This window comes from Acanthopagrus latus, chromosome 9, assembly GCF_904848185.1.
Source record: "Acanthopagrus latus isolate v.2019 chromosome 9, fAcaLat1.1, whole genome shotgun sequence".
Taxonomy (NCBI): Eukaryota; Metazoa; Chordata; class Actinopteri; order Spariformes; family Sparidae; genus Acanthopagrus; species Acanthopagrus latus.
The window spans coordinates 22,362,768-22,434,856 of record NC_051047.1 but is presented as its reverse complement, the minus strand read 5'-3'; the positions used below and the strand labels follow the sequence as shown (position 1 = coordinate 22,434,856).

Here is a 72,089-nt window from a genome sequence, read left to right as displayed (position 1 = left end):
CTCAGTGTAGCCCCCTTAAACCGACAATGAAGAGGTATTTGTTTTTAATGCCTCCTCTGTGCACTTCAGCACCTCGAGTGCACTGCGGCCGACTTGTGTAATTAGTATATTTTTCTTTGGAGATGAAGTGAAGGAGGGAGTTGCCACACGCAAAATGTTTTGTGACTCACAAAATGATTCAGAGGGAAAATTAGCCCTCACTTGAACAATGGCAGCTATAAGGTGAAAGGTAACAGTGAGAATTTAAACGGCGGTCGGCGAAGCGTCCTGTGATTCTAGGTTGCTGGAGTGTAAATCCTTTGCCCTCGGTGCAATTATCCGCCGTGTGTTTGTAGTAAATCTGCACGCATATGGCCCTGCCTTTGAAGACGCAGCTACTAATCCCGTAACCCTGTCAGAGAAAGACGGAGAGGGAGGAGAGACAAGGCAAAGAGAAGGGGGGGGAAAGAGACCAAGACACGGGGGCAAGAGAGCACTCACTTGTAGCTCCGTGATGATGCCTTCTCATATTTTAACAGCTGGGCAGCATAACAGGAAAAAATCAATAAAAGTGAGCTGCTGAAAGTGTTCCAGCAGATGTGTTTGCTGTTTTTATTATTCTGATGGATTTCGACTGATTCCTCAATATTAAACACAAATAATGGAGCGCAAGATTGTGATTTTCTTTTTCTTTTCTCTTATTTACACCACCGCAAAATGGCACGCAAATAAAGGATAGCAGAAATGGCCAAAGGGGAAGGCCAGGTCTTTAATATTTGTCAGGAGAGGGAAGCCACAGGGAGGGTGTTTCCCTCTGGCCCAGGGGCCGGTGCTGTGGTGACCGCTGCCTGCCTGCCGGGGCCGCCTGTTAGCAACGATGTTTGATCCCGGGAGCCCGAGATCCCTGAAAAAGCTGAACTCCATTTGCCTGGGTTGGTTGACTTCTGGAAGAAGAACAGTCAAGTCAGCAGCGGATTGGCCCCGATTCTGTGCAGCTGCTTGGAGAGCGAACACCACGAGAACCGCTCAAGGAACCGCTCGGGGAACCGCCACGGAACCGCGTGGAGAACCTCGACATGTGTCATAGCCACAATTTACAGAGTTGTGTGTTGTGAAACAGATATATGATACCACGACACTTAACAAAGTTATTTTGGAAATGGTATATAAGTCCTACCGACTACGAGCTTGGCTGCAGCCATGTGGAGTTTCTCATTAAAAGCGCGCTCTCCGCTTTTGTTCACATGCAGTTGCAGTAATTTCAATTTATTTTCTGCAGATCACACTGTCACAGTGCCTTAAAGTCTTACCAAACAGTGCAGAAACACTTATATGACATGGATGGGACGACTCTGTGCTAGTCTACCACCCTGTAACATCCTGTGTATTAACAACACAGGGGTGCTGTTGCTTGCTTGCAGATCATGGTCGAATGCTTCACTTAAAGTCATGTTTACATATTGAACGTAACTATTTTTCATAATTTACATCCACTGTGGATCACTAATACTTCTCAGGATAGGTCAGCTCCACCCCTCTGTGATAATACATAGCATATTTTTACAAAACAGAGACCGCATGTGTGTGTTGAACTCATAAATTACTGGTCATTGATGTATCACTTGTTTGACAAAAGGCTTGACAACGCTGTGTGTCCGAGTGTCTGCGTGTTTAACCAACAGAGACAAAACCTCTCAAACTGAAATGATAAAATCAATAAAACAATAAAATAAAATGGAATAATACAAACAATGCGTTTGGTTCTAAAGGGCAGAAAGCAGTCATCCGCTGATTATGACATGGGATATCATACCCACCTCTACCACAATGAACACAAGCTGTCCTTGAGTCATGCTGTTGCTACATGGGCAAACACAACACCACTAAACAAAAGGCAAAACAATGGAATTCATTAAGAAAATTTCCAACTAAAATCAAATCAGAAATGCTGTAAGACAGAACAGTTAAAGGGCCCAGACATGATTTTAACTGTGTCCTGAGAGACACAGCGAGAGAAACAGGCACCTTAGGAGCCTCTTTTATAACTGTACCCCGAAAAGTAGTATATGCCCCGTGATGCTAGTGTATATATTATCTATAAGTCAATATATGATTGTTACTTGCATAGATCCTTGAATACAAGGGGATACAAGTTAATAACATATATGAAACACCCATAGTAAGATTTGTACACTTAAATATAAACAAAAAAGTCTATATGTTAAATTTCGATGTTGTATTATATGCTGAGGCCATACAGGTTAATATGTATGTAATTCATATAAGTCAAGATATAAGTTAATAACACACCTGAGAGACAGATATAAGATTATATAAGATATAAGAAAGATTTAGGTTTTATAATGATAAATGAAATGCATACAGTAAAATGTAGATATGTACTGCAAAGTTTGTTTGTATCTAACAGATTTATACAGATAGAAACTATTTCATACATAAACCTTGAAAATACATATGTTTTGGTATGTAGATGACATACTTTGGTATTTATCTCACGTATATAACTTCTTACGATTCTAATAGGGTTCATAGGGTTTTTTTCTTTACATATATGTACATAAATTATATCCAGGTACGTATGTTACATTTATGCATGGTAGAATTTGCATGTGTTTTTATTGTGTTGCATTTAATGTCTGTTGAAACCTTCCCAGCACATGCTGTCATCAGAAACGGCTCACAGAACTTAACTTGAAAAACATCTGACAAGCACGTGAACATAAAATCCATATGAACGCAGTGAAAGAGATACACTCCCAGGGAGATTGATTGTGATGGCGGTGTACCATCGGGGGTTAGCCGGGCAGCTGTTCCGAGTATCGCAGCAAATATTCCCAAGCCGTCGTCATGACACACAAATACATAATGATCTGTATGGCCACGTCGGCCCACTGTAAACACACGTACACACACATGCGCATATACGCTCGGCCACAGGGTTCCCAGACATTCTTGGTGATGCGAGGAGCCTCGTGCCCCCATCACCATGTGTTGAAGTAACGCAGAGGCGACCACATCAGGGTCTTCTGCCCCACCCTGCTCACCCACAGCCTCCAACACAAACACAAACACACAAACACACACACACACACACACACACACACACACACACACACACACACACACACACACACACACACACACACACTCATGGAGCCTTTTGTAACACAGACGAACACTAATATGCAAGCACAACACACACTGACAACAAATTTAACTGTATACATGCAAATACACTCTCAAACCACATAAACACAGAGAAACAGATGCATTGCTCGGACCGACCGTCGACATATGGAACCATGCAGGGGGTTCAAACCAATAATGTTTTCCCTGCGAAGAATTCATGCTGGTTGAATCTGGTTGATGTTTCTGTGGCTTGGGTTGTTTTTTTTAGGTTTTTTTTTTTAAAATTTTTAAGGAAATCTAAAAAGAATGCCGTGGGAAAGGAATGCAGCTAGAATTTGAATCATCTTCAAAGAAATGCGTAAATACCATTTTTTTTTTTTCAGATGTTTAACAAATGTTATTTTGTGTATTCTGCAGCTGCCTCTGCTACTGTGTTCTTTTTTTTGACTTGGTGACAGAAGGGTTAGGGTTAGGGTTACGTCTTTACACTGTTTATAGTCTTACTCAAGATCCTAATGTACCTGCTATTCAATGTCCTCAGGAGACTGATTTTTGTTTGGTTAGTTTTTTCTTCTAAAGCTTATTTTCTGGACACCTTGTCTGTTAATAGACTGTTGTATAATAGGTAAAAAACTTAACCACTAATTAATGCCCCTAATAAATATTTTCAACAGTGATACATGCTTGAGATATTATGGTGGCATGCAGCTTGTATATTGATTTGCGTACATTTGTTCATGAGCTTCACTTTATATCAAATACTGTATTACAAAACTCCCTCAGACCAACGTTTCTTTCAAACAAGCTCAAAGTTTTTCATTTAGGCTCTATAAGGAAATGCAACTATCCTCATTTTTCTTTGTGTCCCAGTAATGTAGAATCATTAATCATTTATAAATAAATTACATTGATGATGGATTTAGCTTCTGTGGACGTTCCACACACTTCAAACTCAAAGCTCTGAGGCTGTGCGTCCGCTTCAGATTCCCAGGCCCTGAACTCATTTTGTGAAGAGTAATGGTGACCCTCTCTGACCCTGCGGAGGACCTGCAGGGGTCATACCTATTAGAGCGGTTATAAAATCTTTCTGGTATTCTTTCTGTCTGTAATTAAAGCTATAAATTACCTGCTGATGGTGGCAGGGTGTTAATGGTGACTTTGATGGGGCCAGTAACATGCAGATGCTGCCTTTGGGCAGTTGTAGATGTCTCATGGACAATAGTCTTCAAGCACTAGTGAAATCATTTCAGACATAGTTTATTCTTTAAATCAGTAGTAGTGTAATTTATTTACTTATTATTTTATTTACTTACTTATTTACTTACAAATGGCGTTATACTAAGTTTTTTTTTTCTGTAGCAGTACTCCCCAAGACCTGTAAATGCACTTTAATGTGTAACATTGGTGGAGTTACCCTTTAAAATAAGCTCTATGAACAAATGTACACAGTAATTTATTTATTATAATTCACTGTAATCTTTCGGATTGCATTTCTTAAGAAAATATTTGTGTAGTGCAGAAAAGATTGAAAAGGAGAAAAAATGAGCTGAAATGAAACCCACAACTCTATCATAAAAAGTGGTTGTAATTGACTAATACATATTTAAAATAAAAAACAATTTTACAATTGATGATATTGGATGATAAAAATATCTGCAAAGTATCTTTTGACATTAAAACATAAAAACTCAACACAGACATTCTTGATTCAAACACGTTTTTATTTTATGTATCTCTATGTAGGTTTATGATACATGCATTGTGTAATTAATATGCATGTTTGTTTATATCTACTTGTAATAATTAAGTTCTTATTATTGCAAGCTCCTCAGTAGATTTCGGTGTGTGTCTCTGTCAGCTGGCACAACTCCAGGAACAAAGCCACACTAGACGGTAGCTGAATCAGGCCAGTGTAGAGTGAAGTAACCGTTTGACTTAATGGAAATATTGACCAAGTTGTCAACGTCTCACCCCTCAGTCTGGACCTCCAGTCCGCTCGATAAAACCTTCCCATGATACCACATGTGTGCACACACACACACACACACACACACACGGACACACGGACACACAGCCATGATCACATTTTCATCAGCGTCTCTGTCTTGTATGGTTGCTATGGCTATGAATGGCCCTGATTTCAACCGTAACCGAACCTCACAGAGGTCCAGGACCAGAAAAACATCATGATAACCAGCGACTGTATATTTCAGAGACAGTCAGCTTTGTTCTTCTTTCCAGTGCAGTGATTTAAAGTTCAAAATAACACGAGGAAATGAGGAAAAAATGGAAATTACGCTAGAGGGCTGGCTCGCTGCTGGTATGTTTTACTCCAAGTTAGTGCAAAATATCTTTTTCAATGGAAGGCCTACATGAGAAATAGTGTTTTACTCTGTCCCACAGTGTCAAATCGGAATCGGAGACATCACTTTTATTTTTCCTTCCATTAAGGGAAGATGTCCACTTTCTGAATTAGACAGGTAATTTTCAACTCATCATTACACGCTCCAAAACGCACCATTTAGGCAATGAAAACAACTTTGTTGAAATATATGATGATGGTTAGGAACCCAAGACCACTTAAATAATTTGTTTAAGGTCAGGGTCGGGGTCAAGTGCAACTTCTGAACAGCAGCGTGAGTCACAAGAAAGATGTAGATGCTTCAGGCAACGCCAAACATCAATCCATTTTGATTTTACAGCCTTTTCACTGTGCTTTTTTGGTGTTATGAAAACAATTTATCCAAATCAGCCTTACTACAAATCTATGACACAACTTGGGCAATGTTGCTCATAAGAATCATGTGTAGTATTTCAGTAAATGTTGTGCTTTTTACTCCAGTACATTTGTCTATTGTAAGTTTTGTTGTTCGTTACTTGTCAGATTGCAATCTTCATACCATTTCTCTCCAATGATTACTATGTATCTCCAAATTTTGTGTTTTTTAAATTTGATGTTATTTTGATAAACTAAAGGTAAGAAGCATTGCTTTATGTGTTGAGCAAAGTCCACCCAACAATTAAACTTCTACAGACCCTCATGAGGACTGTTTGGACCTAGCAGATCATCCCAGCTGAGTGGCAAAGGGCAGTGGCAGTTTCCATCCCAAAAGAGAAGAACTCCTGAGGAGACTGGATGAACTGATCACCTTCAAGCCACAGAAGTCAAGGAGCCTTTCCTTTCGGAGAGGGGAGTGGAAAGACGTGGCCATCTTCATTATTGCCAGAGAAAACATTCCCAACATCATGGACCAGCCCATCAAACGTGTGGGAAGGCAATATACATCCAGCCTCTTAGACAAAGAGATGGTGAAAACCATCCTTCAGCAGCTTTCAGCAAAGCCTCTTAAAGATCGAATCAAGTCATCTACTTGGGAAGTACAAGGTGTGGTGGTACAACTTCTATTCATAATTCTATACCAAAGGATAATGTGGCCAATGAAGCTGTGTGAAGTCACCTCATTAGCTGATAGCAAGATTGATGCTAAAACCAACTCTTCCATCTGCAAATGGCTAGGGCTCCCTCTGTCCTCCTCAGCCACAGGCCTGTAGGGGTGGAGCCCACTCCATCTACCCCTAAAATCTATCACTCTTGGGTACAGACAAGAAAAGGCAAGACTGATGATGGAAGTAAGGGACTCCACCGACAAGGCAGTGACAGACATGCATGCCCACGTAGTGAATAGAGGGCTGAGGAAGAAGTCCAGAAGGCCATGAGTAGACCGCAACACCAAGAGCTGGTGGGCAGGGTCCAGACTGGGCAGGTAGGCTTCGAATGGGACAACCCACCCAACCTATGATCCAGATCAGACAAGAAGTAAAGCTACGGCAAAGACACTTCGCCAGCAGCAGACTAATTAACACAGCGAGCCACAAGTGGTGGTGAGCACAGGTGTAACCCTTTTTATTCAGAGAGCGACAGTGAAGCAGTTGGACGCCAGGAATGCTAATGATGCCAGGGACAGTGGATGCCGTGGACGCCTGAGACAGTTGATGCCAGGGATGGTGGGCACCAGGGAAGGTGGATGCCAAGGACAGGGGACTCAGCTGGGGAAGCATAGTGGGCTTGTAGAGGGGTGTCGTGTTGCACCCCTCTTGCAGTTTAGTAACCTCTTCGCCTGTTTAAACAGACCAGTTGGATTTTTAATCTAGCCTGACTATTTATCCTGGCTGATTTCTCTGTCCTCTGTGTATGTGCTCTGGAGTGACTGAGGCCCTCGTCCACCACTTCCAAGAGTTGGGGGTCTGCCACTTCGGCCTGGTCTAAGAGTGGGGCTATCCAGAGACTGTGGCCTGGGTTTATCTATTTTATTCTAATAAATGTTGTGTACACCGTCAATTCGACTTGTGGTTTTTAACTCCGCTCGACCCTGATTTTAATGAAGAGCCTGTGTTTTTTTTAGGAGTCCTGGGCTCTCAAACCTAGGTGGCGTTGTCGGCTTTTTTCCAATTAATAAATCTTTTTAATTTATCATTTTAACTTTAGATTCTGTCAACCTCGCCACATAGACAGTGTGTATGCAAACATACACAGACACAGACACAGGCCTCCTAACCATTAGAAAAATAGTCTGCAGATACCCAGATGGATCTAGACTGGACTTGTGCTTAAACGATCAATATTACATACAGGTACAGGGCACGGCGATGGGCCTCAGGTACACAGTTTTGGGTCTCTGGGCTTCTGAAGACTTGGATTATGCTGTATGGAGCATAATTCATCATCATATATAATAGTAAAGGACAAGAGATATGTAGAGTTGTACGCTGTATACTGCAGAATTAGTACCTTTACTGTCGATACTTCCATAAATGTTGATGATAACACTTATATTCACTCAAGGTTTTTAGTCAAAGGACTTTAACTTGTTGTGGAGTCCTTTCACGGTGTGGCATTAGTACTTTTACTTAAAGGACCTGAATACTTCTTTCACCACAGCCTTATGTTGTAGAGTGGATTTATGTGTTTGGTCAGCAGATGATGAAAGGCTTGTAATGCTGTTATTGTTACATTTCATGTTGTATATGTTTTCTGTGTATACATATGTTTCAATCAGCAGCTGGAAGCTAACTGTCAGTTCTATGTGTCCATATAAAAAACAAGTAAGAAAAAAGCTCATGTGAGAAAATACTTTAAGAGTTCCTCCCCTCCATCACAATCATCTGGAGACAATTGTGTCATTACAGCTGACTCCTGTCTGCGAGTGAGGGCCTGTTAAATACCCTGATGATAAGGCTTCGCTTCAAACTGAACTTTTATTTTCTCAATCCATTCCCTACTTGACCCCCTGACTCTCTCCTCTGTATCCAATCTCAGGAGCCACACAAGACGCTTGCCAAGTACAAGAAAGGAGGTCCCTCCAAGCGAGGCAAGTGGGACCTCGTATGACCTTTGACCTCACTTTGTGGCGGCCTCTAGAACGGTGACTCAACACAGACACAGATAAACACTTACCGTAACTCAAGGCTCTTGTTCCCGTAACATTTGCAAATAAGCGAGGCAGCTTGAAACTGTGTGTAGCTGGATGTCAGCAAGCAGCTGCAGGAGGTTTACTGGAAACACTAATGAAAAAGCTGGTTTGCGTAAAAATCACCTGGTTTCAAATATCTATACATCAAGTACGGCGCATGGTCTTTACTGGAGTGCAGCATAATGATTCCTGGAGTGCAGCTTTTGAGAAATAGTTTATATAGACCAGAATCTTCTTACCATAATGCCTGTAATCTTGCCTCTAGTGAAAAGAGGGTGCTATCTATTCTTACCAGATTGGAAACCTTCGCAGAGAAAATGACTCAATTACTGCAACATAACTATAGAGATGTTCTCATTTTCCTTCACCGTGTTATGACTGTGTGCTTCAAGTGTTCATTTCATGCAAATCAGTGTGACCATATGGGCACACTTATGTTTGCGAGTACGTATGTGTGTGTGTGTGTGTGTGTGTGTGTGTGTGTGTGTGTGTTTGGATCATTTAACAAATAATCTTCTCTTGATCCCCAGAAGTGACAACCACTCATTCACCTGTCAGTCAGCCTCACCCTATTATTTAGGTACAGCAAATAGCCTGCCCCCTCAAAGCCGGTCACTACTAACTTCTTCATCTAACGACTCCCAAGTCATTACTTAGTCTGCCCCGAGAATCAAAGACTTCATCCCACATGTAGAGACAATTTATAGGCATTTCAGACGTCTTAACGGTCGCAAAAGATTTATACTGGCGACACGTTATAAATATGGTCGATTTTCTTGAGAAAAAAGAGGCAAAGACCGGTCAGCCCAATAAGCTTCGTAAACAAAGCAGACAAGCAGTGTTCAGAAGATTTGTTTTTCACAGAGTTTTTCAATCTGGCACCTATATTTAGGAAATACAGTCTCATCCTGGGACGCAGGCCCATTGAATCATACAGTTCATGTGGTGACCCACCAGACACAAGCCTGTGACTCATTTTGGATCTTGGGTAATCCGGTGGGGTGGCTGGCTGTTCTTTGTTGTTGTGTTTTATCAACAGTCTTTTCAGTGTATAGAATCTGTAGATTTAATAGAATATCACATATTGTGTGATTAACATGTATGATGCTTTATGTAACAGACCTATTTGACATTTTTTGGGAGGATTTACTTGATGTTAAGTACTTATTTTTTAAGCCCATTCGCCAGGTAATAATGTTGGCAGTTAACGTTTCTACTGCAATTCACAGATAAGTCCAAGGTTGAGTAGCTTGTTACATTCACATCATGTTCCTATTAGCTGACTTTTACATCAGGAGTTGGAGGTGGCGTTATTACAGTCCACAAGGCTGTTCATGCCACACCAATGCATATTTTCAAAGACACCTGGGGATATTTGTAGCCATTCATATGGCATCAAAACCAGCAGTCTTTGTTAAAGGAGAACTGCAGACATTTCCAGGACCATCTCTGTCCCTGAGCGTGGTGACCAAACAGGTATTTAAGCAAAACTATGATATTTTCCTAACTGTTACCAAGTGTTTCTTGTGCCTATAACTAAGAACATAAGCAAAGCATTGTGATGAGACAGAGACAGAAAAGACATTAAGTTTTAACTTATCCATGGTTTAGCAGAAACATACTTAAGTGATATTTAATCTGGCGATTGGGTATAATTTTTAAGCTGATTACAATGTATTTCAATTTGAAAACATTCAAATGTAACCACTGGCTCTCATTCTTACATATACTACCACATGTTATAGATATACTTCAATATATAAATCAAAACTTTGTAGCAGCTAAACTAGCTGGCTGTAGTTGTAGCTAAATATAAACCTTTTATTGTTGCAGTTGTGTCATGAGTTATTTATTCGTGAACACAATTTACTCAGTTTTATGTTGGTGGTAAAAATAAATTACTACCACTACTACTACTACTACAACTACGCGTGACACTGGCAGGCGTTGTGAAACAGCCATGCAAACATAATAAGGAAAAAAAAAAGTTTTTCCTCTTTAGTTCTCCTTCCTTCCATTTCCCAGTAGCTCCCACTGCCACTGATTAACAACATCCTGATTCTGTGTGTGTGTGTGTGATCAGTTCTGGTGTGGGATGACAAGACGACTGCTTTGATCTCACCATCACCTCCCATGAACAGACACAGCTGGTCACGGTGTGTGTGTGTGTGTGTGTGTGTGTTGTACATGCTCGGTTTGAATGAAATGTGAATGGAAGGTCTAATACGTAGCGTGAACATGTTCTAGTAAAGAGGGTGGGGGGTGTGGCGAGGGCTCATCCCATTGATTCTTCACAATGTGGTGTTTCTCGAACGTTGGAACGGTGAGATTGAGGTCGGATAACAAACGTGTGATTCAACGCGACCGTTTCGGAACATTATGTTGCACTGATCCTTGTCGACATTCATATCGTGAGCCACAAAAGCCTCAAAGCAAAGCACGTTTCAGGCAGCTCATTATTGATTTGTGCCTCTTGGCATCAAGGAATCAGGACTTGAGGTACAACAAAACAAAAAAGAACAAACGTTTCTCTGCTTAATTTCCCTATGAATAGTGAGCCGTTTTGTTAGCCTTATCAAATGCTTTCTTGGTTCTGAATGGTCGGCTTGCAATTTGCCCCATTGATTCAGTTCTTACAAATCTACACATTGTTCTGCCACTGTAACCACATACAAAGGACTCTGTTGCATTGTAAATACTGTCCTCAATGCAGCATGACGCCGCTGGAATGTGGAATAAGCTACACAGCACATGACAGAAAACACACACTGCTGCTCACAGGGTTTGAATATTAAACAGGAATATATACGAGACAATACATTAAGTTCTGTTAATTCTTTCATTCTGCTGAAAAAAAACCCTGATGCATTTAGCGTTTAACACACTTTTTAAAAACTTCTCAAATCTGTTGCCATCTGTATTTTTTGTGTCTGTGTCTTCCCTCTTCCAAAGCCAAATTGTGGCGGCAACACACTTGAAACTGTAGCTGCCACAAAACCTGCAAGAAGAAATGCTTGTGTGCTATTAGCAGTTTAGGTACAACTATGGCCGCATTAAAGCCCAACTCAAGCCTGTATTAGCTACTTTCTCTTTTTCTGTTAACCTTCTTTCTCAAACAGAGAATGGGGTTTAGATAATAGTCAGACATAGTCCATTACCCACAAAGTTGTATTTTTTTCCCATGTGCATGTCAAGGTCAACAAAATGTGCATGGATAGCGACAGTGGTCAGTAAGCTAACCCAGAAGCACAATAAGCTAGCTTCCTCTGCGACATCAAGCCATTCTTTTCTGGTTTTGCCACTGATGTTCCTGGTCATCTCTGCCTCAACCATCTATAATTCACAGTTTTCTGATGTACAGATAGCTTTACTTGTTGCCAAAGTAACCACTGCTAACTGTAGCTTCCCATAGCTGGTTAACTGACTTAGCTGTGTAGCGAGTGGTCCTCCAGGGAAGTATTGGTGTTCACATACATGTGGTTACAACGTTCAAAGATGACCATGTTCATTCATTCCTTCAGCATTTTGGAGTTGTAGAGAAAGCCTTTCTGCGGAAAGCCCGTTGACAGTTTGCATGTCCAAGACTTCCTTTGTCCGAGCCAACTTCCTGTTAGCAAACCACACACGTTAATGGGCTAAAGCAGTAGCACATGGCTCTGTTATACTGACTGATGGAACTCTGATAATACATAATAATGGGTTCAGATTTGCATTGTTTGTGTTGTTTTCTTTTAAACAGTTTTGCTGCTCCTTGAATGGGAAAAAAAATAATGTTGGGCCGGTGTGCCATGTGGTGCCGCTGGAAGTTTCCAAGTGTGGTCATTATGTAAAATCACCTCACAGCTGAGCAGAGTCCCTGAGGACTTGGTTACGAAAACCATAACAGTTGCTCATCAATTATTGGAAGCAACAAAGGTTTTTTTTCCCCCAAAGGCTCTCACAAAAACAGCCATATCACCATCTACAATGCTACAAACAAGTGAGCAGTTCTCACCGAGTTAGCCGTAATGGCCTCTGTTAAAAACCTTTTGCTGCCACTGCCAACCCAATGTAGAACATATGACAGATATTACTCCGCTTTCTTTATATAGACCTAGCCCTGCCCAAAACTTTCCTCATAGCCTAAACCTGAGAGGCAAAAAAGTAGGAGACAGAGAGAGAGAGAGAGAGAGAGAAAGAAATGCATTAGGAGATGGAGTAACTAATAAACTGTTTCTGAGAATGACATAGTCGCTAAAGACAGCAAGCGGGAAGATAACTGACGGAGAGATCAGAGAAGGGGAGTGAGACGGACAGAGGGAGTCTGGATCTGAGCTCTGTAGAGGAGGAAACCACAGAGAAAACCTCTGTGGCCAGAGCATCCATCATCCTCATGTTACTGCGATGGGAAGAGATTGCTGACCTCACCAGCAGATGTGCAGCCTGCGAGCTGGGCTGGGCTGGGTTGGGCAGGCAAGAGTTGGACTGATGCATTTACATGGATATTCCCATCCAAGTTCTTCAATGGGCATTTAGCTAGAGTGCTTATAATTGAATGGTCATCTTACAGGAACGCTTCTGATTTAACCGTCAGCTCGTACTTTGATGCTGAGGGAAGTGATTGTTTTCTTTGTTGGGGTTGTTTAGGGTCTGGAGCACAAATAGCTGAGGCTAATGAACCAGAAAAATGAAGACAGGCAATGCTGACTTGGTGCAGAGATTGAAAGGAGGCAGTGCTTTTAAGTATCTGGAATGTGTACCCTGGTAAGGTAGGCTTCCTTAGTGGGTCTGGTTGGCAAATCACGTCAAGCACAAGGGGCAGCTGCTCTGTTCAGCAAACACTATCTCCCTCAAAGTTAACTTTTCTCTGTCGATGTATTAGATTTGTTTTTCCTGTCACACTCCCTTCTGTTCACAGTCTTGTTTGGGAAACTCAAAACACTTTCATTTCATGTTCATGGTCGGGAACGTTTGTGGTTTGATTAAATATTTGAAGCGGTCAACGCTGATTTGAGGCAAAGTTGACTATTTAATTACTCAACCAACCCCTAACCCTAACCGCTTTACTCTAACCTTAACCAAATGTTGTTGGGATGTAGGACTCAAACCTCTGTCGCCCTGCCAGTTCTTTTTATACAGCCCAATATCACAAATCACAAGTTTGCCTCAAGGGGATTTTTTATCTGTACAACGCACAACTCCCTCTATCCCCAAGGTATAAAGACAGATCCAGGTCCGGTATCGCCTCGCAAGGCATCATGGGATTCACTTGGCGGTCTACTCACCAGCAACACAGACACATCCAAATTAAGTTGAACATTTTTAACTTTAAACAGGTGGAAATGCAATGGGAAACTTTATACTGCCAAAAAAAGGACAAAGAAACAGTGATGGCAGGATGTTTAGAGTTTACTTGTAGTAAATTAGTTGATCTGTCTTTGTTCTTTCTGTGGCAGCAGTGATGTTGCTCGATTTGCTTAAAAGGGGTCTAAACCATTAGATCCTCAGTTCAGATGGCCAACAACTGCAGAAAGGGAATGAGATACAAAGACAGTTGTAAAAAAATAGTCCAAAATGTCGAGAGACACTATAGAAGAGGCTCCTGAAGGACAAAGATCCATATCTGAACATCTGGAATGAGGAACCAACAGCCACAGCGAGTGTCCTCTGTTGGAAACGATGGCCAGGATCAATATTCATTTTCTCTGTGCTGGAGGATGTAAGGCTAATTTAGTAGCATGGAGTACATTATCACTGAAACCTGAAGAGATAAGTTATGACAACAGAGCAGATCGGCTTCTCTTGAGATCTGTGTGAGTACTAAAATCAAGGGGACAACACTTGACCCCCAGCGGCCCAGTGTTCATACTGTTCAGTATTCTGATATCTTTACATATGAACATGATCAAATCTTCAGTCAGTATCGGGACTGAACTCTTCAAGATTAAAGTGAAACTCTCGCCAAAAAGCAACCAAGGCTTTATTTGTTATTGAATATGAGTCAAACCTTCATGTAAAAACATAATTACGACCAAAGAGGCACTTTTAAGATTTACTGTAGTTTCTTTTTGGGCAAGCTAATTTTCAATGGGAGTGCTACAGGCACTTTTACGCTGGCATCAAAATTTTGTTTTTAAAACACTAGGAAGGCTCGACACAACATGAAACTTTGCTTGTACTATCACCAAGGTCTCCACTTATGGTTGCTGCTGCACCTCCGGTGCACTGCCGTCATGGCAGACAGAAAGTGCTGATGCCCGAGTGCGACCTAACAGGCAGGAGAGTGGACTGCCCCTCAAGCCTGCCTGTTAGGTCGCACTCGGGGATCGACACTTATTGTCAGCCATTCAAAAACCTTCTTTTTAGTAACCTGGTGATACTACAAGCAAAGTTTCATGTTGTGTCTACCGTAAATCTTAAAAGTGCCCCTTTTCCCGCTGCCCTAGTCTCCACTATCAATGCAACTTTCTTCGCCTATTTTGGACGAGATGGAAATATTAATGGTGTCCACCATGGCTGAGATGTGACGTTCATCTAGCCCAGGTAGCTTAATTTACTTGCCTGTCATCAATGAGTTAAAACAAACTTCCCTCCGTGTTGTGATACGGTTGAGGGGTGTAGTTAGTAGAGAAAAAGTAGTTCCCATGAAACTGTTCACAATGAAGGTCGGTGGATCGTTCACATTCACATTTTCCCCTATTTTGTTCTTTCTCTCATCATGTGTGTTTAACCCACCTTGCGTTCACTCCAGACTTCCTTCACATTGCCTTTATCTCCCCCCCATCTCTTGATCCCACCGCTCTCTCTTGCTGCTCTACTGGAAATTCCCCAGAGTGTAGCCGTGCAGCAGGAGCACCAGGAGCTGCAGAAGCAGTGTTTGGGTCACACTGGTAAGGGGAAGGCACGCCACTGGCAGCTGGCCTACCACATTAGAAGACTTTGGTGTATGCATGTGTGTATGTGCTTGTGTGTGTGTGCGCGCTTGCATGTGTGCGAGTGCATGCATGTGTGTACAATAATAAGAGCCCTGCTGCCTGTCAGCCACAAGGCAGCAGCTGCTCAGGGCCCACAGATTAGAGGCTTGCACTGCACTGGATGCCCTTAGTGAGTGGTTAGATGGATGGATGAGTGAACGGATGGATGGATGGATGAATGGATGGATGGATGGACGGTGGTGAAGGGCTGGGAACTTACCGTTCGCTGAGACACCTGCCAATCTTTGCATTCTAGCACAGCATGTATGCAATAATAATGGTAGGAAATGTACCACTTAAAATACATCATGGTTCTTTGGCGCCTTATTTCAGACAGAAGTAGTGAAAGGCAGATTTCTCAAGTCATGCAGTTGTAACTAGCGAGATATTTAAACTTTAATTTCATTAGTGGTCTGAGATCATCATCTTTAAAACACATCGTAATGGATATAAATTACAACCTGCCACAGTGCATTTATGGTTATGTACATAATAACATATTAACTCAGCCCTTTTTTTAATGGTGCATTAAAAGACATGGAATAAATAAGCAGCATGACTTTGTATTGTGGGGTAGAACTAGTCAGCTCCAGTTTTATTACTCTGCTGGACAGATCCAATAATAAGCAGGAGAGAGATTAACAGGGATTTCCAACTTATTTTTCTGGTGCTTACATTACATTTAAGAGGAGGCAGAACTCTCATAATAAACCTGACACATCTCCAAAATGTGCAACTCAAACCCAAAACCTCTGGAAGGATAAACAGCACTGCAGGTAAGCTACTTAGCTGGATATTTTGTATCAAAGTGTTGAGAATTCAAAAGGTTCGATGGACCTGATGTCAATATAAAGTTTTTAACCTATGATTGGAGAGATGCTGCAGAGGCCAGCCAAAACTATTCACTGGGAACTTCAGGCACAAAACGAGTCATATGATTATATTACTCCTGGGATCCAACATACATTAAATTTCTTGCATCTTTAAAAGACCTTTGCCGGCCCTGTTTGATATAATTTCATTATTCGTGTAAAGTAGCATGTGACAAGTGACATTCCCTTTTCCTTTCCTTTCCTCCTTTCCTCTTCTTGACTGTCATGAACTGCACCGTCAAAGCGTGTTCACCTTTTCACTGACAGCCACAATACAATAATTATAGTCCATCACCGGCTTTTGACAGTGTCTTTTGAAAACTCTCCTCCAGAGGATGAACATCATTATCGGTCATTTGTTCAAATGCTTCCAACAACCTGTGTTTTCCTGACAAGCATCTTCTTGCAGTGTGTCCGAACCATTGCACAAGATTCCATGAAAGGAGGTTAGGGCGCAAATTTGCATCGGGACACTCACATGTAAAGCAACAATGATGTTTTCCTGACCGGAATATCTTCCTGCTTCTTGAGACAAATTACAAACAGGGTAGACCTTCTCTGGTACCCTCAGGAGGATAAACGTCGGTGTTCACGTTGGATTCTGCTCCGATCGGGAGCCGTTTAATGACATAAGGCTATAACTGTCAAATTTGGGGGATTAAAAAGTGGATTTATCTTCACTCCTGTTTATCAGCCCGACTGTAGCAGTGATCCATGGAGGTGAAATCCATTGTTGAATGTTACTTACAAAGAGGAGAGGAGAAAAAGGAGAGAGAGAACCGAAGTCTCTGGTGAGTGCTGAGTTCAGTGATTGACAGTCATCTTGTCATTTGTGCACTAACTTTGGGTGAACACACCACAACAGCAGACCACTGCTGATAAAAATCTACCTGAAGTAATTCAGGCATAAACTTTTACAGAAGAAATAATGTTTTAAAATTGTATTCATATTAAGTTCAGTCAGAGAGGAATTCTTATTTGCTCTCTTTCATCTTGCAGCGGCAAAAAACAGCAAAGCTTCCTCTTGGCTTGCATATTACCTGAACCTCAGCTTGACACAAAGACCCATTCTATTCCTCTCCCACAAGAAAAACAACTAACACGGTGTAATTTCTTCTCACAGGCTGACAGCCAGATGACTAAATGACTAAACCAACCCACAGAAGTTCAATAAAAGACTTACTTCACACATGCCAGCATAATTATACCACAGCTTCAGGTCATACGCAATCTCAGGTGAGATGACAGTCCACCTTCAGTTCAAATTTTTTATCATTAATTTCAGACAGTGCCATCTATTTTAATGTCTCAACAAAGGCTTAATTCAGTTAGGAGTCTAATCCACCTTTCATAAAATACTGTAACTACAAACAAATTATGACAGTGTAAGTGAATGGGAAACATGCTTAGTGGCTCATTTGATGTTTGAGCTTTTCCACACAAACGTAATCTTATTTTGGTTCAGCGCCAAGTATTGATATGAAATGGCTCGGTGCAAGCAAAAGCATCAGTTTAAAAAAAAGGACATAACGACCCACAAAGACAGTTTCTCACTCATTTTGCTTTGATGACATAGCACAGCAGAGTCTTGTGTAAACGTTAACGGGCCAATAACCTGTAATTAAAAGCTGCTCCTGTGGCTTACTGTTATTGCTGATGTCTAAAAAAGCTTATTATTTCCAGCCAGCGGCTAAAACTTGGATTCTATCACAATTATTTAGACTAGCGGAGATGAAGTGGATTCTACCAGCAACTCAAGTCAAGTCATCACACATCAGCTGCTCCTCTGCAGTGACAGCTCAGTCACCAAGACAAAAAAAATAATAATGTCGGCTTTGTACGTTGCAAATCACAGATACGGAATATTTTTTCCCTTTAATGTTAAACATCATGTCATCATTTGTACATTTCATGTCATATTACGTTCAGACTCCTACTCTTAATCTCTCTTACAGCTGCCCGATTAAAGATCACTGTTCTCTTCCTATATCATTTTAGCAACTGTCAGCCATGTTTTTGGTAACAAATATTAGATATTTTTAACGAGTCGTGATGACAAAACTAGGTATTGTGAGATCCGTTCTTACGTCATTCAAGTGTTTTTTGCAGCCTGTCCTCATCAGTAAACAACCATACAGGTCGACTGTGAAAGCAGCTGGTTATAACGTGTATTTACATTTCTTGTTAGGCGGCCTCTAGAGGCGGTAGTATTTATCATATCTTCAAAGGAGGAAGTCGGGTAAACTAGTACAATGAGTGACAAAGTCTGCAGATACATATCATAACTTAAGTTTTCTGCTTTAACGCATCGTCATGAGAAAATGTTGACTGCACAATGTAATGGATATAGACCAATGAAACCATCCACAGTGGTTCCCTTGAAACATGCCCGATATCTCCCAGGCAAAGGAAGGTTAACTGCCGATCTGCTTTCACATTTCTCTTATAGACTAAATGACTGAATAAACTCGAGATTTGTCTTGAGTTGTCTTTGCAACGAGTAGGTGTTTGCCTTGCATCCCACCTGTGCATAAAATCCGTTTTGGGGTGGAATTCCCCTTTAGGCGGGCGGTATCCGTCATGTGCCAGTGAGGTATCCCCCTTGATCCTCTGTTGTGGTTTCTCCGGGTGAGATGAAGGCTATTGCTGTGACACTGGGAGGTAGGCGAACTCTTAAGCGCTCCCTCTCGGTGTCTGATCTCTTTGTTCCCCCACGCAACGGCACGCGCGTACATGAATGCAAATCCACAGACACCAACGAACAAATGCGAGTAGCTGCGAGTGCACACGAACCTGCAAAAACTCATGCGCACGCTCACGAACACACACGCCGTTTTTATTGTTGATCCCTGTAAGAGAATACTCTTTATGTCACAACCCCAATAAAGGCGCAGCCCTTCAGATGTCTGGTGTGTGTATCATTGTATTGGGCTGATCACGCAAGATGAATGCCCACTAGTGACATCAGACACACACACACACACATCCACAAGGCTGCCAGAAGGTGTGATCATGGGTGGCTGAGAGGTGGTGAGATACCTGCAGTGGTTGCCTCATACAAAGAGGAATGCTGTTCATGAGCCATCTGGTGCAGGTAGGTAGGTAACATGGTCAATAAAATGATGTCATCATGTTCAGGTGCCGGCAATGAAGACGGGCGGTGTTTTGTACACCTCACACTTCTCACTCGACACACAATGACATAAATAGTCTTATTGTCTTTGATATGCTAGCGCGTACACGAACGCACCGTAGATCATTTTTACATGCAACATTTTGGTAAGACAATAGGTCTTGTTTCATGCTGCACAGTAAATCAGCGCTGAGTTTTTGTTCAGCCATGCTAGCAGCAGGGCTCTAACCCCTTGATTCCACTAAGAAAATCTCTGTTACCTGTTTTGTTCCTTCTTCCATGCGACACCATATTCCATCTAGAGTGTTTCAGAAGCAGAGCGTACCTCAGTGTACCTCTGTTTATGCCGGAGGTACAGCCTCACAGAGCCACATAGCTGTACTGCTGGTATGTAATAGCCCCTTCAACTGGAATGGGTTTTAAAGTGATCACAGTTGGGGCCCACACAAAGTTTGTTTCTTAACATTTGTGCTACACAACACCCACTTCATGAAGCCATTATATCCTCATTTTCAGAAAATCTTTGTTTCCCCTCGTACAGTCCAACACAAGCTGTCACGTTCAGATCTGGATATGAAGTGGATTTGGTGTATCGAAGGCCAAGAGAGAAGAAAAAAATTACCTTGTCATATTTAGCAACTTTTGTGTAGCTATTAATGACTATCAATAATGACAGGCCTTATCCAAACACAGACTGTGGGCGTAGAAGTTTTCGCCTGCTCGTGGCTCAGGTCCCATCCCCTGGGAGGTCTGCAGGGAAACATTCTTGTAAAAGATTGTATATGTGTGTACATGTACATATACAGTACATGTGCACTCACACACCCGCCTTCAGCATGGGGCAGGTTTGAACACCGTGGTAGCACTGAAGCCCTGGCACTCCCCATCTGACATGTTCAAATCTGTCCTCATCACTGATTCTCCACTTAATCTGCACCTGATCACCTCAGTCTGTCACATCAAAAAGGGAAGAGAGGAGTGTCCCTCTATTATTATTTAATACCAGAGGTCAATGACCTCTGAGCGCGACTGACTGAGAAGGGAGCAGCATGTGCAGGTTCAAGCGGTGGCAGGGGCATGAAACAGGAGTTGTGGTCTCCAGTCACACCTGTGCAAAACAGAAGGTGAAAGTTTTAAGCTACATTCCTTTACACTCTTCCCTTTAGTTAAACACGTGGAATGTACTGTATATGCTGTATGTATGCAAAAAGGGAGAAACTGTATGTTTAACATAGGTAGCAATTATAGGTGCAGTCGTGCACGTTGCAGCCCAAAAACAAGCTGTTTCTGTTGGAAAAAAAGCAAAAAAATAATAATAAAAGATGTGTTCCATTTGTATTGGAACACTATTGTCAGATATAGTGATGTGTTCTCAGACAGCAGTGATTAACTGCATTTCTCAGCCTCAAAGTGTAATATAAAGATTTACGGCTTTATAACCAGTGAACGTGTGTGGCAAAGATAGACGGCACTGAGGAATTTAAGCACATGGTAAGTAAAATAAGGCCAAGTGATCCAGCTTGTTCCTGGCATGGCTACCCACGTTGTGCACCACAGTCTGCAGACAGGGTTGCCCTGCGGGATCATGGGAGAGAAAAAGGAGGGATGGACAGGAGGGAACGGAGGAGGGAAGTATGTGAAGAATGAAGGGTGAGCTCAGACCGGCAGGTCTGTGCAGAGACAGCATGTGCAGTGAACTCTATGTAAGGTACTAGAAATGGCCTCAGGACACATCTTTGCCTTTGCCTTGACACAAAGAACTTGCTACTGATTAACCTAAATCTAATCAGCTCCAACGCCCAATGTTCAACACTGTCTCCGTCCGTAGCGCCCTCATTTCGACTGTCAAGAAAAAAAAGGCAGGTGATTTATCTGTCTGTCTCAACGGCACTAAATCAATTTCAGAAAGAAGGAATTAAAATGTACTGGAGGGAACGTTGGGTGCTGAACTTGCTCTAAAGCGCAATCATTACTGTAACTTACAGATTATTTTAACGACATGTCTTCTAGAGGTGGGAGAAAATATTGACACAGCTAAAAACAACAGATGTGAATCTTGAGCTTTACTGTTGCTAAAGCTGCATCCAAATGTCCTTACGTCACTACACTTGACTTCACCAGACTCGCAGACTTTGCAGGTGCATTCGCAGGAAGTCGAAGTGTGTTTTGAAGGCTGTCCAAACCCAGTGTACATTTTCTACTGACACAAAGGCCACTTGGGCAGTGGACTTCATCGGACTACAGACACAACAATGTAAAATTTATAAATCTGTAAAATAAGAAATAATATTTAACCGCATCATGATGATAGGTAGTTTTTTTTGTGGTCATTAGGGCTACAGCTTACATCACGGTGGGTACAACTTAAGTCCAGGTCCAAGGTGGAGATTTTGATGCAGCCAAATTTCACCAGGGTTTTAAGGAGGCTGCAAAAATCCCAAACACAAGACACACATAGGCAGAAAGGTCCAGGAACAAAAAGTGAGGGTTAATACTGAGGGCAGGCAAAGGAAAATGTCGAAGTAACATAAAACACTAAGGACAAACAGGCACAAGAGACGGATGGACAGAAGTAGGAATCAACAAAGGACCAATACCGGCTTAAATACACACTAAAGTAATGAGTGTGTAAGGTGCAGGTGGAGAGACACAGAACAGAGCAGTGCTAACAAGGCTAATTAAGGTGATGCAGTGCAGGTGTGGAGGGAAAAAAGCCTGGGGATGAAGGCAGGAACACTGGAAACAGCTAAAGATACGCACAAAAAACCAGGACCATGAAGGATCATAAAACAACCGTATGTTAGAGCTGACAGTACTTATTGCGCTACTTACTGCGGACAACTGATTGTTATTAGGTTTCCGTGGCAAAGGATCCCACTTGCAGCTGCAGTTGTAAATGCTTAAAAGCTTGGAGACCAAACATCTAACGTCTTGAAAGCGAGCTGAAGCGGAAGATGGTTTTCCTTGTTGCTACAGTAGCCGATGTTGCAGCGACTACTGCAGCAACAAGTAAAGCCATCTGTCAATCAGGAAGCTCTGTAAATCAGCGAGGGGTTCACGCAGAGCAGCCAGAGGAGATTAGAGGGAAAACCAGAAAACATTGTTACCATAAAATGCAATCCAGTTTCAACCAAATCAGTGAATAAAGTTATAAATGTGTGCTTTTGTACAGTGATCAGTAAACCTGGCCCCCAGAAACATGACATGAAATGTGCCACTCCATTACATGTTGAAGACGATGCACAGTATTGCAGTGTAGGTGATCTGAAAGGGTTAAAATGGCATTTTTCATTTCAGCTCTGCTTGAAGAATAAAGACCCTGATTTTTGTCGACTATGGAGACAAAGTAGAAAACTTTCTTTTAAGTCCTCATCAAGGCCATGTATACAGCTGAGAGCAGTTGTGGTAATGACCGTGATTGCGGCCAAGGTCGTGAAGTCAACGATAAAGAGTTTGACCTTCACTGCAACCGATAACTGGAATTCCTCTGCTGTGTTGATCTCTCAGCAGAACTGCACCATAACGTCTATATGGCATCTTCCTAAAAAGATCAGTTGGTATGACGGTGTCCTCGCGTAACAACATCTGCATCCTTTTGATGATATATCTAAGTTAAATTTAGGGTTTCAGGATGCTACTATGAACAAAATCCAAGCAGAACAGTTATACATGTGGTTGGTTTGCATGTTTACGGTTGCGTATGCTTGTTTACATGGTGTAACTCTGGTTCCTTTCGCACTTGGAGCTCACTTACTCATGCTAAACAGTCCAAAATGTGCAATTTCTGCTGGATAAGCCAATCAGGCCAGACCACCAACTCTGCACACACCACTGAGTCACTTTAACTCCTCCGTTGATCCTCAGAGTTCATTATCGTATCCTTTGATGCACTACAGGTCACAGGAGAATAAGTCATTACAAGGCTACAAATGAGAAATCACCAACAAATGCAGTCATTTGGCTAACCACTGGCTGTCAGATCTGTCTACAGAACCATACACACCCTTTCTCTGAGGCTTCAAGTCTGGTCGGGTAGAAGACCGTGGGCTGCAGTCTATCATGGGTCAGTAGAAGTAAAGAAGAAGGTAGGAGGTGGAGAAGGAGAAGGGACATAAAACAACCCTCTGAAGAACTGAAGATTAAAGGGCACCACTGCTTGTCCCTCGTTGCGTTATTAATGCCGAAATTACTAATTATACTGTCTCAGATGTTTTTAAGGCTCGGTTGATGATGCAGCAATTTAACTTGTTTGGGGCAGATAAGTGATCAAAGCGGGACGACCGCCAGGGTCGTACAGGGGAAGGCTGTGGTCCGTGCAGCTCTGAGCAGAGAAAAAGGGAAGGAGAGAGGGAAAGGAAGAGAGAAAGAACCTGTAAATGTATGGCATGTAGGAGACAGTTTAGTTTTCAGAGTAAAACTTGACCTTTTTTGCTGTTTTTGGAAGATCTGATTGGGCCATTAATGTGAATTCTAGGCATCAAGAAGCTGAGAATAAAAGCTACAATGATCTCAGCTGAAAGCAGAGTCCAATGTGTTTCAACCTGAGGATTAATTGAGGCCATTCTGACTAATGGAGCTGGTTAACTTCACATTCATCACTCGCATTGTACAGATTAGTGAAATACCATTCTGCCAAAGCAACACACCACAGCGCTTAAAAGTTATGACTTTGGTTTTACTAAAGAAATTACTGAAATGAGATTGAAGCTTCTGTGGCTACAACTACCATCTACCTCTGGGGCAACTTGTGGCTAAGCTTACTGACAATCTGCAGTAATAACAAAGACTTACTGCATATTGTTTCATACTTAGCATTCGTCAATTTCATGAGGCAACCAGACTTCTGAAAGGATTTATTTATAAGCTTTGTGTGGGTTAAAGTGCAGCCAGGCTCTGTTTTATCTTTCTGGCTAATTTTGAGGAAGCGAAGAACAGTATCCACTGAAATGGTTATCAGAGCAGTGAATTGTTTTTTGTATCAGCTGGCATAACATCAAGATTTTCGAAGTCTGGTTTCAGTGGGTTTCTTTTTATTTTTGCTTCTTATCTTTCGAGAGAAATGACTGCAGAATCGCCACAGGCAAATGCACTCAGCAGAAATGTTACAGTGAGGTAATACGCTCGTTTTGCTGGAGGAAAGTGGCAAGTGCAAAGTAGAGTTTAGTCAATGCAACAAAATTATGTGGTTAGGTTTAGAAAAAAGTTCATGGGTTGGGTTCAAATTAATCCATCAGTTAGGTAAAAGTTATGTCACATACGCAACGTAATTTCTGAGCGTTTAGTTAGTAACAAAAAAAAAAAAAAGTCCTCTGTTAGTTTCCACCCCACGTCCTCAGTCTTTGTACATTGTTGTTTTTTGTTCAACATAATCTGACATCCTCGTTTGCTACCTTCATAAGTACTAGAGCCACTAGAGGTCACTGCCCGTGAATAAACATGTGTGATATGTGATGAAGACCTAAACTAAGCAATATCTGACTCTACCTGTAACTGCAATGGTTTTCCCCAGAAACAGTTTTGTGCTGAAGTGGTGTAACCTTAGACACGCATATTGTCTACCTGTCAGCAGGAGGCCAGAGGGTGCTTTTGCCTGTTGAGTCACACTTTTCTAAAACGTCCAACATTCTTGATCATGAATAGCCTGAATAGTATGAGATTAAACCAGAAATGTCAGTTCAGCCCTTTCCTGTACAATATATACAAAAGACCACTTCAGATACATAAAAAAAACAGTAGATGGATGTTGATGAGGGCTTTAATGATGCCCAGAGAAAGGTTTTCCAGCTATTCAAGAGAATGCATGACAGATGAGGAAAGAATGTAGAGATAAAAGCCCAAACATTAATGACCAAACATCAAGTACATTCCTTTGTTTGTGGGCAATAATCAAGATATCAGTCTCAGATGTTGTCCTCTGAGGTTAAAGGAATAGTTTGACATTTTGAAAAATACACTCGTGAGGTTCGAGGTGATTCATTTCTACAGCCCAGGGTTGCATAATGAAATGAAAGAGCACAGGCCTCACATGGAGCACATCCTTTTCCGAGATGCTGTGCGAAGCCGGACCTCTGTGAAGATGTGGTACACAACGGTCTCTGATTCCGTGTTGTTTGGCCAGCCACATTTGTCCGTTTTATTTTCCTGTGACTGGACACCAGCCAGTAGCAGCCTTAAATCCAAACTGGATTAGCATGGCTCCCATTCTGGATCTCTCCCCTCTCCTCCTCGGGGCAGTGCAGCTGGTCACATCCGATGGTTGAAGTGATTGTCTCAAAGTCCGCTGCGCTTAATCCAAAACCCTCACTTCCTCCTCCAGCGCTGATGGATTTATTTATATCATGGGTTATACTTGTTTCAGCAATAAAGCTGAGAAAATAACAGTTCAAAAACAGCCACCAGCTGCTGTATCTGCGCTGCCACTGCTTTCATTACAACTAGAAACAGCTCACTGACTAAATGGTTGAGCTCAACACATCTTCACTCCTAAATGACTGAACACTTCAATTGCCAGTCGCTCTCAAAACATGATCATGGTTGCAGCTACCGTAGAAATAAACTTATACATTAAAGTAAAATAACATTACTCATATGTCCTCTGTTATGAAAGCACCTCTGTTATGTACAGAACTGCAGTTATGTGATTTTTCGTGACATAACTTCTCTATGTTATTGAATTAAAATGACTTTTGGTTTCACACTGGACATGAACAACACTCTTGGAGAAAGTCTGGTGTTTGCTTGGCTAAACCATCTGTCCCCAACCTCCTCCCTACGCTCTTTATACTACTTTGGCCTGACTTTCTCCTTTGCTGCTGTAATAGTTTCACCATAAGGTTGCAGCCTAACAGAAATCCTGAATATGGGTCGTAATAGAGCCATATGGTTGTTTTTCTGATGAGAGCTGAGCCGTGGAATATGTATCTGAAATAGGCCTTTTTCATTCTGCATGCTTATCTATACTTTTGTCCCATTTCAAAGTCCAAATATGGCCCCACTTTGCCGTGTTGTTGGCTACTTTGTTGAGCTCAAAGAATAATATTTCAACGAGTTCTAGATGAATCAGTGGAGCTAAAGGTTCCTCCTGGGGAAATCTGCTGGACCAGAGAGGTTGGCCCTCTTCCATATATAGCCGTTCGTGTGAGGAAATGTTTGACCCTCGCTGATCAATATTTTAGGAAATTGCTCCTCGTGTCAGTCCCCATCTCCCGAGCTGACAAGGATGTGATCGCGGTATGTGTGTGTGTGCGCATGAGGCTTGAGTTAAAGTGAATCCGTCAGCAGGGCCATAGCATTTCTCCCCACCATCTCATTCCCTGTCAGGCTTCAGGAAAGTGGAACTCAAATCCAACGGAGCAAGTGTCAGCTTAGGTCGTGCGGAACATGTTGCAAATGGTGTTAAAAGCATGTACTCGTTGGCCTCCGTTCTCAATAATTAATGCGGGAAGAACCACAAAAAATGATCCCTGTTTCCCCCTTCGATCCTTCCCTGGTGGAAGAGGACATGAATTAGTAACACAGATCAAACTGCAGTGTTAGCGCAGATCAAGTATTTGTAAAGAAGCTGAAAGGACTATATACAAGAGAGGCCCTATGAGATAATGTGGTTGTGCCTCGCCTGTTCCCTGTTCCTGTCACATTGAATTTTAATTTGGAATGGAGCAATTCTACAAGGTATAAGAATGATGAATTAGTCATCAAAAACTCAGGACCTATCTTTAGACAGAACTGCTTGAAACAGAGTTTTAAGGAGCTGTTTTCCAAAAAAGTTAACACTGAAATATATGCATCATCCGTTTGCTAGAGATTGTTACGATCTTTGAAGTCACTGAAAAATCACTTTAGAGCAGATAACTTTCAAGATTCAAGATGTGTTTATTTTTTTTACAGTTGTAAGATTTGTTTTTGTAGTTGTAAGATTATATAAATGGATTAAAACAAAAATAAAGAATAAAAGTAAGTAAGCTATTATTTCTGGTGGGGTGCAGAGGATGACTTTCCCACATCTCAGCCTGAGGAAAGAAGAAGCTCTGTAGTCTGGCAGTACGGCAGCAGATCCTTCTGTAGTCTTGTAAACAAACTGTGGCTGGGGTCTAAAATTTTAGTGTCCTTTGGTTACTTTGACATCCGTGCAGACACCTCACAGATATCACTGACGCTTGGTTGATGGGTAACCCCGAGGCAGAACCCTCCCGTCCTCGTCTGTGCACAAACCATGCCAGTTTGTGATGCTCTTCGAACTGAACTTAGACTCAGAGGGTTGGTCTGCTTCAGCTAATTGGATTAAACTTATCCACTTGTGTGGTCCTTTCTGATCTGGCCTCAGAAAAGAGGCCATTGCTGCTAATTTGGTACGTCTAAAATAACAGACAGGGACAGCAGTGCTTCCATACTCTACCGTAACATGCATTTTAGACATTCCCAAGTGAATTCGGAGTGACTGGTTATGAGCAATCCATTAAGAGTACGGCGAGCAACAGAAAAAAAGCATTAGCAAATATTCCAGCCTCTATACTCTTGATGGTTCTCTGGGCAGCTCAGTGTGACCAGTTTCACCATGGCCTTTAACAAGGCTACAGCTTTCCCAGTGTTTGTCTCTCTTGTCTGTGTGTGATGTAGTTGTGTGTCTCTGCACAAGACCATCAAATTCATCTCACCTGGTCCAATCTACTCACCCGTCTGACTGCATGAGCTCACCTGTGACCCATCAGTGCATCAGCCTTCAGTATTTAAAGCCCGGTTCACTCGCTGCCAGATTGTTCAGTCATGTTTTAGCCTTTTGATTGTTTAGTTTCCTTGTGTTTTTGACCTTCACTAACTGATTATCTCCAGAGCTCCAGGCCCTCATCCCATCCCATCTCCGCTTAATCGCCTCAAACCTTTACGGACAAAACCTACAGACAACAACATCATGGAACTATTTGCATGATTGCTCTCACTTTCCTCGAAGATATTTGCAGCTAAAAGTGGATTTCTAAAAAAGAAGGATGGGCCATTATGTCACCAAATCTAAACCTAACATCTACGTTGATGACTTCTGAAGAAACAGCTCCAGAAAATGAAAGAACACACTTAAATGATTTCGTCTGGGAAGGGCTTTGGTTCAGCGGTATCTGGTCGGACTGGCCCCTTTTGGTCACAACGTCATTAACCTACCCTCCAAAGTGTGACCTTTAATTCCTGGAGGCATTTCTTCCTCAGAAGTCATACCATATAGATATGTTTTAGAGTGTCTCTCTATGCATCTCATGTAGACTTCATTACAACTGTCGCCACAGTCTGGCACCAAAGCACAATTTGGTGATGCAACGAGTCTTCTTTCTTTTTTAAGTTCCTTGGGTAGAACAAGGAAGTCATTCTCACACCAACGGTCGGGTGACAGTCACACGCTGTTGTCGTCTATAACGTGATACTGCTGATCATTAAAATGGCTGCTGTTGTTTTGCATGACTCGCTGTTTGGTGCACCCGAAGCATAATGTGGATTACTGTTATACAACAATGTTCAATGTTCTTTCTCCTGAGTTTACTTGTAGGGACTGGTCCCTCACATGTGTTCTTTTCAATCCACCCTTGAGGGAAAAGGAAAAGGCAAAGGGAGCATATATGCCCCATCAAGCTTGTAGCAGCTAGCTGCCTGTCTGTCTCCTTATCTTCAGCTTCCTGCACATCTTTCTTCATCTTCACGCATTTCTCCCGACCCTGTCATACTGTCTGCTTGCTTATACCGTCACACTGCCTGACCACCACAGTGATGAGCCACCCACCAAAGACAGAGATTTGGTTTACTTCACAGCAGCAATGGACCGACTTAGTCTTTTGGATGGTTTTATGCATTCACTGGTCGAAGTAAAACAAACAATTTCAACCACAAGAATGACAGATAAGTCACTGGATCTGAAAATATTATTCACAAAAGTCACAAACACACTCAAACAAATGCACACATGGCTACAAACATGTATAAAGATCCGAATGCATAAATGCTCATGCGCGTGCACACACACACACACACACACACACACACACACGCACACAGTGTGAGGTATGCTCTCTCCTGCTATTTCTTGCACACATACTTGACATACACATGCCCAGCAGTCACAAGAACACTGATTACAGTTTTCACACTGTGGTCTTGTTGCTTGTTGGAATATGAAAAAAAAAAACTTTAATTAGTTTGTTTGCTCAAAGGATAATTGAGTAATAAAAACATTTTTAACACTCATCTCAGAAAACAACAATAACAATTAAGCAATTAAGGTTAAGATTAATCAATATCTTCGTTGAGACAGTTCGGTACGCAGCACCAAAAGACCGAACATGTGTCCTGGGAAAACCTGTTTTGTTTCCAGAACAAACTGAGCAAACAAATATTTCGATTTTTTCCAAATCACAACTTACCACACAGATGGAGGTTTAGGTGATGCTGTGGTGTTCTAAGCTACTTTGGCTCTGCACAGTGAAAACACGCACGTCACTGCATGTTATTTGCATGCATAGTGAGTGTCCATCTAGGCGTCATTGCAAAACAGCCCGACCTTGTCCCCGAAAACATTTAAGACTGTTTAACAAGTGATGCAGACCTGCTAGTTCATGCCAAGGGATCATAAGATAATAAATCTCATTCACCGGCATAATGTTGTTTCAGCTCAAATCTGCAGTCACTTCGAGACCTGCTCTCTATCAAAATAACAGCCACTGTTCAAATAAACTCAACACACAAGCCCAGGCCTGGTGTTTCTTTACAGGCCAGAGCTATTCTCATGAAGACGAATGTTTGTTTTTTTCTCTCGCAGTAATCTGATATTAAAGAAGTATTTATCGAGAGGATTATAACATCTGTTCGGGCACTGAATAGTTATGTGATCATCTGACATTTTGTTTCTTACCATGCGAGATGAAATCATTACAGCAGATACAATACAAGTGAGTGTGTTGATTCATTACAGCCGAACTTTTGATTTGGCCGCCATTCAGAAGAACCCAGCGGGGATCTCTGCCGGTCGATGTCAAACGCATAATACGAGCAGGGTATTAAAACGCATGTGTGCCCCGCAAAAAGAAAAAAAAAAAAAAAGTAACACGCATGCTTGCATAAACAAACACGCACATGCAATTGGCACACGGTGTTACCACCACCAGAACACATCCGCACATTAACTATTTATACACGTGGAGAGGGAGATGAAGAGCATGTTCACTTACATCAGTGCACTAAAAGATTCACTATGCTTGCTTAAGTCAACATACAGATGGTGCACCAGAGAGGAGGAGAGGCGAAGGAAGCTCTTTTTTTTTTGTTGTTGTTTTTTTTTTTCCTCCCTGAATGTGAGCAGTATGTTTGGATAAGAATAGAACCGCATGAATCTGAAATAGCACCTTTTTTACTGCACATCTGTTTACTTTGAAAGTGTATCTCTTGCATTCTTACACTTGACTTGGTGACTTCATCACTTCCCTCAGGGCACAGAATATTTAAGTGAGTCAGGATGCTCAACAGGGTTTCTCTCTGCACGCAAGCAGCAACTAGTAAGGGAGGGTCTACACTTGACCACAGACACTGCAGTCTTATCTGGTCAGGGTATATCTTTCGAACAAAACATTCAGGCTATGTACCGTGACACGTAATTACTGTAATAATAATTAGAGCAGAAAGACCACCTACTCCAATGATGAGTTTTTTCTGATAGTTTGGAGCGAGTAAAAGCCTCTGCACACTTTATCTGCAGAAGATTTGTCGTTTATTAGCTGAGCTTTCTGTCAAAAACTTTTTTTTTGAAGGCATGCAAAATACTTGAACCCAGAATATATACAGCATGTCCTCCCTTTTTACATGTACAGTTTTTTAATAAACACTTTCTCACTCCCAGCTTCTCAAATTCTGCATCTTGGTCAGTGGCCTTAAGGTTCAAACTGTGACGCTCTACTCACCCCTTACGTCAGTTTTGCACCTTAAAATAAATTGTATGCAATGTCCTGTCACAGTTTTTAAATAAAGGCTCAAGTTAGCCAAAATATTTCATATAAAATGTTTGGTTAGACTTTCAAACTAAAGCTTATGACTTCTTGAATTGTAACGCTGTTAATTGGTCAAAGTTTGTTTGGGTTTAGGCAAAATTACTACTTGGTTATGATTAGGAAAAGATTATGCTATGGGATAAAATGCCTAGCATAGTGCCATAACTCACATAACATACATAACATCATTCACAAATGTTCACTTACTGATGTTATATTACTTAAAAACAAATTATGCTTGAGACTTGGCCCCAAACCCTGGGAACGTCCTGTAAATTATCTACCCAACTACACCCTGACTTGGACTTTCTTGCACTTGATGCTAGAGGGGTAACAACAGTGTCTAACATAGAAGCTTCAATTATGTGACCTCATGTTCGCTATCTTATAAAAATTACAAAATAAAAGAAAGAATTAGAAGCTCAGGGCAACAGATCAGGCTGCACACTGATAATGTCTTCTGTTGGTATAGAGAATGACTCTAAAAATAACCATGATTATGTCCTGAGGGTTCAGTCTGGGCTTGGAGACTACACATTTTTAACAGAAAGCCTGGGTTACCAATTGGAGGTGTGGATTTTGCAACAGCCATGTGGGATCGAGTTTATTTAGGGCCAAAGAGCCACAGAGAGCCAAAAGGAAACTTAACTCCTCCAGGTTCTGTTCCAAGAGTAAGAAAACCAACTACTAACAACTTATAACTGAAAAGATAATTTTGGGATTCCCTCCGTTATCTGGCTTCCTTCATAGGAAGAGTACTTAAGCGTGCACATCCCCACACTTGAGTTATTTCATGGGATGTCGTACTTTCTTCTCTGTTCACAAAGTCATTATGGTTGAATGTGTTAGCAACTGCTGTAGTGGATGACGTTATCTTCTGAAACGCTGAATGAGAAATTGGATGGGGTTACAAAGCTTGTGGCAAAAAGGCTGACGTCATGACTTGAGACAAAAAGTCAGCATACCTCAAACTGTGCTCACTCTTTTTATTGCATTTGTCTTCAGTGAGTCTGCTGCCTCTCTGGAGAGCGCTGCCCTTCAGTAGGCATCAGAAAGAGAAAAGAGCAACACAGCCAGTCTTCAAGGACCACTCCAGGTGCTACTCCACATGTAACTAACGCAGGAAGTTGGAGATTTGATGTTTTTGACAGTGGGCCGTCTTTAGTTTTACTGTTTGACAACTTTGTTTCATTCCTTTGTGAGTAAAAGATCAGCTAATAAACGAGGAATCCGCAATGGCAAAACAGTGAGGAAGCTGTTGTTGTGCTTAAACTAAATAACCTTGGTGCAATCTAAAATGATAATTATTCTGAATACAGTGGGGCAAATAAGTATTTAGTCAACCACCAATTGTGCAAGTTCTCCTACTTGAAAAGATTGGAGAGGCCTGTAATTGTCAACATGGGTAAACCTCAACCATGAGAGACAGAATGTGGAAAAAAAAACAGAAAATCACATTGTTTGATTTTTAAAGAATTTATTTCCAAATTAGAGTGGAAAATAAGTATTTGGTCAGCTACAAAGAAGCAAGATTTCTGGCTGTCAAAGAGGTCTAACTTCTTCTAATGAGGTCTAACGAGGCTCCACTCGTTACCTGTATTAATGGCACCTGTTTTAACTCATTATCGGTATAAAAGACACCTGTCCACAACCTCAGTCAGTCACACTCCAAACTCCACTATGGCCAAGACCAAAGAGCTGTCGAAAGACACCAGAGACAAAATTGTAGACCTGCACCAGGCTGGGAAGACTGAATCTGCAATAGGTAAAACGCTTGGTGTAAAGAAATCAACTGTGGGAGCAATTATTAGAAAATGGAAGACATACAAGACCACTGATAATCTCCCTCGATCTGGGGCTCCATGCAAGATCTCACCCCGTGGCGTCAAAATGATAACAAGAACGGTGAGCAAAAATCCCAGAACCACACGGGGGGACCTAGTGAATGACCTACAGAGAGCTGGGACCACAGTAACAAAGGCTACTATCAGTAACACAATGCGCCGCCAGGGACTCAAATCCTGCACTGCCAGACGTGTCCCCCTGCTGAAGCCAGTACACGTCCAGGCCCGTCTGCGGTTCGCTAGAGAGCATTTGGATGATCCAGAAGAGGACTGGGAGAATGTGTTATGGTCAGATGAAACCAAAATAGAACTTTTTGGTAGAAACACAGGTTCTCGTGTTTGGAGGAGAAAGAATACTGAATTGCATCCGAAGAACACCATACCCACTGTGAAGCATGGGGGTGGAAACATCATGCTTTGGGGCTGTTTTTCTGCAAAGGGACCAGGACGACTGATCTGTGTAAAGGAAAGAATGAATGGGGCCATGTATCAAGAGATTTTGAGTGAAAATCTCCTTCCATCAGCAAGGGCATTGAAGATGAGACGTGGCTGGGTCTTTCAGCATGACAATGATCCCAAACACACAGCCAGGGCAACAAAGGAGTGGCTTCGTAAGAAGCATTTCAAGGTCCTGGAGTGGCCTAGCCAGTCTCCAGATCTCAACCCCATAGAAAATCTGTGGAGGGAGTTGAAAGTCCGTGTTGCCCAACGACAACCCCAAAACATCACTGCTCTAGAGGAGATCTGCATGGAGGAATGGGCCAAAATACCAGCAACAGTGTGTGAAAACCCTGTGAAGAGTTACAGAAAACGTTTGGCCTCCGTTATTGCCAACAAAGGGTACATAATAAAGTATTGAGATGAACTTTTGGTATTGACCAAATACTTATTTTCCACCATGATTTGCAAATAAATTCTTTAAAAATCAAACAATGTGATTTTCTGGGTTTTTTTTCCACATTCTGTCTCTCATGGTTGAGGTTTACCCATGTTGACAATTACAGGCCTCTCTAATCTTTTCAAGTGGGAGAAATTGCACAATTAGTGGTTGACTAAATACTTATTTGCCCCACTGTATGTGTGTTCCCGTAGGAAGGAAAGTGCTAACCTTTGAATTAATACTACCATAAATATACAGGCACAACGTACCTGAGGGATTCATCATCGTGTGTGTTGACGTCAGCTGACAGAATGAAACATAAAACCGTTCTTTTACCAAATACACTGCTTTCATGTATTTTTATTATTCATCACATTGAAGCCCCTACTGTACGGCCACATTATGGTCTTTCTTTATTGTCTTACAAATATTAAGTTATCCACAAAAATAAAATAACTTAGATAATAACCATATTAAAACATAAAAATACATACATACATTACATTTATGACATGAAAAAAAAAGATGCATATTGCTGATTTCTCCCAGAGTTTTTTTTTTTTTTTTTTTTTCCTGGACACAGTTCTGTATGTGCAAACTACTTATCAGAATCATAATAATCTGTAACACTGGAAACATAATCCCAGATGATTTCTCTCTCGTTTTTTTTCCCCTCTGCTTTCAACACAGAAACACATTTGCTTGAAATAAATTACGCCGTCTGATAAGGAGCCTCACTCATACAAGTTTTCTCGAGACCAAATACAATCTTCAAAATGTGCATAGGCAGGAATCCATATCAACGTTGCTATTTATATATACTTTGACATCAGATTATCCCTATTTGCACACGTTGAAGAAGTGTGAAGAAGGTGAGTGTAGATACATCACAAGAAGCTTACAGTGTTGCACACGGTACAATGCACCACAAGACAGGAGGACTGATGAACGCTCGGCATGTTTTATAGTGCGGGGAACTGAAAACTGGCACTTCAAATGTATCACTTGTTTGAGTGCAGCATTATTCAGTTTTATTTACAGTCCTGTTCAGATCATGCTGAAGATGCAAACTTGTTAGATTAAGGTCTGCTGTGCACAGTACTCTGGCAGTCCTCTTACATTACATACCACAGACAACACGTGTGACATTTTGGACAAACATCAGGACAATGGATCTGTGCTTGTGTTTGAGGGGAGGCTGTAGTATATTATTTCAGGTGTACGAGCTCTGGTCACAATGGTTTTCAAACAGCAATTTTCACATGGATTTCACAGAATTAACCGTATGGTGTAGAGGGAGAGTGCTTGTTCTGACTCTATTGGAGGCTGCGTTCTCAATGTCAGCACCCTCAATTAGTGGAAAGGAAATGGTTTTGTTCTAAGGGTCTGATGAGAAATCCAAGGACGCGGCACCAACAATCAGACCATCAGCTTTTGACTCTGATTCTTCTTCACCGTGACGTCCTCCTTTGCAGTGACCATTATTTAATAAACATTTGCCCCCTTTAATGCAGCCTGCCAATGTAAGTAGGGGTGTCACGATTTTGATTCTCAAGAAAAGCCACTCACTATCCACTGAGCATTGTGTTACCGCTAATGCAAACAAGCATTTCCTACAGCTGCAGCTTCACATTAAAAGCATTCAATTGGTGAAACACAAAAGTGCTTTTAATTTGAAGTATGCTAGTCACAGGAAATGCAATGTGTTCATCGACTTTACAGTCAGGGAGCACTGTTATAAACGTTTGTGGGAGTAATGAAACAAGGAGTTGTTAGATAAAGAGCTGCCGTCGACAGGCTGCACACCTTCAACTTCTCAGTGAGGTAACCAACTCTTTTTCCAAGATTAACATTATCAGTTTCCCTGTAAGCACTGGGTTTAAATCCTAAATATTGGCAAATAATCCTTTGCCATCACATGTTGTGACTCTGCTGCTGGCCCCGCTGCTGCACAGAATAGATGCCTGTGACAGTTTGTCTGCTTATTTAAGGGAAGCATTAAAAATGTAAATTACAGTGAATTGAAGTGTGACCTTAACAATTGAAAGTCAAACTGAATCGTGGATTTGGAGAATCGTTATGCCCAGACCACTCTGTCTTTATTTTTTCTCTTCTTCTTCTATTTTTTTTTTTTTTTCCCAAAATGAGTGAATGTATTGATTGAAGGGTGTCATCACTGTCAGCAGGGTTACACACGATGCATACAACATAGTGACATTGACTGATACAGATATAATGATTCCCTGATGTACTTGTAGCTGTTACATGATAGTTGCTATAAACATTGAGATGTCCGACCTGCCCTTGAACAAGGCACTAAATCCTTAAGTGCTCCTGGTGTGTTATGCTGTGCCAAATCCTGTGCATTGTGAGTCCTGATGTGTGAAAAGTATCTACTGGTATATGTGTCCCTGTACGCATTAGATAAGAGACATGGCAAATACTGTGTAACATTTAAGCTGTAAGTCATTGTATAGGTTAATGAGGGACTACTGTATAATGTATGATCTGTCTGAAATCAGATCAGATGTCTTCCCCATTTTTTTTTTGAGCCTGGTGGGATGCAGACATCAGCTCTTCCGCCTACCAACATATTGCCGGTGCTATGAAGCAACATTTATTTTCTTTCTGCATGCAATCTACTGCTTATTCTCAGCTTCCTCTTTGCTCACCTGAATCTCATGCACATCAGTACGTCAGCCGACACACGCTGATGAAACAACCGTAATGCGTTGTTTGTCATATCTGGAGCTTTTTCGGACATGTGTCTGATTTAACTGCGTTCCTTTGTCTCGAGAGGAAAGCGGTGAACATCCAAGCTCTCTGAGTTGTGGCAGCTTTAGACGTATGCCGCATGTGCACTACCTTTCACCAACATGCACATCTATCTTTCTGCTGGCTCAACTGCTTCACACTCTGTCCCTGCTCTTCTGGATAAACAGCAGTCCACCGCAAATAGGTATGGGGCACGTATATTACAGTCATATTCCCCTTTCAACTTAAAAGTCTTGGTTTAAAAAGGTCTCTTTTTCTTTGTTTTCTTTATTGTGTCCAGTCTTTTAGTGTGTGTTTCTTCATTTACAGACACTGACCCACTCTGTTATCCTGCACTCTTCGCACACCACGTAGCAGCACCAGTGAAACTTGCAGTTGCAGCGTTCGCTCCGAGTCTGCTGCAGGATGTTGTGGCCTCTCCCGCAGCAAAGACTCTCACAGTTGTCCATGCCAGGGCTGGTCTTGTTGCAGATCCGGCCCTGCGTGCCCGCCGAGTCCGACCCCAGGTCGCGCTCGCAGAAATCCGGCGACTTTTCAAAGTAGACCAGTTCGTTGATGCTTGGCCGCCGCCGATGCGTGTGGTGGTGGTGGTTGTGGTGGTTGTTCTGATGATGGTGATGGTGGTGGTGGTTGTGGTGGTTGTGATGGTTGTGGTGGTTGTTGTTGTTGTTGTGGTGGGAGTGGTCGAGCTGTCCGGTGTTTCGGTTGTGGGCCTTGATAAGCGTGGCGATGTGGAAGCGCTCTTTGAGGATGGAGCCCACCACCCGGAACTCCGGGGTGACCTGCCAGCAGGTCTTCAGCTGGCAGCTCCCCGACGTCCCGTGGCACTTGCATTTCCTTCTCATGTGGTCGAGCACCACCTGCGAGAGACACAGATGGAGAGGGACAAAAAGAGAGAGTGGGTTGGAGTGAGGAAGTGAGAGGAGGAGGAGGAGGGTGGTGGAGGGGAGAGAAAATGAGAAGGATTAATGACTTTCATGATGCCTGGTTATATTTGAAGTTCAGTATATACAGTTGCAGGGTGTTGCAGACTGCACGTCATATTTCATACTGCGGCTTCACTTCTATTTATTTGGTCTTCTAAGCAAACCACCATTCCACTGTGTGCTGAATGACACATAATGCCCTGAAGGAATATTGGTCCCGCATTTAAAGAGCCAGGTGGTCTGAGCCTGTTGTCAAACACACTGATATCAAATAACACAGATGGATGCAGGCATTACCAAAACAGTGCAGTCATTATTCATCGTTCAGTATCAGGTAATGACTCCAAGCATGACACACATGTAGCGGCACATTAGGCACTGCAATATTTACATATTTTCACTTTAATGGTTTACTGCCGGGCAGGGGAACCACGGGCCAGCGTTCTTCTAACTAGGCCCTGATATAGCAAAGTGCTGCAATTTGAATCTTATATATGGTCTTTAAAGGTACAACTGGCAGGATAAAAAACACAAGTAGACCGATAAAAAAGTATTCTCTTTCAATCATCACATGACCCAACATAAGTAGAGCCTGTCATCTGCCTGTGTTTTCTTATTTCTTATTTTTGCTGTGTTCAGGGCATTAATGGGCATCAACCTTTGGGAATTAATGTGAAGCCACAACTCAATAACAGTGCAAGATCAGGACCAGGTTACATCAGTGTCTCCTTAGCTCACTGATGCTCTTGATCTCTTATGGTTGTATAAAGACAAGCAGGTCTAGGTGTCCATTTGACCGAGGGCAGGGCAGAGCTACAGACACGCGGGCAGAGCAGAGAGCCAAACAGCAGACAAGATAAATTGTGTACTTTTGCCTCACTGACACAAAATGAGGGTTTTTTTTTTTGCAAAAGTATGGGCATGGGAGTGTATTATGCCTTAAATATCTAAAAGAACGTTCCTGATTATCTATAGTATATCTGTTTACAACAAGAATAAACACAAAATGTCCCATCAACACTGCAAGACCGACTCACTCAGCAGCACACACACACACAGATAAACCCCACATTAAATAAACCTGTCCATCCAGTCATATTTCCTCAAAGCTGCTTGAATGCATGTGTATTTATTTACATGTGTGCGTGTGTGACTGTGAGTGTGCATGTGTTTATCTGTTATCACCTGTTCTAAACTTTAAGATCCAATTACCAACAGGAACACCAGGCCACCCAGAGTACTGACGGATGCTGCTGCTGTTGCCGCCCCTATCAACACGCACACACACATACACACACACACATGCTGGACACTGGCACAGTTAAACACATTCCACACATGTGCTAGCAATAATGCTCCACACACACACACACACACACACACAATATGTCTGCGACCCACATACTCTGTGCAGAATGAGACAGAAATGGCGAACAAGGTCACCACTCCAAGGAGTACTAAAGCATGGTGTGTTTACGGTGATATCACCTATATGTATGTGTCTATGGTTGTATATGGATGTCTGTGCAGGAATAATGCAGTGATTATTTTTTAAATAAATTAAAATGCCAAATGTCCTTCATTATTTCACCAGGATCTCATCCATTAAAGAAAGAGCAGTGGGAACAGAAGGATAGAGATGAGACGGATCTGTCGTCTATCTATTCAGTGAGAGAATCCAGTTATCCACTTTGGACTGATGCCAGTAATCACATAACTTTTTCCTGTTTCCTCTCTTGATCACATATTGCTCAGAGGAATCGCGAACAAGTTGTTGAATAGAATAAAGAATTAGGACTGCATGCTCCGAGGCTCCATTTCATGTAGCGCAGTGGGTTTCCCGACGGAGCAAACCATGCAGAGAGTCAAAACAAAAAAAACATGTTTCCTTTCTCTGGAGCATGAATGAGCAAAGAGGTGGATGAGAAATGATGATAAATGGAGCTACTTGACTCATCAGTTTGGAATGAATGATTGAAAAAAAGAGCAGTAAAAGAAAACCACCACGGGGCCAAAGTTAATAATGATCAGTCACAGTCTAAAAAAAGGAAGGAAATCAAATATAAACATCAGGTGACTTTTGCAAAAACCTGCAGAGCGGAAAAGGTTGTGATGCATCCATCTAGAGCTAAAGTGTGGTTTCTGTCCGACTTAAAGGACACGTACGTGTGTTTAAAGAGTGACGGTTACAGGATGTAAATATTGGTGTCTTGCTATTTTAGTCGAATGTATGCCATCTTCGTAAATGTGTTTATGCTAATGCCTGTTTATGGCACTATCACTCGTCAACTCCGCCAGCAATGAAGAACATTTAAGAAAATTAAATGTTAGGAAACGCCGATGCTGCCCGCCGCTTCCCTTCATTTTCATGCTGTATTATAACAATTAAGCACAAACAACGCAAAATATTTTGAGTCCTTGCATCACTGCGTGTTTTGCTCATAACGTTTGTCTGGATAACAGAAAGTGACAGAGAAATATGCCCTTTTGGTTAGACGTGGTTCCACTGTTGTCGGGAGTGTTGAAAACAAAGTTGAAAAGAGGCTGTGATCGGCGGTGAGGAGACGCTAGAGGCTGTAAGACTTTATAGTAAACAACATCATAATAGCTCCAGCGGCACTTGCACTGAGTCCAGATTGCAGTGTTTGGTTCAGTTTTTTAACATCGGGGCAGAGGCAACCCCAGAATCACAAACGTGCTGGCCTTAAACACACAGCAGAGTCTGTAATCATAAAACTCTCCAACCCACTTAAACCTTAAAGAGACAAACTGGCCCAGGAGTCATAATTGCATCCATATTGCTACTGTTTTGAGGGAACGATCGCAGCAGGATCGGGGCTTCAAAGGACAGTGTAACAACAAAAACAGTCGGGAAGTGTTACATCTAATGACATTTTGTCATGCAGGGGGGAAAAAATAGAAACCAAAATTATTTTGAGGGATTTTGAACCATAGCAGCATGTCTCAGTTTATTTTTTTTCTCGTGTGCATCAGAGTAGAGTAGTTTACATAAGATTTTTCCTGAGGCAGGGAGCAGCATATGGAGACGATCTTACTAAAACTGTCATGCCTACAAAACCATTGCTCTCCAGTAGTCCAGCATGTCTGGCGACTGTTGACAAAATGCAGCAAAATGCAACTGACCGGTTCCCTCAAACAGGAACGTCCAATCATATCTCAGCAATGCCTGTCAAATAACCCTAAAATTGTGAATTAAAATAGACTAGAAGGCGGAGCTTTTTGCTTGAGATGACAACTGTAACTGGCTGACGTAAGATTCGGTTGTTTGCATGACAAAGCCAGTGGGGTTGGAGCGACATGTCGACCAATGGCGAGGCCGGCGTCAGCTTTCAGATTTAAAAGAGGAATGAAAATGAACAGCCTATTCAACATTAGAGGATTAACATGCGAGTTTTATGCCAGGGTGGATTTATCTGTTAAAACAGATGAGGCATGCTACACACCCTGCGCTCTGACTGGGCTGCACTTGAAAGGCATTTGCAGGCTCCTTAAACTTCGACAAAAAAGAACATAACTTGAGGTGATGAGGCACTTTGTGTGTGTGTGTTGGGGGGGAAATGTTAAATATTCTTTTGACGTGTAGTTAAAAGGCAAACAGGTAGCAGGAAGAAGGGAATCTGTCTGCTCTTGCTGTATGAGAAGTGGTCTGTCAGTGTGACATGTGGAGCGCTGATCCATGTGACAAAAGAGCTGCAGTGAAACACTCGTCGAGTACCAGAGCATAAAAAAATCATGCACAATTGGGGAATTTAATAGGAATGTTTTAAATTCGGATTTATTTTCCAATACCAGTTCAAATGCAGGAAATTATAGTTGATCCGATAACCATGGATCAAATTAAAGCTTGTTGTCTTTTCTAATTAAGTGTGGATTATAAACTAAGTTTTTAGTCTCTCCTGATCTAACATGACAGACCTCCAATAACTTTCCAAAACCTTTTGATTGTTTTTTTCCAGATCCGGATCACACTAAGATCCAGTGTGATTAATTGATGATCGGATGAAAGGTTTGGGATTTTCTGGCTTCTCCCTGTTTTTTTTTTTTTGTTTTTTTTCCTTTATCTACGCCCGGGGTTACAAAAGACGAGAGACGGAGGAGAGACAACACCGGAAAATGACGTGTGTCTGTCTCTTTGTCTGTGTTTACGATATCTAACGCGACTACCGTGGAAAAAGGGGAAGAAAACTGATGCAGTGATTTATTGTTGCCTTATTGTAGATCTTGTTGTATTGGCCCCGAGGACAGGCAGGGCCGGGCGGAGGAGGGGAAGCTGGGTGGCGGAGCCGAAGGGGAGTGAGCAGTGAACGCACAGGTGAGGGGAGGAGAGAGGAAAGGAGGATGACAGGAGGAGGAGATGATCTTTGGATTATCTCTTTTTAGTCCCTACACCCCTCGATACACAAAGGCTGTTTGTGTCTGTGACGGTGTGTGTGTGTGTGTGTGTGTCCGTCTAGCCAGTACTCTATCCAGGCTCTGTCATCGTGTCCTGCTGCTATTAGCCACAATCAGCGATCCAATCTAACCTGCCATCAGCTGTGACTGCCTTGGCAACGTGAACCGGAACATATACAAATATTGTACCTCTCTCACAACTCGAGTCGCTTTGTACGGGCTATAAAAAGCTCGCTCGGAGGGAACACTTTGCCTAACACACTCACTGTCAGCGACGGCAGTGCGTGTTAACGTGCCGACTCGGCGGAGGCCCGGAGTCTGGGTTTCGTAAGAGTAAAATAGGTTAAACAAGGATGAGAGCTGATGTTTTATGAATGAAACAAGTGACAATGATACAGAATGTCCCATTCTCCAAGTCTGCCACTTCTTGAATTGGGTACGCTCTTAGGAGAGTACAGATACTGCTGATTCAACTTCCTCACTCAAGTAAAAGTAAGAAAGTAAAAAGTTTTCCCCTCTGAAGGACATTTCCACCAGTCATTCCTGCTGAATGTCACGTCATTCATATAAAGACGAGGTAGAATAAGTAGGATTTGTCACAGCTGTTCATAAACGCACCAGAAAGATAGCTGATTGTTGAGTCCGATTCCTAAGACGCCAAATAACAACATTTTGGGATGGCAAAGCGTCCAGAACAGCAACAACCTTGAGAAAATAAGAAATACCCAGCAGAGGGCTGCAGGGTCTCTACAGATACGAGACACTAACCCACTTTTTCTCCCCATTGGAGTCTCCCGCTCTTTACATTTTGTCTTGCTACTCCTGCCCTGCGTGATTATACACTGACAGGTTGAAATCGGTCTTGTGATATAAAAATAACACTAACTGCCCCTCAAAACACGTGGTGCAGGACAAAATGTAAAACCTGCTAATGTACGCTTTACACGTCGGCTTCCATTGCACGTACACTTGCAGAGACGCAACTGCTCCAAAGTCACACATCTGGCAAGTTTTAATTGGCTTAGAGAGTAAGACAGGGGCGTCTGTAAAACAACCCCAGACGGAGATCAAATGCAACATGTTGGTGGCAGATTAGGACTGCAGGCTACGTAATACAGTAGAGTGGGGAAAAGCACGGGTACAGGATTAGAGAAGCGGGCTAATTCGCAATTAAGAGAAGTGGATGGAGTAAAATAAGGACCAGAGCCGGCGTCTGGCCTTGTTACCACAATGTGATGTTGAAAATGGCTCAGAGTGAATTAATTAGGTTAAGGTAGAATATTATTTTTAGCAGGTCCCTCAGCTGGAATTGATCCCCACATTTTGTCCTGCTTCTCTTGTTTGTTTGCTTTACTCGTGACCTGATGAAGTCATCGGTTCCGAGTTATTTCAGTCATTAAATGTTTTTTTTCGTTTGTTTTGTCTTGGATAAATGATCACATCCTTTACAACAATAGTCATTAATCAGAGGGATAATTTTCTAGGACACACAAACTCAATGAGGCAGTGCCTGTTGTGGTCCCGTCATACTGATAATGATAATAAAAAAAAACCTGTGATCCATGATCGCGGTACGCTAAAGATAAAGTGTTACCAAACTGCTTTGTGTCTACTGTTACACCTGACTTTGTCATCCTTACTGGATGTCCAAAATTGGCTGAGTCAACACTGACTCAGTGGTAATTATAGATCCGGTGATGACTGAGAGCTTTTTTTGGTCGAGGGAAAGTCCTCTCGCATGTCATACATAACACCACCAATCTCTGACGAATTGAGCAATTAGCGTTCTGTCCGAGCTTGTAACGACAGAAATCCCACACAAGAGACATTGTGCGTTGCGCTTCTGTGCTCTGTGCTGACAAACACATGGCCTCAACCTTCTGTACGTGCACCCATTTTTCATATAAGACTCATATAATACAGGAAGTGTTCATCATGTGGATTTGCCAAACAAATACAGCAACCTGGTCAGTTGCGATACACTATGCTTCCGATTTTGACATTGTAGTTACCGCTCTAGCATCAACTCTGGGGGCTCGCCTCTACTGTAGTGGTATAAAGAGCAAGTTAGAGGTTGGTCAGGGTGGCTGGGTGGTTGTTACGCAGGACTTTTTCTTCGGAGATTGGGGTTTGTGTCCCGCGAGTGACCACGACTCAACATTGGTTTGGTTATGTTGCAGCGGTAAGTTAACTAACGTAAATGATGTAATGAAGTTGCAGGAGGAGGGCTAACGCTAACCCTTTTAACACAAAGTAGGATGTTTCCTAAACCTAACAAAGTAGTTTTGGTACCTAAACTTTGCCAAGTAGTTTTTGTGCCTAAACCCTAACAAACATGACCATTTGACAACGTATAACTAATAACAGTTACAAAGTCATAAAGTCATTAACTGTTTGTCAGCAAGCTTTATTTTGAAAGTCTAACCAGACATTGCAAGTAGTCTTTGTGCCTAACTTGACCGCAAAGCGCATAGAATTTAACTGCTGGCCGTTCCCTGTGTCATCGCCTCCAACCACAGTTGGCGAAATCCTAATCTGATGTCTATGTGTCCCGTAATCGACCCTTACCGCTGATAAACAGCAGCCTAGTCTGCACGCTGCCTTGAGTTTTCGTCAGTTCAAAGGAAATCTACCAAAGGACCTTTAAAGCCGAGCAGAAAGCCAAGGCGATATCAAAGCACACAAACAAATCCCACAGCAGCACATTAAGCCCAGACATCACTTTAAACAAATCAAACGCCTTGCTTCAAAAGAACAGCTAAGCGTACGCAGACAAACACATTACACGCGCAATACGTGCACACATGCAAACACAGCGACATGCAGTTACTGAGAAATGCATATTTACTGTATACAGCTAGAAGTACATCGGAAAGTGTCTCTGTGTGTATGTGTGTGTGTGTATTTACTCACTGTTAAGTGCGCACAATGTCCACAGCTCTCATTTAGAGACTCTAATAAAATGTTATTACCAGCATAAGCACTTCCACCTGCTGAGCTTTTACTACGCAACGTTTGCCTCTGTGTATATTTACGTCTGTGTGAGCGCAAGAGTTGTAAGGATGCATGCATGTGTATGTGTACCGTATGCGGTGGGTCAGATCAAATGCTCCGGCGCTGTACTGTCAGGAGTGAGGAATGCTCTCCAAGCCGCTGATGATACGAAACGGCCCCTGAGAAAGCGCAGGACTCACCCCGGCTCTAATGTTGCTATTTTTGATCAAACACACTTTGCTTTTCGTGTGGGTTCTGAGTCAATGAATTAGCGTACATGGGCTCTCCAGAGCTGTTTATCATCGCTCAGGGGTTAAATTAGGCATAAAAGGATCCCAGGAGTCCCACTGTTGCTGGTTTGGATCAAGCCGGAGGTTGTGCTGATCTGGATTCATTGTGGTTTAAATCACTTTTACAGCGGGTCCTGCGCTCTGGTAAAACACTGTCATGCCTGAACACATACAAAAAAGGTCTTCGTTTAGCTAAAAAAAAAATCTGCTTTACAAGGATTTACAGTTTTCCTTGAGTTTAGTTCAGTCGGGGTAATTTAACTCACACAGTGTACATTACAATACAATATACTGCTGGTGCAGTAGAGGCTGCTATCAGACGAGTAAATCCAGCTTTTACCAGGAGGAAGTTGGTGTTTTGGTGCAGATTAACTACAACAGAAAATCCATCAACATAATGTTCTTATCTACGAAAGAAGTCAGAGGCGTGGTGATAAGGCAGGCCATCACATAATAGCGCGACTAGCCATAGTGGATCCAGCCAACTACCCAATTTGGACCCTGCACTCACATTTCTATTAATGCATTTTGCATTGCATGTTAAAATTGTGCCTAAGCCTAACCAGACCAAGACTTGAGGTCTGGTTAGGCTTAGGCACAAAACCCAGTCAGTTAGGGTTAGGATTAGAAAAAGAGGATGTTTGGTTTAAGATAATGGATTCGATTGCAACAACTACAGGTCGAAATTGGTTGCTAAAACAAGCATTTTTTCATCGTGCATAGATGTAGTCTGAAATGAATATGATACTTATGAGATGTACATATTTAAATGTACATTTCCAACACTTTCTCCTGGCAATTGGACTGAAATATTTTCTCCAGATGGCCTGGACTGAGTCCTAGAGGAGCGATATTATAGCAGAAAGTGTATGTTTGGATTACAGTCACCAAAACCTTGTTTATGTTATGTCGTGCCCACTTTTGAGTGACACAATCGCATATGAAGGATTTAATTTAAATCCGTCTCGTAACTAAACTTCATCCACACAGTCCAAAACTCAGGAATATATATCATTACAACTAATAAAGATGCTCTCGCCATCTTTTCACTGTGACTTTAAAGCCAAACTACACTACTGTTCGGTCTCTTTTATGGACTGTGAGGATCATAAAGAGTCAACAAATATCAAATGCCATCACAATTTGGATTCTGGCAAATGTTGAAAAATCAGTTCCCAGTTCTGAGCAGGAGATTAGCTGCATTATGAAAATAAAACGGAAGGAAAACAAGGTTGAAATGTATATTTTCCTTCCCAAAAAGAAAAAGGGGGGGATACCATCTCTTCTTACTCCCCTTAAGTCATGCAATGATGGTAAATTGTAATTACCAAGGACGCTTTGCCAGTAACATGGAGGAGTCTTGCACAGCCAGCACTGTCACCACCTGCCTAATGAAGAGACAGGACTCGACAGAACCTCGGCATGGCTCACAGCTCTGCAACATGAACTCGGGGAAGCGTGCCAAGCATTTGTTTTGAGGTGTGCACTCCAAATGATTGAGAAGAACGCTCGGCGAGAAAAAAAAGAGAAAGAAAGAAAAAAAAACTTGGCTAAAACATTTACTGCGCCGGCGAAGTGTTTCCATGTCGTGAGCAGCCGCCTTAAACATGCAGCGATGCTTTTAAAACCGCTCTTATTAACTACTGAACAGTAGTGAGTCTGGGTTGATTGCAACAACACCACAGATGAAACACAGAAATTTCTCATTATTTGGCTGAATTCATTTAGAAGATTATGAAGTTTAATATAAACTTAACTTCTAGCGCCATGCAAATAAAATATAACTAAATCAAGCCATAGATATTAGATTGCAGGACATTTATTACAATATGTATATTTTATTTTGCTTTTTCTAATTAGTTTTTTTTTTTATTTTATAAGCAGCAGGTAAAGATTGAACCATAAGTGACGACATATGTAAATAAACGTCTCGTTCCTCCTCAGTGTAGCGCATTATTTCCGTAATCAGTCCTGCTGGAGAGAACTTGGAGGGAGGCAGAGCAGGAGCGGGGTGAGAGAGAGGGGAGGGAAGGAAGGGCGAATCTCTTTCTACTTTCCGCCCCGGTGTTTGAAGTCTAAAATCTTTTGCAGGGTTTTAAACATCTGTTTCCAAACTGCCAGCAGCCACTAATTAGGGCTAAAAACAAGACGGGACGTCGTGAGAACCCTGGGGTGGGCATGAGGCGACATGCACACCCCGCTAAAAAACCACCGCATTCCTCTGCTTAAAGACTACTTCTCTGAAGGAGGGGGGGAGGGGGGAGCGGGACAGAGGGAGGTGAGGCGGTGGGAGGTGGGAGGGAAGAGATAGGGGAGGGGTAGGCATTATTTCGAGGGCCCCACCTGTCAGTGTTTTCTGTTTGATTCTAGGGGCCGTGTGTGTGTGTGTGTTCAGGTCTTAGAGGGGTTTTGTTGCGGCTTTCTATGCCATTTGAAGTCATCAAGGTGCGTGGTGTCTTTACAGTACAGCAGCGCAGCAGTGACTCACAGTTTGTTCTGTCTCTCTCTTCGGTGTCTCCTCTCTCTCTCCCCCTCTGCAGCCAGGAAGTGCCTCTGTGCATTAAAACTCCATTCGAGCACTGATCTGCAGCCAGCTGTAAGTCAGCCAGCCCCCTCCCTCTATGCATGTCTACGTTAACAATGGTTTGATATTATACCGAAAGTTCACATGGTTCCATAATGCACACGCCCTCTATTTTCCTTTTTTTTTTCTCCAACAATGATGTATCACCTGATCCATCAGATAAGTACGTGTGCTTTGAACTCTGCCGAGGTCACCGGGGGTCATCAAGCTTGTTTCAAAGTACAAGAGGTACTCTGAACCTATGAGTGTTGTTTATTCGTGTCATAAATGATGAATGGAATCTCTCCCAAAAATGACATATAATCTCTTTGAAGTCGATGACTGTGACGAAGTCTCTCTCGTCTTTGATTGTTGCTCCAGTGTGCTTGGCTTGGTATTCGCAGGCTGGCACACCGAGCACAAAATTTATTGTGAGGACTCCAAGAGCCAATATTTAAATATGCCTTTGGAAATATCGAATTGTAAATTAAAAACGAGGGTAAGAAGTGACAGTTTTAGGGTGTTTTTCTTTGAGCTACTGTTGCTTTTCACAAAGTATAAAGGCCGTTGTTGTGTAATCTGAGTTTTAAAGACTTTCTTCAGGGCACCTAACCTGCCAAATGGTAGAACTGATCTGGGCTGTTGAACTTGTTTGTAATGAGTAATCCATAAAAGTCTTTAATTTGTTTACTTTATTTGTTTTATAAACTTTGCCCTTCATTGACAGTATGCCTTTGAAATTTAGCCCCGCGTAATGTGTAACACATCATAGCAACATGCATCTCGACCTGCATCTCAAGAGACCACTTGTGACCACGGCTCTATAAGCTAAACAGACACCAAGAATTATGTTCATGTTTCACATTTGCCAAATTCACAAGAGGACTAGTTCAGTTAAGGATTCGACGACTCGCAAAATTGAGCAATTTTCGAAGGGAGTCTGGCGAATTTCTCCACAGACATCAAAGAAGTTGACTATATTGGTTACTGTTTACTGTATTTGCAAAATTTGACATGCTAACCCTCAATAAATTGTTGTCTAATAAATGTTGTGTAAATGATGAAATCAGTTGCTGGGAGGAAAGAGACAGGCTGGTACAAGAAAAGAAAAAGCTTAATCTATTATATTTATTGCCGAATTTACTAGAGGGCATAAATGATTTAGAATTTGCCATAGCAAAGTTTTACAGAGTTTATAAAGTCTGTCCTGATGCAGCAACTCACAAAAATGAGTGATTATCTAAGGGACTCTGGGGACCTCCTCCATGGGGCTAAAAGAAGTTGCATATATTGGTTACTGTGTATTGCATTTGTAAAACTTGACATGTTTACTGTCAATAAATGTTATCTTCTGTCAAAAATGTTGTGTAAATGAGGAAATTAGTTGGAACCGTGAGTCCAAAGTTGTTGGGAGGTAAGACAGACAGGCTGGAACAGCAATGCCACCACAAACTCACCCTTAATGTATCACACTTAATGCCGAATTTACAGGTAGGCATTAATCATTTTGAATTTGTCGTAGCAAAGTTTTGCAGAGGTCTGTTGAGTTTGTCCTCACTCAGCAACGCTTAAAAACCCACTATGTGTAAGGGAGTCTGGGGATATTACAGTCGAGGTCAGTTTAGACAGACAGTCTTAAGGTTAAGAGAGCCCAAACACATAGTAAAACGTAATCAGACAGTGTTTCCTGTTGTTTTTGTCAAATTCACAACACATCCGACTTGCCATTGTATTTCTTTATCGCCCACATCAAGCTGTTCTTCTGCCGGACAGTCAATATGCCAAAACTGATGATTCAGACTGTATACTTCAAAATGATGCTGTCTTTTTTCTTTTCTTTTTTTTGTCAAAACTTGAGTAGTGATGTCTTTCTCCGCTAGTGCTTTGTCAAACTGATCTCTGTAATAATCATGTGTCACATGTAATTGAGGGTATGTATAATACGAGTGACATTTAAAATACAAGGCTAATAGGTTAATTGGTGTCTGTGTCATCATACCCCAGTAAAATGATATTATGTAAGCACTGTGTGACAATGATACTGTATACAAACATCTCCTCATGCATGTTTTCAGGGCAGAATAAATAGTTGTAGTAAATATTTGTTATTGTAACAACCATTTATACCTATTTAAGCTTGTGTTTACACTCATCTCTTCCTATTGCCGCTTCCAACAAGCCATCAGTGAGCATTTTTGACATATCAGAGGTGCACACCCATTCTCAGGACGTTGAAGTGTCTCGCTCGAGGGCCTTTTGACAGGATAGACGGCTACAGAAGAAACAGGACAAACTGATAATAAAACTGGATCAAACCTGGGGTGTTTTGGATGAGTGACACTGTGCGAGTCGCTGAGCCAACAACCAAGGCTGCAATTATTTGGAAGCACGTGAACTACAATGGTTTAGGTGTAGCAGTGACTGTTTGTTCGTAAACTTGCGACATCCAAACAGGATCCACAATAAGGATTATTTTCTTCCCTTGGCTCACAAACTCATTACAGCTTATGTCATGTCGGCCCCGCACCCAAAGTTTTACAAGTCCTCAGCTCTGATTGGAATTAATGTCACCAGCCCGTTCTACATCTGTGACTACTTCTACCATCAGCGGCTACTGCGGGGAGGCCAGCTGTTGCCGAGTCGGGCTGACGCGCTTCACATTTGTGTTTTGTCTGCATAATCAAGGAAACCAGAAGTAAACTGATGGAAAGATACGGGCCCAAATTACTTTGGAGGAAACGGGGAACAATGAGCAATTTACGGTTGCTTCTTGTCACAGCGCTGGATATCGTCAAGGCTTATCACTGTCATTTACATCTTTCTCGCCCATTGCCCCGAGGCAGAAGCCTCTGTAGGAACGTGTTTGGCAAAAGGAATTAAGCCAAGATTTTTGATTGAATACAACTGCTCAGATGGTTAATTATACAGTGGCATACATTTACGATTTAAACTAACAGTTGTAACCGACGGATGTTATTTGACACATTCATGGACATGTATATATGGAAAAAGTAGAATGGTGGAGATAATGGTTATATATTCTATGAGAGGTGTCTTCATATGAAATGTCAGCGTCCTCGCATGAGAAACAGGAAATAAATGTCTACGTCTCCTCTGGAAACTTCCTGATTTTGAGTACAATCACTAAACTTTTTCAGTCACGCCGAAGACAGTTCACGTCCCCCACCCTGGTCATGTCAGACGACGGGGAAAACAACAAATACAAAAACGATCCAAGTCGGCACGATAGCATCGGCAAGGCCTCGTTTGTTAATCTAACCCTGATAAACCGTATCGATTCAGCTAAGTTTCACTCCACATGTTTTCTCCTGGTCCTCCGCGCCCCCACCTGCAGCGGCTCCATGCACCCACAGCCGCACCCTCCCGATTTGAGGGACCACTTGAACATCATGACTAATCTGACACCGCACTGACAGACAGACAGAGCAGAGTAGACACACACAATCGTATTAGAACAAAGACCCAAACTGGCAACTTCCCCAGTCTATCAAACAGAGATTGACTATTATATTACAGGAGTTCCCCTGAAGAAACAACAAAATACAGCTTATTAAATTGTTGCCAACAAAGCCAAGCTGACCGAAACTTGACTTTTTGGGAGCTGACGCTGCCAGTAGGAAGTAAAAACTTCCGGGAGCAATTTACTGGCTGACACGCACACATCAATCAACTGCTTTCATCAAATACTTGTGGGTTATAGATTAGATATGAGATTATGGATTATGGATTATACCGGTCTAATGGGAATACAAATATGATACTAGTTAAACTACCTGACATAAAATCACCTCAATGACGCACTGAAAAAGCCAATCATAATCTATTTATAATGACTTGCACCCATGCGAATCTCCTTCTACAGTAGCCACCAGAGAAGCAGCCTCACCCTGTTTTTCAAATATTTCCTTCCTCGGAAAAACAACCTCTGCCACAAAACATTTTTGGGATGGAACTAATTAAACAGTTGCTGCGTGTGGCTGTGATAATATATATATCTTATTGCCATTCATCAGAACTTCCATTTTGATTGCTTTTTTAAAAAAACAAACAAAAAAAAAACAGATTACCTGTGTTTGACTGCACACAGAAATCCTGAAATCTAAATGTATTCCTTGGGCGAGATCGATGTTATTGTACTAATATTTGCGCTCTCTAATTTTGCAAGACTTGAAAGACCGTGCACTGTTCGGCTCGGGCAAAATCCCTGCAAGGACACACACACACACACACACAAGCACAGACTCACACAAACACACACGGGGAGACTTGACTCGGCCTCCGCCAGGAGAAATAAACGGCAGTGTAACATCGACAGGTCGCCAGAACAATCAGATTATGTTGTGCAATGCAGCGTTGTTATTGGCCCTGGTAGCACTCGGCCCACCCACCCTCCTCCTCCACCTGTTTTAGTGAGTAATATGTTTTCTTGTATAAATTCTGTTGAAGATCGCGTAATATTGACATTGATAGTAGGAGGAGATAATGTATCTGACTCCTTATTTGATACACAGAGCACAAATGTGGTGAAAATAAAGTTGTCACACTGAATTATTTTTCAATTTAAAGGAGCAGTCCGGCTCTTTGGCTTGTAAATGTCTTGAAAACTTCACACCCACAGTTCCAACTCCAAGGATCGATTTTTAAAACTTTGGAGAGTTTCCCTTAAGCCACAGAAGACACTTTACAACTGTCTTTACAGTCTGTGTAATACTCCATTGGGTTCAGTAAGCTTGACGTGTAAAATTGGTGGAGTGAGCCTTTCAATGGAAGAAAAAAACACTAATTGCTGAAGTTATTGAATTTAAAGTGAATCAAAGGAAAACAGTACAAACACAAACAAGGTACAGGAGCTTTGCCACTCACCTGCCTCCCGACTCGATTATTATGTAGCCTCATACGGGCGTGGATGTCTTTGTAGGTCTCGCGGGCATCCAGGAAGTCCCTCGAGAACTTCTCCCCGAATTCCACGTCGGGGCTGCAGCCGCCCCACTCCCAGGAGTCCTGAGGTCCCGGCAGGTCGGCGGGGAAGTGCTCCATGACGCCGTGTACCATCCCCTTCCCCCGGTGGATGGCCTCCAGCTGCAACCGGTGAAGTTTGATGCGAAAGGCCTCCTCGTCCCCGCGCCGCTTCTCGTCGCAGCTGCACGCCTTGAGCTTGCCCATGGAGCAGGCGTTGGCCACTGCGTGCACCACACCTGCCGCCGCGATGGCGTACGCAAAGGCGCTCTCTCTGAAGCCTGTGGGGGGGGGGGGTGGGGGCGAGAGGGGAGGATATTAGTTTTGTTTACATCTTAATGTTGGAGGTAAGAAGAAGTTTTGTAGCTGAGTCCAGCACGTTTTCAGATAAAATGACAGTTACCACGAGGATGACGGATCTGAAACTCTTGAAATTGTCACTGCCAAGTCCAAAAGGACATAAGCATCACAGGAGAAACTGACATGAGGACTGTGTACTCAGAAATGTGCCATTTTTTCATTTGAGAAAATGCCGTAGGGGCCTTTACAAGTGCTATTTGTAAAATCCAAACCCAATTTCAATAACCTGCAGGCGGAACATACCAGCGTGCATGTGTCATTACCCTGTCAGGTGAAATGAGAGGACGACCAGGTCGATGGAGGATGACAGTAGAAAGATAACCATCCAAATTCAGATTAGGGGGACTAAGGTGCTGGGTTTTTTGTTTTTTTGTTTTAGTGGTGGCGCGTTTTTCTATTTTTAACTGAAACCACATCAGAAATAGCAACAAAACTATTTAATTCACCTCATTAAAGTTCGGCTGTAAAACTGCCGGGTACAAGTTTAAGATGTCTTGTGATCTTTCCCTCCGCGTTAAAACTGCAGCCTAACAGCCGCTAAACCAGCGAGATGCATCTTCAGACCTCTCTCTGCTTGGCCAAACATGTTGTAATGCTCAGCGCGTTTGCACTTTGCTGATGTGAAAAAAAACTTCCTATTCCTATTTTGATAAAAAAAGACACACAGAAGGGTTTATTCACACGTTTATGCGCACATGTGCCAAGACTCGTACAACCGGGGGAAACATCTGGGACAATGGCAATTAAATGTTCCAAACACTTGCGTACTTCGTCTCTGCGGGCCAGCTGAACGTGAACAGACCCCCACCACTCCCATCAGAGGGCCCACAGAGGACTCGCACACTAAACAAAGCTGCGTCTCCTCCTGTCTGATGATGTACACATATCGTGGTAACACATGAGATCAGGAAAAGAACTCATATTAACCGCTTACTAGCATGCATATTAGTAAAGAGCTTCTCCTCGGTGACCTCCTAATTCCTGATGAAGTACTGATAGTGAGCAAGAAAGAAAGTTTTTGTACATTAATTACCATCCTAGCATGTTTTTCTCAGTATTGGGTTATATGTTGTTGGTGTATCTGATATCTCCGTGTTGGAATTGTTCCGAGAAACATCATAATTTGTGTCGCACCATGACTCTCATTGCAACTGACACAACATCAAGCTGTCTGGATTGTTGTTCCTCCTGGGAAATCACAAGTAATGTCATTTCAGTACGTGAAGCAGCGACACAAACCAGATCTGGTGCAAGCTGTCGTGCCTGAGTGGGTTAAATAAAAAAGACTGCCATTGAGTAGACTGGGGTTTGTATCCTATTCAGAACAGTTATTATCATTTCACTGCACACGTTTTATTTTTACGCTAAGTTTAGTTATTCTTTCTTGTTTACTGTCGAGGTTTGGTCCGTATTGAGCAATAAAAATGCTTTTGGACAACGTGATTTGGGTTAAAACACACACCCTTCCACAACAGTGTTTGAAAGAATAACTTCCCCCATGTTTGGTCTATTTCCCCGAGTCGATAAGCACAAAGCTATTATAAAAACTGTGATACCGTGTTCAATTTCAATAATGGTCTGGTAGCAACGCCACAGCTACAGAACTACAGCATAATCAGATCGTGCCAAGCAATCATAACACAGGAACAGTCGCTCTCCACCAGTAACACTTCATAAATATGGTCTAATCTTATGAAACGGAGCACAAAACTACAAGCTGAAGTTGTTCTCGCTCATTCCAAAGTGAAGTGAACTTCATAATTAATTCACCAGTAGAGTCTGAGTGTCAAGCTATGGTGATTTATTCTTCGCTACATAAAACTTTGAAGATATAGGTGTTATTAACGTAGACTATAATGTTACTTCCACCTTAAAAGCCTTATCAGAGCAAAACAAACTAATATCTTATTTCACGTACGACAACTTTCGTTCAATTAGCAGTAATCTGGAGGATGTTAAGGGAAAGTGTGCTGTTAAATGGCTACTGATACGCAGGCTACTAAGCAACAAATTAATGGTTAGTTAGTTAGTTAGAGTCCTGTAATCTAAAGCGCTGCACGTATCTTGTCTAACTATGAAAGATGGATGGTGGAACCTGGATTTGTTCTACAACACTGTACTAAACATGAGCTGTTGAGTGTCTGAGCAACATTTGTTGGTTCCTCTCCTCCTTCAGTCTTCTGATACCCTCTGTAAAGTCTTCATCCCTCATCCTTCGTCCAGCCTGTAACCATTACTTTTGCTATTTTGGTTTGACTGGCACTTCAGTCACTGACTCACTTTTCTGGTCGACTGAGCGGCATCAGATGTCTGTTGTTTGATCCCCCGATCTGATTTTATCATGTCATATCTTGCTAAGAGCGTTTGGTGACCAAACTATGTGTGTTTTCAGGCCGGAGAGGCCGAAGCGCTTGCCTTGTAATCACCCCAAATGGGCTCAGACGGACGACTGCGTGTAGAGGAGGTTGTTAAACGACTGCGTGCCTGTGCTCTCTGCCTACGACGTGTGACTGCCTCTGCCTCTACAGCTAAACACATCCCTTTCTCCTCGACAGCACGTCTAACTCGCACGCGGCACATGTAATGAGCGCGACTCCACCGCAGCCGATCTGTAATTCGAGCGGCTAATGTTACAGCGCTCCTCTTTCACGCACACACGCACTGGCGATATGAACACACGTACACATTCGCCCTGGACACGTTTGATGCTTTTTCTCTGCGACAGAATAAAAACCCCATGTACGATTGTGGAATCCGTGAACATTGAGGGATGAAGCGCGACAGCAGCACTTGCACTCGCGGCCCTCTGCAGTGTTTGTTGTGAGATCTCAGTTTACCGCCTGTGAGCGCGGTGCCCTCAGGTTCCATAAAGGCAGCAGCCCCACTGGCAGTCACTTGCCGGTGCAGAACACAGTGAGGATTATAATGGAAACTTGTAAAGAAAACATGAAAAGAAACCACTTAGGAGTTTATAGCGAGGGGGAAATGATTCAGGCTGCTTGTTGGAGTCAAATAAAAAGCTATTAACTGGAACTGCCCCTTTTCAGCGCCGTTTGATGTTACTTCCTTATTTATATATTCAAACAAACTTGATATTGATTTGTTTTGTTTTTTTTTTTCTTTTCGGGATATGATGTGAAGTTTGACACCGTTGCTGTGAACGCTGGACTTCTTGGCTTTTGTATATTTGACACTGTAATCATAAAGGAAAAAAAAAGTCAGACGCGGCACAATCACAACCAGTAAATGAGCGTCACTTAGAAAACAGAAACAGAAAACAAACGTATCATTAAAACACGGATGGAAGCATGCAGACAAAGTGGAATTTTAAAGGGGCTCTGTAACGTCTGTAATGTCGAGTAACTTACATGAATTAATGACTTTGCTACTGGCCACATGTGAGCAGATTGTCACGTGACTCGGGCTGGATTTTCCACAATAATCCAAAAGATGTGACTTTACGCACGTTCTCATCTCAGCGCCTCTTTTCACTCTGCTGACAAGTTGCTAAAATTAGATCAGAAAGTCCAGTAATACAATCAAATGACCGGCTTCCAGCACAACACAGGAGGCCCACAGAGCCCGAATTTGAATTCTGAATGATCATTTCCATGCTTAAGTTTTGACTGAGACATACTAACTGAATGAATTTATACAGTTCTCCCATGTGAATCTGAGTAAATAAAGAGGTTTACATCCAGTGAAACTGTCTCCTCTTATCTTAGAATACGAAAGGACATGATATACTTTATTGTCCCAGTGGGGAAATGTGTCTTGGACTCAAATGCTGCGCACATAAATGCCTCCAAGTGACAGTAAAATAGACCAGCTGTATCAGTCCTAACGCTAAATTGCACATAACAAGTATTACACCCACCCCATGGTAAAACACGTTGCAAGCAGCTTTGTTTAAAAGTGTGAGGAGAGGAGGAATTTCTTCGGCAGCAATATTCAGGTAACGTGATGACCTTGTTTGCGAGGCTGCCTCGTTAGCAACATTAGCATTCAGGTGGAGTATTCTTTGTGTCCACCTGTTGAATGCAAGTCCAGTATTCGTTCCCCCTTTTTTTTTTTTAACTCTATTTTGGTCTCTTCCAAATCCTGAAGGAAACATCTGGCTCTTTAGCAGCTTCATGCTCCAACAGAACAGTAGCGCAGAAAGGCCTGTTCCAAAAATACGCATTCTGGTATCACCAACTAGAATACTTAATTAATTCCAGAGCCTGATCTTTTCCTACACCTAACCAATTAGGTTTGATGCCTTAGCCGAACCAGACTGTGACCGTATCACAGCGGTAACCACTCCGGCTTATCTGAGCTTTATTTACCGAACACTACTCCATCTGGAAACTAGAGAACAGTGAGACTGAACCAGAAACAGTGGAGCCATTTGGCCGTAAATCAGAACAATAAGGATAAAAAAAAACCTCTAAAACACTCAGTTAAACTGAGTGTTAATTCTCAGTGGGTTCGTCTCTATGAGTGACCCCCTCTAACATAACAACATTCAAGTGTTCGTGTGATCCATTGTTATTGTAAAAGTTATTTATCATGGCAGCTTTTTATGTTCAACAACTCATTCAAGGCAATTTTGAGTTTGGTTTTATGCCAGCGTGTAAAAAAAAAAAAAAAAGACTCAGACACTGAAATTACTCTGACTATAAATATGATTTGACTCACTATCTCACAATCTGCCCCCCCACGCCTCCACCCTACCCACCTTGACCAACACAAGGCGGGGGAAGTGAGAGGGGGATGGCACTTAGGCACATCCTTCTATGCAGAAAGCCTGTTTTAGCTCTTGCCCCGCTCTGAGCCGGGCCCGGCGACGCAGGCCCCCGGAAGACTGGGAACAAATCAATCTAACAAATAATTCACTGGCTGCGGCACGCCCGGCTGAACTGATGGCAGAGGAAGTGACAAAATGAATTAAAGATTCAAAGGAAACTGTCACTTTGTGTTACAGAAACCGACTAAACAGGTTTATGCTTTTGCCGCCGAGAGTTGGGAAAGTGCTGAGAGCAAATTCACAAGCACTTGCACTGGCAAGGGAAGTAAAAGCATTAGGAGCAGCCCGGCGAGGGAGGACACAGACACAGTGACAGAGAGAGAGGGAGAGAGGAGAACAGAAAGAGAGAGAGATTCTCCTATTTCTGTCTATCCATGTCTTGCCTGGCGTCCTCTTTAGCCTAGTTTTTAATGCAAGCTAAACGGGAATGAACACGGGGCCCATAAAAAGTTATCAGGATCCATCAGCCGACAGATACGTGGCAGAGCCGGAGAGGATCCGAGCAACATCCGATGTAGTAAAGTTGGACACCAAAACAAACACAGACGCAGGAGCCCTGAAAAACTTTGTCGAAACACCAGATTTGAGAAAAGCTCTCCAAGAATATTTGAACAGGAAAAGTTCCAATGCCCGAAAGGTGTTTCATTTTACTAGACAGAAAAGGTTTCGTGTGTCTTATGTAACACAGATAAACTTATTGTTAAAAATACCAGCCGGTGTGCATAAGCCTCGTGTGAGAGTCGGTCATTTCTTATTTTTTTATGGGCAAAACGTGCATTAATCTCTGCAATTCCGTCTAATCCACGTCAGTAAGTGGCTCTCAGTGGGAGCGCTGCCCTGTCGCAGGAGCTGCACGCGATAGTGGCTGCAGCGCGTTAACTTGTATCAATTTTTTAGCTTCTGTGGAGCGGAACGTATCAACATGTAACAGATGAATCATCTGACTTAAAGAGGTTGTTTATGTCAGTGGTTTTGGAGTTTCTGCACCCGAGGCAAACCAGGGATGCCAGACAACCAGCAACTGCCTCTACTAATAATGACAAACAGCCTTTCAATGAGTCAGTGAGGAGCGAAAGTGAGACCAGAGGTGTGTAAGCATATACTGCAGTTAAGAAGTGTTTTTTTTTTTTTTAATTATCACAGGAGTGACTGGAAATAAAGTTCTCAGTGAGGCCTATGAAACTGTAAGTTTCGTGATTTGTGTTGCACGTAGATTAAGGAGAGCATAAACTGTGATAACACCCCCTCCAGGAAATATCTGTCGCGTTCAATCAGGTTGTTGTTTTATGATGGGGAATTCCATCAACAATTCAGGGCCACTGTCTGAAAGGATTCTTAGGAAATGCTTGGTGGAAACACTTTGGGCGTCGTTAGAGCGTCAGGATGCACTTCATCCAAACGTTCGAGGGTGCTGTCAGTAGAACTTGATTTCATTTTAGAGCCTCGCCTGTCAGTCGATTACATTTTGATGCAACATTTGCAGAGACAGCTATCGGCAATTTAAGGTTGGTGATGCGATTCTTGAGAAAGATTGTTCGGTCTAATCACCGAACCAAGACATCTGTAACTTCCTCTAGTGTCGCCTTCCCCATCTTTAAGCTCTGACCACCGTCTTCCTCCTCTTCCTTTGGTGGATTTGAAAGCAAACTCATGACTCAAACTACCAACGACACTCGGCGCTGCTCATCCATCCAGGAACCCTTTCTACTAAGAAACTGATGCCTTTTCCAGTCAATAATCTGGGATGAGTCCATCTGAAGGCTTCCCAACTTTAGAGATCCTCTTTCATCCTTTGTCACCGACTTGCAAAGCTCCAGGCACTACAAAGCGTCAGAGGAAACTGATCTGCATGAGGTTTGGTAATCTCGAGGTGACTAACCGCTTTTGAAGCTACCTGCTCTTTTGTGCGTGCTATTGAGGAGGTACAGCAAGGCGGTTAGAAAGTGGATACTCTGCTCCGCTAGTCACTAGAGATAAACCGCCTGGACTCAGTTACTGTGAGGCAACATTGAAGAGTTGTATACAGTATATAGTGGGAGATGATCCCTTTTGATAATCTTTTGACTGTGTGCGGAGAATAATATTACACCGACGCTTGTTTAGGACGTGCATCTCTGTGGTCACTAATCTTTTCTAAGCCGATCCTTTCAAGATGTTCAATCAAAGTGTGTTTGAGGGCGAAACCACAGCCTGTTTGAAGACCAGACTTTTTGAACGGCGTGCCTGCACTGTATTGTTTGGTGCTGCAGGTAGCCCATAGCGATATCTTACCTCTGTAGCACACCTCACGGCCCTAAGGGTGTCCTCAGCTCCCTCTAATCATCTTTTTGCATTTGGTAAGGTTTAAAAATCAGCGACAGTGCTGTAACTCAGATTTTAAATGGAGGAGATGTGAAATGGTTACAAGAAAGGCAGATGTGAATGCGATTGAACTGTACAGTCGGGCCCCCCGTTCCTGCATTGAGAATAAAACTGACCTCTTTTGAAGACTATGCTGTCGTAGGGTATTTTGTTCCTAGTCTCCAGGCTGGAGCAGTTCCAGCGGTGCCCTCTGAACTGGTGCTGGCACTCGTGGATGGCAATCTGGATTCCCTGGATTGCAGAAGCTGTCACGTCTGGGTTACGCATGCACACCTCCAGCTGGCGCCGCGTCAAGCCAGGCAGCGTCAGACACACCGTGTTGGCATTCAGGATCGGGTCGATGTTTGGGAGCTTCAGGCCCAAAATTTCATTGGAGTCTACCCTGCATGAAGAGCACGAGGGGGTCAGGTTATTGACGAGACAAACGTTCAGCTCATAAATCTTCTGTGTTCTCTGTTCTAGTCTCTCTTGTGGTTCACAGAACTCTACTCGGGACTTGTTAGGTTTCTCGTTAATGATGCTGGGTGTCACACCAACGCCCAGTTCCCACAGTACCAGACAGACGCCTTGTTGATGGTCCCTGTTGTGACTCTTGCAAAACCATCTCCACATGCTGCCGAGGAAAATGCACTCCCACAACTTGTTTTTGTTTGTGTTTTCCAGATTTATTATCTTTAAGATCCTGTAAAGTTGTCACCAATAAATTACTTTGAACATGAAAGGGGGATTCCAGAGCGTTCATACCGGTTTGACGGCACGCACCAAACCTGCTACAAACTGTCCATGAATGTAGCGGTAACTCGGGCTTTATCTCCCGATAAACATTAACAAGGTGGAACAGGTGAGCTGGAGGGAGCAGCATCCACTCTGCTGGTGTGAATCCAATAGTTAGCAGAGGAAAAGCAACTTCCTTCCCTTTCATCTGCTGTAAAATCAGCAAGCGTGTAAATTTGGCGACTTTTCTTTTCCGCGCTAAGGTGTGTCTTTGCACTCGATCGTCTGCTGCCTCTGTTGCAGATCAATCATGCGAGCAGCAGTGATTCGGCTGACAGCGGTCAAAGCTCCTTTTCTACTTCACAGAGAAACGGTAAAGGCAGTAACGAGGAAAACACAGGCTGCGCTGATGACGGCTTGAGCGCGGAGAAGGTGCCCCAGCCTTTTTCTTTGTCATTATCGTTACAAGTAAAACACCGGGTTGTGTGTGTGTGTGTGTGTGTGTGTCTGTCTCTGCGTTTGTACGACTGGGACACACAAGTAGGGGGCATGAATGGCTGTGGGAACACACACACTCACACACACATCAATTTACACACATGCTCAAGCACACCCTGACATGCACACACAAATACCAGGTGTAGGGAGGAGACACACACACACACACACACACACAGAGGCAGCTGCAGAAACTTTGCACACCATTTCTTTCCATAGTTTCATCAACATGTGTAACATCTGTAAGTTCCTCCTTTTTTTTTTTTTTTTTCCAAAGACTTCAAAGTTCACAAATCACCTCGTACTACTTTCTGGGGGGAAAAAAAGAAAAGAGCGACCGCTTGCTCTGGATTAGAGTTACAGTCATAAAAAAAAAAAAAACTTCAACTTGATCCTAACATGAAAATTGTTTTATGTCATTTGCATGTTTGCGGTGCCCTACTTCTTTTTTTTTTTTTTTTCTAGGTGGCACTTGCACGTCAAACTGTGTGTGAATCTGCAATTCCAGTTCGGCTTCTGTTGCTACCTGTTGTGTTTCCTGCTTTGAAAGAGGGGGACCTGTTTCAACAACTGTCTCTCCAAAGGGAAACTTTTAAATTGATTGGCAGCATTGTTTGGTGAAAGCATGGGAAGCAGATGACAGAGAGTGATACAACATGTGAAAACACAGACTGCAGTTAACGCTCTTCATTTCTGTGTTTTGTGCTTTCATGTGTTGATTTCAAAGCACATGTTGAGGGGTGATGTAACTTTTTTGCTTGCAGGAAAGAAAAAGTTGACTTTCCCCACTGCAGATAATTGTTTAATTTGCAGTATCCTGTTTTTTATTTTAATACAGCTGTATGTAATAAAAGAACCACAGACGCTCTTTAATCAACACAGGAATTAACTTTTAACTTTTGAATTCATAACTTATTAAACTCCACTCACCTTTTATCCAAGAGACAGATAATCACCAGGACGCGCGTTATTCTGAGCACCGAGTGTTCCATGTTGTGCCTTGTAATTATGGAAAAACAGAAAAGAGAAAAGTTTTTTTTTTAAAGAAAGAAAGAAAGAAAAGAAGAGGAGGATTTAAAGTCCCATATTCCGCCTTTAAAAATAAAAAAAAAAAGTTTAGAGGATTCGTGGGGAGGGAGGGAGGTCAGGTCAGGTCCGGCTAGAAGCGCTGGCGCTGGACTTGACAGCTCCGAGGTCCCCGCGTCCAGATGTGCCAGCCAGCGGCGGGATACTCATTCAGAAAAAGAAAAAAAAAAGAAAAGAAAAGAAAAAAAAAAGTTTCATCAAGCCTCTGAACTGACTGAATGGAGGGAGGCTTTGCTACAAGTTTGAGGAAATGTTGTCTCCCTCACACGCATCCGTACACATCCCGGTGATCTCCGCCAGCGTCTCTGCGTTAGTATAACATCCGAGAGAGAGAGAGAGAGAGAAGTCAGCCCGAACCGGGATAGGCGCTCTAAATGAAGTCTGCTTGACTAGTGATGTTTCGGTGCGCACCGATAGTCCTCTAAACTCCTGCACTTAGCGCTCCGCCAGCCCACTTTTTTTTTTCTTTTTCTTTTCTTTTTTTTTTTTGCGTCAGCCGGGGAGTAGGGAAGCGCCGAGGGAGGTCAAGTGCCTCGTTAAAGCAGGATAGAGATCCTTTCAGATAAGGAACAGCAGGAACACTTAGCCTGCGCCCCCTGTGAGGGAGAACATTTATACTCAGCGGAGCAGCGGTGCTGAGGATGAGGAGGGCGAGGGTGGAGAGCGTGTTGGAGGGAAGTGGAGATCACTTTTGTGAGGTGATGAGGAGGAGTTGAGAGAGGAAGAACGTGGTTTTATTTTGAAAAAAACAGATATTTATGATTATCAGATCGACCTTTTCCTGTGTGTGCGCGCACTTTTTTTGTATCCTGCAGGGAAAGTAACTAAGTACATCTACACAAATACTGTACTTGAATAAAAGTTTGAGGTGCTTGTATTTTTCTTTTTTATTTCCATTTTCTGCAACTTTATACTTCCACTTACACCTGGGAGGGAAATGCTGTACTTTTACTCCACTACATGTATTTGATAACTTTTAGTTACCAGTAACTTTGTAGATTACCTGCTGCGTCAGAGCCAAAGACGCGTATCTTAAATTATTTTCAGTGAATTGCAACAAAACACTGATTCCATAATCAGAAAGCCCACAGTATCCAACACATGCATGTAAATAAATGTCAATTACTTTTACCTGTACGTTTAATACTTTTATTATTTGCCAGGAAATTACTTTACTCAGGCGAATTTAATGTCAGATACTTTAAGATTTAAATTCAAGTACTATTCATATGGTTGGCTTTCATTTTTATTGAAGTAATCTATATCTTATTGATACTTTACTCAAGTATGACATGCTGACTATTGGAGAACATTTGATTTTTGTTTTCATACTTAAATTCTTCATTTTTTTTGGTAGAGATGTACTTTCTCATTTTTTACTTTCATAGAGTTCAGGGCTTCAGTGTTGAAAAGTAACTAAGTGCTTTTACACATGCACTAAGTACAATTTTGTACTTTATTTTCTACTTCTTACTTCTACTCAGCTTCAATACAGTGGGAACTGTTGAAGCTACTTTTTTACTCCACCACAGTTACTTGACAACTTCAGATTCAGATGAATCCATTACAAATATACAGTATAATCATCAACTTAATTATGATAGTATTTAGACTTTTTGAGGGGCAAATTCACAAATTTTCAGTATATAAAGTAATAAAATATGAATGTGATCATGCATGATGAGCCCTGCTTGTACAAGCTGAGCAGTTTTACACTGTGAAATGCTACTTTTAAGTAAAAGAGTCGAGTACTTACCACTATACAGGCATATTATTATATATATTATAGCCTGATATTTAGCCCTTTGTATGGATCAAGCTCTAAAAAACAACAGGTTTTACACTTCCTATTGTGTAGCAGCGTTTTTTTTTTTTATCACACCCTCCCTGCCTGGAAACCTGCGTTTACATCATCTACACATGCACATTATATAACTTTTCTTCGCAGGCTGAGTTTTACTCGACAAGCACAAGTAAACAGGTCAACTGATACTGATGCAAAAAAGCAGTGGAGTTGCCCTTTAGTGCATTTTACACATTTTAAACACAGGATTCCTGTAAACCAGCATCTATTAAAAAACAATAAAGCGTGTATCAGAGGCGTGTTGGTGAAGTTTGAATCATATGAATGCGCGAACCCTCGTGTTCCCTGTGAACAAAGTCTCGTGAAAGAAATTAGGGCTTGTTAAAACTGTCGGCTGAGGTTCCCATTGCTCTCTAACCTTGCCTGTGTGTCACGGCCTTTAATCTTTCCATTTAAATGACTATAAAGTCAAACAAAAAGCTCCCTTGTTGATGAAGACCACATGATATCACTCATCTCAGTGCTTTATGAGTAGCCTAGAATAAAGATTCAAAGACCACAAATAAAAAGGTCCCCCCCCCCACCGACAGTGGAGGGAAGCAAGCTTTCTGCCAGCGCAGAGTCACCAGAGCAGTAAAACACTCCACGAGCTTAGCATTCAGACGCAATTAAGTTGCCATACACAAATTTAGGAGATCAGGGAAACAATCCCACATCAGATTTGCTCCCACAGAGATTTATCACAGCACCCTGATCTGAGAGCTTTGGCAGCGACGGCGACTTTGTGCTTAATTATTTCAAGGCATGTAAGGAAAGCGGGCTTGTTAGTCGTCTTAGTGGTTTGGTGGCGGCGACTTTGAGTTTGGTTCTGCAGCAGGATGTGTCGAGGGCTGTCATCCCCGATCTTTGTGTGTGTGTCTCTCTCTCTCTCCCTCGCGCTCTCATCATGACTGATGATAGCATGACTCTCTGAATCACAGTTCCTTATAAACGTGACTCACACTTTGCTCCCATGTCACCACTCGGAGAATCGAAAACAGCAGCAGAGTCGGGCTGCTGCTGTGCCGCGTTTGAAACCCAGTGAGGCAGCTCCATAAACCAAATCATGAAAAGGTGTCGGAGATGATGTTTTTCTCTCTTTACCGGAAAAGAGTCCGGCAGTATGGAACCCCTTAACTGCTGGAAAGTGATGCCACTATAGATGAAATAGTATAGTCATGGTAAAGATAAAAAAAATATATATATCACATGATGGTGGAAGTGAAACTTACAAGATAAGCATTTTGTTTTTTCTATGTAAGTAAGTAAAACATTTCATTTAAAACAAGACTATGTAACATTTCAAAGACGAAATTACACTCTTCTTCTCTAGAAGTGGTCAGTAAGCTCAGTGGTTGTTGTTGCTACGGTGGCTAATATTAGCTAATGCTAATAAATTTAAGCAAGATATTATGTTACTAAAATTAATCAGACACTTAGACTCTCTTTAAGAGACCTGTTTTATAAGTGATTGAAAGCAGGTCTATGATTTATTTTGTAAATTATATCTTGTGTCTATTTTTTCTGTCCACTTCCTGTCTTTGTCTTTTTCCTTCTCTTATTCTAAGTAGACCTGTGCTGCATTAGTTAATCATTCTTAATTATCCGCTGTATTTATGCCTGTATTTTCCCCCCAATCTTTGGTTCGTATGCGTCTTCTGTGTTCCTGCTTTTTCTCTGGTGTCTGGTTTGTCTTCAATTTTTAATTACTCTTTCGTTTCTTGGATTCTCCTTGTTTCTGACTGTTTTGACTTGGAATATCAGCTTATCATTAAAGTTAACTTTTTGTTGTTTTACCTACCTCACTATTTATTCAAACCTTGATAAATGTCTTTATAAAACAGCTGCTAATTGAGCATAAGTGGAGATGAGTTTCAAAATCATCAAAATGTTGGCTATACAGCAACATCTACCACAGATTTGCCAACAACAGCAAACATTCGTTGGCATAATATAGTGGTTATGTTGAAACATTAAACTTTTTAATTTGTGAGATGTGTTATTTCTCCCTTGAAAAGTGACACAGTCAAGCTCTAAAAGGTCCAATGGTTGGATTATTGAGTCTCACTTGAGTATCTGACGAGCTGGGAATGTCTTACCAAATGTGCCTTTTGATAAGTCAAAAAATATGAAACTTTTAAAAATGATCCAAAATGTTTGTTGTCATGAAAAAAAATAACAATAAAACCAAGTCAGAAATAGAATTGAAATAAATAACAATTATGAGACATGTCAATGTTTCTACAAGCTTTTACTACTTTTGGGGCGTTTGGATATTTGCTCTCATTGAAAATCTACGTTCATGAGAAAGTCAGTTTATACCCAGATTGTCACTGACGTCAAATCATGTAACGAATGAGTCAAAGTGCTTTAAACAAATATCATTATGACCTAAAAGCTCCACCTGTTTCTATTCAAACCCTGCAGAATGTGTCACTGCTGATGACTTTGGGGCCTATTTTTTAATTTTTTTTAACTTCTAAATGACAAGTGTAGGTCCCTGCAGGGCCACGGTACTTTTTCACACATGTTACATATTCATGCCACGGGCCTATGTCACATTACTCAAAATGAAAAGTATATTGTACACACACACACACACACACACACACACACACGACACATAAGACACACAACTTCCACATCTGGAGCGGAGTCCTCTGCCAAAGGAGCTGGTCTGCCGTCTACTCTCTCTCTCTCTCTCTCTCTCTCTGCCTCTTTGTGTGTGAGTTCCTCAGTCTTCCTCTCTCTCCCTCTCCTTCACACACACACAACACACACACACACACACACACACACACACACACACACACACACACACACACACACACACACACACACAACACACACACACACACCTTTAATTGTTTCCCATTCTTCACCGGAGAGCATGTTGCTGTTCGGTTATTAAAAATGATGTGGGAAACATTTCAGTGCTAGTCTCAGTTCAACTGACTCCTGCGTCTGGAGACATAAAGACTTTATTTTTGTCAAACACTCACGCCAGGTTCATTTCATACTGCCATGTTTTGGGCCTGAGCGTTTTTTTTTGTTTTTGTTTTAACATGATTTTCCCGCAGCCATGGAAAACATTTATTATTCTTATCTCGCTCCGCTCACTCTCACTCACTCAGCTACATGAAATATGACGCCGCCGAACATTTAATTCAATAATAAACTAAAACACAGGGTTTTCCCAACAGCGCCGGTATTCTTGTCGAGTTGCAGTGTCTGGTTCAATTGAAACTTTATTGTCCTGCGGGGAGAGACACGGCCAAGCTAGGTTTTCACAGTCTGGTGGCGAGTGCCATGTAAACATATTAGGTCACACACAGAATTTATGAATATATAGTTTCTGGTCTTGTGCAATCAGACTGTTAACTTTAAGTGTGGAAGTGTCACGCAACCGCAGTGATTTACTCCTTAAATGTTAAAAAACAAGGAAATATAAGACTTCATCTTTAAGCCTCTTTATGGTTGTGTTCCGTCAGACAGATACCGTTTTGACAATTTAAAGTTCAAGTTGGGTTTAGGGCTTTTCTTTTTGTCATGTGGTCTTTGCCTCTGGCTCAACAGAAAGTCTCTCTCTAAGTATGGCGGTCACTTCTTCTCCCTGTAAAAATCCCCTGTATTGAATAGCACGTAGTTTGCAATGCAACTTTAGCTGATGTGTTATGCAAAGCGAGACACTTTTAGCAAACCGGACTTCCTCGACCTGTTTTTCATAATGTGAAAATGTAACATTCAAAAGTTTCATGGAATAAAAGTGAAGCAAGTCTACATTTTAAAATGATGTAAGGTAATTATTTTGCTCTTTGATAACTTCCACAATACAGAATCAACTTGCAAGATAAAGGGGTTTTTTTGTATGTCAACATTTAGGGCTTATACCCACTATACGCACAGTAATGGGAACATATGAGATAATTATGTAATTACGGACGAAGACACGAAAGACGAAACTTACCGTGGTTTTCAGTCAAGTACAGAAGCAGCACAACAGTTGAAGTTTGTAGCAAAAAGCACATCTTTTAATGTGTGTATGCTACATATGAAGCTATCACCAGGGGCCTATTAGCTTAGCTTAGCACAAAGAGTTGAAATACGGGGATCACGTTAGCTACTTAGGTTTTTGTACGGATTAAACTAACAACATAAATCCGATTTTTTTTTTCACGGTTGGAGGGAGCCATCGTCACTGTTTCCCCATTTTTGTGCTAAGCTAACTAACTTGTGGCTGTGGCTTCCTACTTAGCGTAGAGACATGAGAATCATATCTAACTTGAACTTTTCGTCATGTGTTTCAGGTCTTCTTTTGGTTATATACTTTATTGGTTCTCAGCCGAGGGGGTCAGGATCCCCAAGGGCAAGGAGATAACTTCCAGGGGTCGCTCCAGATAATTGTGGTAAAAAAAAGTAAATATTGTATGTGTAACATATTTAAGACTAGAAAACAAATGTTTGAGTACATGGCCTGTACCAGTGATATAATTTCCATTTAAATGGATTTTATTGAGTGTGTTCGTGAGAGTCAAAGTGTGCGTAAACATGGGTTGTGACCGGACACACAAAAACTCTTTCATTTTTTCACTTTGAGGAAATTGTAAGGGTCAAGTCACAAAAAGGATGAGAACCAGTGACACACAGCAGCCAGTTCACTTCCTTCCTGTTAGCGCTGCTGCCTTCACGCTCGGTTGAACACCATGGTTACTTCGGATCGATCACCTCTGTCACACTTGTAAACTGGAAGGTGAACGCTGATGGATATTAGTGCCTTTTTTTTTTTTTACGCCGTCGAGTGTTCCCATTGTGTCCTCACTTCGGTGGACTTGACACAGTACAGTAATGAGCTTTCATTAGTTCGCGGCGTCCCCCTCTCTACTGCCGTGAACTTTTTGCAAGGTCGACATCATTGTTGCTGAAATAGCAGAGCGGGCGTCATGGTTACTTTCACCAACACTACCATGAACTCTGACCGCCGCTACTGTCATCCAGGGATCTCATGCATCCCAAATTAAGTAGAAGGTAGTTCACTGTGATAGGATTTATGATCAGAAGGTCAGAAATAATTACAACTTATAGTAATTTAAAGATAGCTTGTGGCTATTATGTAAAATCCCTCGTCGGCTTTCTCTCCCCGGGTCCCCTGCTAGCCTCGGCCTTCCCTTACGTCGCTCTCTCCTGGTGCACGGACCAATAACACTTTGACAGTACACCATGCAGTATATTATCTGACAGAAGTTATGCGTGTCACACCCTCGCCTCTCCGTGTCTTCTCTGCGAGACGGGGAGTTCAGGCGAAGTTCACGTTTCTTGGAGAGTTTTGGAGGGAGCTGACGAAAATGAGCAAAGCAGAGGGGAGAGCGGCAGAGCAGAGGTTAGTCAATTACAAGGCTCAGCTCTAGTAACAAACTTCTAACAAGCAAATTCTTGGCTCGGCGTGCGTGTGTTTGTGTGAGCGCAGGGGACGAGCGCGCGGGGCTGACGATCGGCACGGGTGTTTGTGTGTTTGTGCATGCAGGGACACATGTTCTGTGAGTGATTCTGTGTGAAGTATGGAGAGCAGGACAAACAGTGCAGAGGGACGGACAGCTGTGCAATTACACTATAGGGAGCGGGGACAAATGACAGGGCCGCCAGTTAAAACATTGGTATTTGGGATCGATGGCGTCTGTGATTGAAGTCTTGAGCGAGCGAAAGTGGAAAACAAGAAGTGGTTCATATGAAAACTGCTCTCTGAGTCCTTCAGCTCAGGAAGCTTTTACTCAAGTGAAAGTACGACAAAGTTTGGCTTTTTCTTACAGCACCGGAGAGAGATATAGCATTTTTAAAAAGCAGGTTAATCAGCAGGGTTAAAAAGTATCCAAAGGTCGTACTTGAGTAAAAGTAAAGACATTGTGTTGAAATATTACTTTGGTATTACTTTTGAAGAAAGTCACCAGTACATATGTTGCTTGAGTTTGAGAGTATCCGATGTTGAATATACTCTGGTAGAAAAAAGTAATTTTCTGGTGATACATTTACTTGAATATTAAAAGTTCACTTTACAGTAAATAATACATATATTTACATTTATCGATGTTCTACTGTTGGTCAAACTAATCTCCAATCCAACATGTGCCAGCATCTTTTAATTATCATATTGCATGTTTTATTTCATCTTATTGCTAATAAGATCATTTTTAAAATCTGCTACTAGCTGATGGATCATGCAGTCTGCAGAGTAACTAGTCACTGAAGCTGTCAAATAACTGCAGTGAGTAAAATGGACATTATTTGCCTAGCAGAAAAAGTAGCAGAAAGTAGCAGAAAGTAGCAGAAAAAGAAACTACTCACGTAAAAACAGCAGCACCTCAAACTTGTGCTACAGTGTCCCATCACTGTATCGCTTTATCTCAATATATCTTAACCATCATCAAACATTAGTTCTCTTAAATGAAATTAGCCAAAAAAATTTGGCTTCCTCTCCGATGCCTGACAAAGAAAATCTGCTATTTAAAAAAAGCTTACCTCCCGAAGCACTGCTCAAGTTTTTCATAATCATTCAACCAAAAGAAAACAGCCTAAACAGACTTTTATCAAAGTTATCAAATACATGCAGCGAAGTCCAACTTTTGCCTCCAAAACCAGCGGCAGATGTAACCACATACAGCTGCTCAAATTACCGCAATTAAGTCAATTTTGGCGGTACTTTTTCAAGTCCTTGATTTTACTTTTACTTGAGTTTGCATTACACCACCTAATCTACTCAGTTACATTCAAAACCACGATTGTGGTCGATTTAAATTCACATCTTACCTCGCTTTTATGTAGCAGATAAGGCGAATTAAAACCTGACATGTGAAGATTTACAGTCACAGAAATCCCCTTTAAATGAATATCTGCTATCACTAATGCATTAAACATCAACAATTAAGAAGTAACTAATACTCTAAGCTGTGTTGTGAGAAGAATGCTCTCTTTTGTGCTGTTTTGTATCATTTTAATCCCAATAGTTTTACCAGCACTCTTTCCACAGCTGTCCAAACACAGTTGCGTAAAGACAATGGACACACTCAAGTAAAGGAAGTACTTCAATATACAATATTTGAGGAAATGTACTCAGTTACATTCCTTTGCTCCAAACCGCTCACCTACATGTCCTCTGCTCTGCTGTAGATCCAGTGTTTGTTGTACCTTCCAGCACCAGTAACACATGCGT

The 72,089-nt window shown here is 42.0% G+C and overlaps 1 protein-coding gene and 1 long non-coding RNA gene across 7 annotated transcripts; both read right to left on the bottom strand.

The window, feature by feature from the left end:
* Window positions 1-19,943: 19,943 nt before the first annotated feature.
* LOC119025881 lies at window positions 19,944-25,290 on the bottom strand. 6 transcript variants are annotated; one of them, XR_005076948.1, is made up of 4 exons: window positions 25,118-25,290; window positions 23,562-23,928; window positions 21,906-23,448; window positions 19,944-20,666 (listed from the first exon to the last, which is right to left on the bottom strand). It is a non-coding gene; the product is annotated as an uncharacterized LOC119025881 (long non-coding RNA). The 6 variants fall into 6 exon arrangements; XR_005076946.1 differs by having other exon boundaries at window positions 23,562-23,879; XR_005076950.1 differs by lacking the exon at window positions 25,118-25,290 and having other exon boundaries at window positions 21,906-21,984; window positions 22,391-23,448; window positions 23,562-24,107.
* A 9,353-nt stretch (window positions 25,291-34,643) lies between these two features.
* On the bottom strand, window positions 34,644-62,951 carry wnt10a (wingless-type MMTV integration site family, member 10a). The gene is made up of 4 exons (XM_037110963.1): window positions 62,890-62,951; window positions 60,864-61,129; window positions 53,145-53,518; window positions 34,644-37,934 (listed from the first exon to the last, which is right to left on the bottom strand). Exons 1-4 carry the CDS (start codon window positions 62,949-62,951, stop codon window positions 37,374-37,376), a joined length of 1,263 nt encoding a protein of 420 aa, XP_036966858.1. The 3' UTR covers window positions 34,644-37,373.
* Between the last annotated feature and the right edge of the window lie 9,138 nt (window positions 62,952-72,089).

Bases quoted from the DNA above. Each gene is read 5' to 3' on its own strand.
- wnt10a (XM_037110963.1), bottom strand. From the start codon at position 62,951: ATGGAACACTCGGTGCTCAGAATAACGCGCGTCCTGGTGATTATCTGT. The intron at 53,519-60,863 runs GTCAGTTTTATT...CCCCCCCCACAG, and splicing joins CAGCATAGTCTTCAAAAGAG to GCTTCAGAGAGAGCGCCTTT. The intron at 37,935-53,144 runs GTGAGTGGCAAA...TGTCTCTCGCAG, and splicing joins ATAATCGAGTCGGGAGGCAG to GTGGTGCTCGACCACATGAG.